The sequence below is a fragment of the Caloenas nicobarica genome, chromosome 10, assembly GCF_036013445.1.
Source record: "Caloenas nicobarica isolate bCalNic1 chromosome 10, bCalNic1.hap1, whole genome shotgun sequence".
Lineage (NCBI taxonomy): Eukaryota > Metazoa > Chordata > Aves > Columbiformes > Columbidae > Caloenas > Caloenas nicobarica.
The window spans coordinates 19,446,284-19,518,372 of NC_088254.1; positions in this window are offsets into that span (position 1 = coordinate 19,446,284).

Below are 72,089 nucleotides of genomic sequence, written 5' to 3' on the forward strand. Positions count from 1 at the left end.
TGGATTCCAGTGGTTCATTTAAGGGAAGGAACCCCTTTCCTCGAAGGAAACCTTCTTGAATAAGCAGGAACCCATTTGTTACAACTGCTTCCCTATTTCTACTGCTTTTTGAGAACACCTTGGTCATTGCAGAGCAACACAGACAACTCTAAAATGTCTTACATGGCAGCTCCAAGTGCTTACAGTTTATGTACAGCCATGGAGCCAGCATAATAAGATCTAATTACCAAGAGAATTAGTAAAAAAACAGCTGCAAGGTTTGCAGAAATGTCTGGAAGTGCAGAGTAAATGGCCACAATTGATAGAGTTATTGCACAGGCATCCTGAGGGCACAGTCTGCAGCGCCTGAGTCCCAACCAAAATCACTGTCAACAGTTGTTTTCTCCATTCCGTTAAATGAAAAGAGCATGAAAATGATCCTGCAAACAGCCATTTAATATCCTCATGCACATGAACTTCAATTATAAGCAGCAGCAACAATAAATGCTGCTGTAAGGTGTTCATGGTTAATTCAATTGATCACTGTTTATTAAATAAAAACTTGCTCTTTAAACAGTTCTTCTCTAAGTGGCATGTTTTGGGGCTTACTTTTTTTTTTTTTTTATTCCTGGCCCCTTTTTTTCTTTCTTTCTTTCTTTCTTTCTTTCTTTTTTAAACATCCTGCTAGGAAAATCAGCAGACCAATTAAAGCTTTTAATTTAAACCCAAGCTAAGCGAAATGCTAGCAACCCAGAGTGCCTTTAGAAAAGCATTAGCTTAAAAGAGGTTTGATTCAGCCTAGCCACTCCCTGGAAAAGCTACACCGAATCTGATTCGTTCCTATTTTAAAAGTTTTCAAGCCATGTTAGCAACAGCCAGCGTATTTATCTGTGTAAGAGACAGTCATGACCAGGTCAGCTCAGGATATCAGGAAGTGGGCCATTGATAATGCAGATTAGGGGGCACGCTTTATTCACATCAGCACTGTAGCATTGATCATCCCTATTCTGCACCGTTAGAGAGTAGATCGGAAATCAATGAATTCCAGGCTGGAGAGATGCTGCAGATAACAGAAATCCTCTATAGCCAGTTATCTCCCTACAAGGAATAACGATCTTGCACAGAACTGAATGCTTTAAATGTATGAAGAATATACCCTACATTACAAGTTCAGTGGAAGATTGATACCAGGCCAGGTGAGAGTCTGGTGTATCCCCAGCCCCGAGCGAACTCAAGCACATGAACGCTGCCCCAAGAACTTCCACATTCGGTGCTCGAGTCCTCCTTGTCCTTCGGCTGCTCCAAACGGCACGGAAGGGAGGAGCAGGGGAGTGTTGACACACAAAAATAACCTTGTGGGATTTAATTAAGACTACTGAACCTGTGTCACTTTTAATTTATGGCACATTTGAACCCCCGTGCCTCCAGAGGGAGAAAACGAAGGCATTTCCAGTACATTAGCTGACTTCAATAGCAAAGTCAAATCTGACGTCCTGTGACCCTTGAGTGAATGAAGACTAAGGAGTCCCTGTTACCCCAATTATTTCTGACTAGATTTGTGAGACGTTTGCACTATTATGGAATCCAGCCACAACCAGGTACCTGCCCTAACGGGGGAATTGAAAAACCTCCTCATGCCACTAAACCTTTGTGAGAGCATTAGAAACCTCCAGCAAAATTCGGTCATTAATGGCATGTTCCATGGAGAAAAAGGGATGTGGGGAATAGTCCTTTCCCTGCCAGCAGACACCTGGAGCTGGGAGAAGGCTAACAAATAAAGCTGTGCAAATAACCAGCTTTGCCTTTTATGGCCAAAGTGAAAAAATAAACTTAACAAAAATACTTCAGGTCAACTGAAATCTTATGTTCAGTCTCATATCAGGTGTTTCACTTTTGATTCTTTAGGAGACTGGGGGAAAGGCAAGAACACGCTTTATTTGGTCAAAATGGGGCACATTTTGCAATAGAAAATGCTGATAAATTTTTTTTTTAAAGCTGTTTTTCTTATTCTTTGTCTTTCAACCAGAATTGATTGCTAACTATGCAACCAACTTCCAAGTAGGTTCAGCTGACCCAAAATTATCTGTCTCTTCAGGGCTAGGAGAAAAAAAATCATTGAAATCTTTCACTCAGAATAACTTCTACAGAGGTACGTCAGGGAACTGAAAAGCCGAGGTACCTTGTTTTTTGAGTGGCCAGAGTACACAAGTTAAATCAAATAATATTAAAATGAAAACTTTTCACCAAGATGAGACAGATGTCTTGCATGACTGACCAGCCTTGGAACCAATAACAACGCCAGTGAGGCTGAAAGCTGCAGCAGCAGCCACCTCTCCAGTCTGACCTGTTTGAGAGAAAAGGGATTATTAGGGAATAAAATTAAATCCTTTCGATATAGGTTCCAAGCCAGTGAGTTTAACATGCAGATGTCTAGTGTCTGTGTTAAATCCATCTTTACCCCTAGGCTTGCTCGGCAGCATCAGCTAAATGAATTCCTGACCACGCTGATAAAACAGCTGACAGTTGTGCAGAGGAGGAGGGAGGCAGGTAGATCCACTTCGAAAGATGCTGTGGGGAGCGCTGCCCAGACCAGCACTCGACAAGATGTCCCCAGTCTGTGCCTAAAACACCAGCCTTGTTCTGGGTGCTCTTACCAACACCCCACTTAACGGTGTGGGGTTTTTTTCCCCGGAGGCAACTGGCACCCTGATGTTGGGCAGAAGCAACGCCGCATCAAAGCGCTTCATAATTAGCTACAAATTCTGCTTGTAGTTCAGCAATTTATACGGATTAGCAGCTGCTGACCTTCCCCAGGCCCCCCCCAAATGCCGGTCCCCCCATCCTTGGTCACAGAGTGACCTCTAGTGTTACCAGCAGCGCTGCTCCCGCCAGCCCGAGACCGCTCGTTGCCACCGGGCCCCCCGAAAGGCAACGGGCCCCCCAAACGGCACCAACCCCCACAGAGGCACCGGCCTCCCCCTGCCCCAGCCGGGGTTTTCTCCCTGTTTTATTTATTTCTCGGAGAAGGGCGCAGGGAGCATCCTCAAAGCCCTGGAAGCGGTTTGGCTTCCCTCCTGCTCTAGCGCAACACGTCTCCGAGCATATTTGCATTTTGTGTTCCTGCAACGGTCTGAAAAGCGAAACTCTCACGCTGTGCGGAGCCTCTGGGATAATGCACAGGGTCCAAGGGCTGTGACCAGCTTCCCAGCTGGGTTAAACTGGTATTTTCCTACTGATGGTACTGGAGTCCTGCATATTTAAGCCAGATGTTGTCATACCTCCTAGAGGCTTTTCCAGCTGTGCTGCACTTTGCACCACAGCAAGAGAGAAGTACCCAAAAGCTGTTGACCTCGGTCCTTCCTGTGTCCTCTGCTTTCTCACTTGTGAAAGCGTCTGCTGCTCTTACTAATTGGCACACGGAAGTTTTAATGAATTTTTAAAACCCTGATGAATGTTAGCGTGGGAAGGTAAAAGAGGGAGAACTGAGCAAACACAGGTTTGAACATATTTTCTACAGAGTCCAGGTGTCTGTAAGCCACTAAACAGACCCGTTGTTCAACAGGATACCAACCCAGCACCATCCTCCAAAGACTACTTACTTCTACATCTTTCCAACTCCAACCTGGAAACCCAGGATTTTTAGTACACTGACAGGAGGGTACAGACATGTGGAACTTCTTAAGCCTGGCTTTAGATTTGAGTCTGGATGAGCACACTGAAATCAAAGACACCCTACCCGAGATGTGAAGGTCATTGAATCACTGCACAGTAACAAATGCTGGAAGTGAACACCATTTGTCAGGCACCTTTTGACAATCGTTCCTGCAGCAAGAGATTTTCTTTTTCCCCACAGCTTCCTTTGGGCTGGGGGTTCCAGTTCTGACCAGAAGAGAAAGAAATATTTTTGAGTCTTCCTCCTCATCCATCACTGCCCCCAGTAACCGTGCATATCAGACATCCATGGAGAAGGGTCAAACCTACACTGCAGACAAACCCTCCAGATCTTACCAGTAGGGTCACAAATACAACATAACACAACATAACATAAGCAAAGTTCAGTCAGGTCTTATTGAGTTATCAGAAGATGTTTTTTCAAGTCCACTTCAGACCATTGCCAGTTCAGGTACTTGAAGAGCTAGAAACCCCGTGTGCTCCAGAGGTGGAAGTCTAGCAGATCTCCATCACCTTATAGTGATGTGCAATAAGATTTCACCTCTGCAGTCACATGATGTTCACATGCCTTCCCTAAAATCAACAGCCTGGACTAGCAAAAGTTGAACAAGTTCTAAGTCAGGTACTATTGCAGAGCTGTGTTAGCTGAAATTCAGTGCTGGCAGATCCCTCTCCTTTGTGAAAATTAAAATTAAAGGACAAGAAAAGTTACTAGAGAGAGGCTACGGGGGTGCACATGGTAGCTGAAAGGCAAAAGACAAATGGGAATGGGAAAGATTAGCATAAGGGTGGGAGTACAGAGATACAAAAAGCTCACAGCAGAAGAGGAAAGAGCTGGAGAGCAGTGGTCAGGATGTTGCCAAACTGGCTTTTACTGTGACCATGTAATTTATAACCTCAGTTTTCCTTATAACGAAAATTGATGCAAGTATTTTGACATGGATGGAGGACTGAGATAAGCAGATTTTCACAGCCGTATTGAAGTCAGGTTTACAGATGCTCCTCTGGCATTTCTGATTCCTCTGTGCTTTTAGCTACTTCCTTTACTCACTCTTTTTTTGCCCTTGTCTATAAGCACAACTGAGAGCACTCTGAGTTCTGACCATCTACTTTAATTCACGGGCAGGCTTCCACCCTCCACAGACCAACAACAGCCTGTGATACACACCTCTTCCCCCAGATCATGGAAGAAGACTGCCTAAGATTTAATAAACAAAATAAACCAAAACATTTAATTTAAAACCCTCATACAAAGTCTTTTAACCCACACAAGAGTTGAAGAGACAAGTGCCTATTTTAAGTAGGGGAGGCTAAAAAGTCCACTATAGCTGACACAGTGGCTTTTCCAGGCGAAATGAAGACATGAACTGGAACGGCGTGAACGACAGGGTTGGCATTCCTTGCAGGCCATGATTATCACTTATCAAATTACCCATGAGCAGAGCAAGCCAAGTGGAGCAGCACATCACACTGACACACACTGAACCAAGGCCTGCAGGAAGCTTCAGAACTCACTGTCCTCAGCTGGGAGGAAGAAATGTTGTAGATCAGGCATGAGAGAGTGAGTCTATGTTCGAAATTACCTGTTCTCATCTCAGAATCATAAAAGACAGGAAAGGAAGCCACTGCTTAGGAAAAAAAAATACCCTAATAACATACAGTGATGGAGAATACAGTAAAAGAAGGGGTAAGGAAGTGGTAGCCTGGAATACATCTGGATTTTGTTTGGTTCGGTGTTCTCAAGGACTGGCCCAGTAGTCCTTGGAGTCACCGGAGTGGTTTCCATCAGTGATGATTTAACAGAAAACCAGTCTGACGGACCTGCCTCCAGTACCATTGTGCTGGGAAGAAATCTCAGCTGAAAGAGAAAGCAGGTTTGATGACGGCTGAAATTAAGGCTTATTCGACACAGGACACTGAGTTCGAATAGGAGGGAGAAAAATTCAAGGATGCCTGTAGGCTCTCTGACAAGATATAGATTCTAGAAAACAGTGCAAATAATCTGCATCCATTTCCAAAGGGCAATGGACCTTAAACATGAGCTTCCACAGAGTGATAATCCAGAGTTATTTCTGACTGATATCTCCTCCTGTAGTCAAACACTCACTTGTTACAAGTGAAACACAGTGTATTGACAGGAATAAACTGTAGAATTCAGATAAGTTTGTTAGGGCTAAGAGAAGTGTAAACCTCAAAGATAAAATTAGGGAAAGTTTCTAGGTGTAACTTGTTGAGGAGTCAAAGGAGAAAGGTAAAATCAAACACCACCAGACAGACAACTATCAGTAACCCAAACAACAAAGAGAGGTGCAAAAGGCCAGAGAAATAGCAGCCCATGTGGTCATGTGAAAAAGCACATTCCACAGATTGCAAAGCACTTAACTTATTTATGATTACATAAGACAAAGAAGGATGGCAAAGTTAAAAAAGAAACATGCTTGGGCCATAGTCATGACAGACATATGCCAGTTGTGCACCTCTATAATTTTGACCCATTGTTTCTTGATTTCTTTTTCCAGTAAAATACCTTTGATGTTTTAGATAAGTCTAGAAAGGAAAAAAAAAAAAAGAAAAAAAGAAAAAAAAAATAACACAACTCATGAGATAATTTACAATATTGCATACCAAAGTATTGTGGGAAAGGTGATTTTGTTGAGAGACAGAAATTCTAGAAAATGTTAAGCTGGTCAACAGCTACTTGCCACAGATCTCCCCAAGAAAAAGACTAACGTTGTTATGATGAGTGAAGTGATAATTTTGCAGCTTCTCCCAGTACTGCCTGAGCATTAGAGCCCTAACAAGAGAGAAGAATAACCATGTCAGGAATATTTCTCCTCTTTGTCTTCATTAATTTACATTTTTGGCTGCACACCCCAGAGGTGTGCAGCAGAGAGGAATGTGCAGGCTCAAAAGGGCTCAGCTGGAATCGCAGCCCAGTTCTGCCATAAAATGACTCAAACTTCATTAAATAAAATAAACCTGTTGTAGCCTAAGGATTGAGTGACTTGCAGTTTGCCTTGCTCCTGGGTTAATACAGCGAAGTTGACACATTGATAGAACACTCAAGAGGACAATGGGGTGCGCTGAATTCAAATGAGTCTTCATAGCTGGTAGGACTGTACCAGGCACTTCATACATAGTCTGCTGCTTGGACAAAGGGAAAAGAATACAGCTAAAGAAGAAAGAGAAAATGTAAAAATCTGTAATTGCACAATGACAGAGATTTGTCACAGAAAACACAGGATCTTCAGGCCTTGAAGTGACTATAAACTAGAGAAGACCATAAATTCCACATCTGAGTCTAGATTAAGAGGACCTTCTGATTTACACGTCTGAGTACAAATCAGCTCATTATAAAAACAAACAGTCCAGATATCGCAATGGGATATCGTCAGAAATTCTAAAACAGATAAAGCCCATGTACTACACCCAACCTAGGGCACACACATGGGACAACTACATCGTGTAGCAAATCCATGACTACCAGAACGCATGAGCTGCCTTGGGTACATCCACATGCTCAGTTCACAGCTCAGCTGCAAATCACGCTACACAGGAGATGTCAGGCATCAAGCACACGGAGCTGACGATGTGAAGCTGTGACACCTCTCAAGAATATGCGAGGTGGAGTCTGTCCATGAGATCCTAGTGCCCATCTGCTGGAGGTTTCTACTTGGAGAGCAACCTTGTAAGAGCTACTGTTCCAGGAGTGCTGCCAGACATCTAGAAATCAGAATGTACAGTGGATGGCCTGCTAAACCCAAAGCCTTCTGCCAAAAGAAATAAGGAACTCTCTCCAAATCTTGCTTTTGGTTCCAAATCAGTCAGGCCAACACTCAAGAAAGGGACATAGGCATTGAGCAATCCAGCCTTAAGACTAAAATGCACAAGACTAAGCCAGGGCCCATGTTGTCTCTGCACGATTGGCGAGGATTTGATGGGGAGACACAAGAGCCAGCTCAATGGGGAATGCCAAGGAAAAGCGCATGTCTGATACCTGGCCTTGTCGCATGCTCAGACATTGGTCTCCTGCCAATATTTAGGCACCTCTGCAAAACCGTAATCAGGCTTGAAGCTGATTCCTACCATCAGCAAACAGGCAGGTGGGGCTGTGACTCCAGGGGGGATTACAGGGTGACTGCAGTGCCAAGACCAAGGGGCAGAGCTCACGGGAGGCTGAATTGGCTTTCAGGAGGTACTGGGGAAAAGACTAGTCCATTGTGGCACAAATTATGTACAGAAGGGCAGGAAAGAGATTCTGGAAGCAAAATTTACGCTCCGGGGAAGAAAACTGCAGACAATTAATGTTCTCTGAAAACACCCCCAGTAACCCCATGCAGAACTGGGAGGAGAGGCAGAGAAGACAAGGTTTAATACCTGGCTGAGAAGATGGTTGAAAGAGGGACAGACGTCTCTGACTCATTGCACAATAGTCTTATGGGCACTTCAAATCAGGAAGGTTGTGAGCAGGATTTTAAACTGGAGAGCAGAGAAAAGCCAACAAGTGCAGAGGCACAAACAGCTTTGGCTGATGCTTCTTGACAGACAAAGCCATGGAAATGATGTATCTTCATACAGCGGACACAGCAGGGGATAGAACAAGTCAGACAGAAGGACAGAAAACAGAGTAGGTGCCATTTGAGTGAAGTACCGTGAGAACCAAAACAATGATACAAAATGCCAAAAATCTAGTAAGTGAGAAAACCGAATGTCTTCATTAGGTTAGGGCATCAACTAAATGTATATTTCAGAAACTTGGAGAACAGAAGACAACCTGTGAGACTCTGCCTATGTACAGCCACTCCATTCATGCATAAATCAGATAAATATGGGGTGATTTCCACTCCGTACAAGAGAAGATATTCTGGGAGAAATGCCCAATGGTTAATATTTATTCCATGCTAGATGCATCAGCAGTGTTCTGGCAGAAGTGTTAAGGCACAAAACTGGAGTTTGTGCCTGAGTGCACTCAGGATCTCCCTTGGGAGATGCTGCCACCTTCATCTACCATTGGGCGATGTTCAGCATGCACAGTTCATCACTGCTGAATACAACACACTTTTCATGCTCTCAGGAGAACAAAGCCCAAACGCAATAGTGCTTCAAGCTGGAGAAGAGACTCTGACAGGTTTGGAAAGACATTAATTCCATAAAACAGAAATAATACACTAGGTAACAAGTCAACATACCAAGGTGGGCAATATACCATTGTAAGGTTCAATCGGTCAGCAGGCAGCCTGTCTCAGGAGATAGGAAACAATACTTGAAATGGTGACTGACACAGGGAACTGAGAGTCTACAAGTTTACACCTCTGCACAGGTTTGTCCACGTGTTGACAAGAAAAACTGTCATCTTTGGGGGAGCTTCTCCACTTTGTTCCCTCGGTTTCTGCATTCCTTTCTGTCCCGTGGTCCCACCATTTGGAATCACGCTGTCCCTGTTTGGTTCCTCTGGGATGGGATGTTGCAGACTCTGCATTATCAGCCCTGATAACCAGCCCTGGCACCCGCGCCGGGAGCTGGGACTGGTCTGTGTCTCAGCGGTGCGGAACTGAGGAGTGATAACCTGGCCTCTGTTGGGACACCTCACCTTTTTTCTGTGTTTAATATTGCAGAGTCACAGGCTTTAATGGAACTCATGTGGGGTCATCTAGTTCTTCCACCTGGCCCAAGAGAGGACCTACAGCACTCCAGAGAAACTAATTATCGGGAGAAAATATTCTGAGAGAAGAAAAGCAATTACTTAAAACACCACTTCATTTTAATGCCAATCAGCTTTCAGTTTGTATCTGTATCAGTGTGGGGGTGTTCAACACGGGATTGTATAATTCCTAGAGTAATTTCAGGAACAAATTGTACCCGAGCCATGCAAAGAGAGAGATCCCTAGGAGGTATTTGGGTAACATAATCAATTCATACAGAGAGAGCGGGTGTGTGAGTATGCATGCGAGTACAAAAAAAGCACATGTACACATACACCCACACATCACACCGGGATGCTGCAGAATCCCACAGACATCAGGAGTACAAAATCCAGCCTTTCGCATGCATTATTTCTGAAATCTCTCAAGCTCTCCTGCTTCACAAACCTGAATTATTTAAAACCAACATGGAGAAGCAGGATTGCACTTTAAAGAGGAGGAAAAAAAAACCACCAAACACAACAACAACAACATTACCTGTATCTGAGCAAATCAGATTTTGTTTCATACTCAATTGCTCACAAAGAAAGTTTACAACCCTGATTTGACCTCACCCAGTGCTGCAATTTTCCAACTCACAGGGTGACAAAGCTAAGCTGAAACATATATCTGAATACACCAACAGCAGTTTGACCCTGGCTTGAGTTAAACTGATTTTTATATCTAAAGACAACAATCATTTTTTGTGTCATCAGAAGTAATGCAGGGGGACAACAGCGCGAGGAATGCCACAACATCGGGTGCTACAGACTGGAAAAAGCGGCTCCTTGATGGGGTCCCCTGGTCTCTGGTGTGCCCCTGGTAAAATGATCTAAGTGATTCTGGCCCATTGCCACAAGCCCTCTTCTCTGCTGTATGTGCAGAGAAATGTGTCACGGCATTATGAACATGTCACTGGCACTGTTAGCAGCGCAGAGATAAAACCTCACTCATCTGTAGTGCAGCAAGTAGGAAAGCATATCATTCCTTTAATTATTAAGCGTAAGTGAGCTATCCTCAGTTTCCCAAAGCCAGTTTCAACTGGATTGTGCCCTGCAGATTCATCGCTCATGGGCTGATGTTGCAGAACTTTAAAAATATTTTTCTCTCTTTCTCACTTATTTTTTTTTTCTCCCTCAAACTTCCAAGCCCTCTAAATCCAAGGACAGCCAGTGCCACGAGTGAAGTCTGCACAAAGCTGGCAGCCATCCTGTCCCGTCCCCTCACCAAGCTCGACGCGTTCAGGAAAGGTTTGTTAAACCTCCTGCACTTCTCACCTGGGTTGGATGCTGGCACAGCCTGGCTGCAGCAAGCAGGGATGTATCGTGTCGCTGAGGAAACCATTACTCAACAACAATTACTCCAGCAAACGCATCTACATGGGTACATCAGCTTCTGCAGCCTGGGCTGGAGACCCAGAAGGAGCCAGGGGAGGATCTGTGAAATGAAAATGACAAGTTCTGAGTTTTGGCTGAAAGACCCTTTGAAGTTTTCAATGCAGCATAATACTCCTGTCTCATGCCCTGGGCTGCCACCTGCAAAGATTTGTCCTTTTCTCCACCACTCGGCTCCTCTGAGCTGTTTGTCCACCATGAATGGACTCACTCACTCATTTGGAGGTCAGAAGGAATAGCATGTAATGGAGAAAAGCCAGATTCAAAATAAAGAGGAAACCAAAATTAATCCTTGGAATAGAGGCCAGCCTAAATCTTGATCTTTGGATAATGAATCATATGATGTCAACTACACCAAAAGAGACATGAGTATTCAGGGCTCTGGTTTTGCATCTCTGACTCGGTGTAAAACCCTGTGTTCCTTCCAGATCACATGTTGCCACCTGACTCTGCTTCTCACCAACTCCATTTGGCCAAATGCTGCTCTTTAGGGCATTTGGATTAATCAGCCAGTAAAGAGGAACATTATCTGACGTTTTCTTTTCCCAGTACTCCTTTTGTGCTTCCTGAAGGTAACCAAGCTTGACCTTCTCCCTCCTCCCCTAAATATGGCCCTGAGTTTGAACTAAATCCAAGACCAGGGTAGGTCAAATTGTAGGTCTGCTTCAATTTTACTGATGCCTCTTTGTGGGTGCCTTGAAAACTAGGCATGGGATAGCAAAAGAACAGAGGAGAAACAGCTACAGTCCCGGTAGTATGAGACATGAGAACCTCTATTTTAGGAGAGATAACTATGGAAAAAGTGAAGGAACAAACTCATCAACATCCATGGTCTGGGGTGTACACAGCAAGTGAAGTGGGTATTGATTCAAGTAAACGTGGTGCAGCTGGGCCACTGAGAAAAATCACACCTAGAAGACAGAGGAACACCCTGTATCTAGGTAGACATGTACGTTCAGATTCCAAAATTTAGCTCAAGGTCATCTAAGTACAGAGTACAGACATAGTAACAGCTATGCTAGTTTGTGCAGCTTTGAATGACAGTTGAATCCAAGAAATTTCAGCAGCTCAGATCAGATCCTAGATACTGCATAACCTCCACGTGGCGGGGCTTTCCTCCTACTTGCCTCTGGGACATTAACCATCTTGCAAAGATAAAGCTGAGTCCAAGACACAGGGAGAACTCCCTACCAACCCCATCCCGTCCATGCAGCCCTCCAACATCTCCTCGCACCTCCTGTCCCTCTCGGCTCCTTTGCTGCCTGGTTTTGCTCTGTGCCCGCCCTGTGCCAGCGCCTCCCCTGCCAGGCTGGACACCACGCGTCTGGTCCCTATCGCTCGAGGCTGTGGAGAGTGCCGGGAGCACAGAAAAGCTGTGGGGTGGGTTTGTGCCTGATCACTGTCAATTTGCATCAGCTCACCACCGAGTTATCTGCTACCACAAACCATCCTCGGAGAGCCCCGCACATCTTCCCTGCCAGCTGCCAGCCACGGCACCGTTTCTGTTTACTAGAGCAACATACAGCCAGATCTGGTGCCCAGTTTGTTAAATCGTAGCATTGCTCCAAGCCGTTCCATGGCTTGGACTAAACCAACACAGGCACATCCCTTTTGTTATTCTTTCTAAGCTCAGTCCTGCACTTCTCTGCATACATTGAACTGGGGGGTGAAGAGAAAGATTAACACAGTGTCTGTACTGGATTTTTTCACTCTCTCGGCTTGTGATGAGAGAAGGGGGAAGGCAGATGCTTAACCCCCAGCAGGAACACACCACTGAAATGAGCTTTGCAACCTCCTCTTCCTTGCCAGTGTTCCTGTGAAGATCCTCCAGGCAATCTGCATGGAGCAGGCTCTGGCTCACCTGCAATGACTTGCATCTGTGAGATCAGCTGTTTGGTGGCATCTCATCGCTGTGAAGGGCTGGAGCTGCTTCATCTCAGCTCCTGCTGAGTTCTGAGGTCAGCAGAAGTTGTGAGTGTCTGCTACGCTGGGAAGCAAAATGCTGCTCTGTGAGTAGCAGGGTCTCACAGCCCTTGTTCAGATGAGAATGCAGCTGGAGATGTAAGTCAGGGGCCCCTGCCTATTACCAGAGACAGGATTTTGCTTGCATGAAAGGCAGATACTCATCCTTCCCCTCTCCTGCTTAGCTAGAAACCACATTCCCCTCTAAGTAGTGCTTATACCTACAGCTTTTCACTGCCTTTTAATTACATTCATAGCTAGATCCACCCAGCTCAGCTTCCTGCTCCATACTGTCCTACTTCTGCTGAACCCCACTGAACATTAACCATGTTGTACAGGGTTGAAGAAAGACTGTGGAAAGCCTCTTACATATCATGGATACTACCTGCAAAAGAAGAAACAAAGTGAGGACCAAAATCAGCCTTCAGGATTTCAATCAGCGCACAGACCAGAAAGAATTGTAATCAACTTTTGGACTCTAGAAAGGGTTTTTTTGCTGCCAAAAAGCCTTTTAGAGCCTTTTATGGGGAGTTATTTGAGAAACAAGAGGTACAGGGCCCCATGATTTTTTTCAAGAGGAGAACTGTGCTTCAAGATATTTCTTTGTATTTCCGAGCCAAGGCGCACCTGCCTTTTATTGATCAACTGGAAGAGAGCCAACATGCTCCCGCAGAGCAAGCCCCCACCAGAGCAGCAGGATGCTCCATCAAACACTGGCCACCTACCCCTTGTCGTGTATCCTGTGTTTGTCACTAGCCAGATCAATCCCATGCTGTTCAGCACATTTTAGGAACCCAGGCTAATAAATCATTTAAGCGCCTCTCACTTCACAGATGGTAAGTGCAGTTCAATGAAGGTAATTATAAAAAAAAATTACTTCTGGAGCAAAAAAATCAAAACATGGGAATATCTGTCTAATAGAAAAGGCCTGCAAAGAGATTTGGGAGTTCTAATAATTCTGAGGAGCAGGTTAAAGGTCTGAGAGCCTGACAGTAGGTTTTCCCTCTGATTGACTGAATCGATCCTGTCTTCATGTAACAGCTCTGGGCCCCTGTATCTACGAGATTTCAGGTCCTGAAAACAGTGCTGAGGAAAAAACTATACCAAGTCTCCTTCTCTCACTATAATGTGTTCTTTTTTTTCTTTTTGCAAACACAATATCCATCACTAAGAAGACAAGATGATGGAAAGGTGCAGGTCCTGTAGGGAGCAGGGAAAATACTAAGGCAAGACCAAACTCTGGTAACAGTGGCGGATTCAAAGTGAACTCCCAAATTTCCATTTGATTTTTGTTCTTGGATTTCAACATGACATGCTGTGAATGTGTCATTTCAGCCTATCACTTACAATGATCTTTCTAACATGCCAGAATAAAACGCCTTAGTTCTTAGATGATACATAAAAAGAGGTTTTTCTCAGCCAACATCACTGAAGATACATTTACAAATGGTCAAACCACTCTCTCCAGTTAAGAGGCTGCAGCAAGTTTTTGTCCAGGCATTGAGGCCACAGCTACTACCAGCTCTGGGACACATATCCAAGGGAGAGAAGCAAGACGGACTGGAGCAAGCAGTCTTTCTGAAGCATCTTTCACTCCAGGAGAGGCTGAGAGATCTGTGATTGTTCACGCCTCTGTCCTGACCCTTCATCTCTGTTCTGGTTCGTGCCTCTGACTTCTGACTGTCTGTATCTCCTAGTTCCAGCTTCAGATCTAAGCACAGAAATGGGCTGGTTCATATTTTCCAGGGTTCTTTATATAGCAGAGCTAGTCAGCCAAACTCAGGGTTCTTATAGAATCAATGCTTCCAATACTACTGAGATATAGAACCAAACACTTAAGTGTTAGATTTATTTAGATGTAGCATGGCAAAAACTAATTCAGCAACAGCAAAATCCCTCTGGAATTCAAAGCAAATCTGAAACAAAGATCCAACACCACCTACTTTTGCTTTAAGCTATACACCCAATTTTAACAAACCCACTAATTTTAAAAATAATCACATAAGGCCAGCACATAAAGCCTTCACAGTTTAGGGTATTTATGTGATCCTCGTACTACCTAGTATGTTGTGATCTTCATCTTGATCTAAAGACATTACGTAGACTGACCCAAGGGTAAAGTTTTGTTTACAAAGCACTAGGTAAATATAAGTGGCTGTGTCTCCTCCTTACAGCTTTCAGAACAAATAACACTTTTTAAATTGCAATTACAATTTGAGGAGCATGACATTTAGTGATGCATTCTAAGTGACCTTAAATTGTTACGTAAAGTAAGATGTACAGGCCAAATGTGAAGTATGACTCCAGGAACTGTTAGGAGATTAGAGATATGAATAAATAAATGTCTTGAATGAATACCTTCCTTGGATTTCAGGACTTCAGCTGAATCTCAATAGCAGCCAATCACAAAACCCTTTCTATTAGGAAGAGTCCTAGCAGCAGTTTAAAACTGCAATGCAGCTACAAAAGAGAAGAGTTAAGATGAGGACATTTTTGGTGAAATTTGTCACTGTGCAGAAGGCAGGAAGAATTAGCTATAGCCCCAAGACCTTGGAACTGCTATTTTTTTTTTTTTTTGACTCCCTCTTAGAAACTCAAGATATTTTACTTAAGATTCATCCCTGGCATTTGATTATGCAGCCAAACTGAAACACTAAAGTTTTGAGAGCTATCTAAAATGAGTGAGCATAAGTTTTGTGATTGCATAAGTGCCTGAAACTTTCCTGTTTTGTTTCACTAAAGTCATCAACTGAACTAGTGTATAAACTAGGTAGCCCTGAACTCTTATTCCCTCTCCTACTTCAACAACAACTTCCATTTAATTAGCACCTTATCATGCTGAGACATCTCAAGGCACTTTATGAAAGATGTGCAGTCACATAATCTGCAGTGCCAAGGTAACAAATGAAACTAAGAAAGAAAAAACGAGAAAAGCCTCAATTTAGATTTATAGAGCGAAAGAGTAGCAAAGGACAAACCGGGTTGGATTCTCAGTGCGCATTTATCAGTGACTGGGTTCTGTTCTCCATCTGCTGATGCTCTAGTCCACTAACTTCAGGAAAAGTTTCTCCTCTTACCTTAGTAATGTTTCATATTTCCACACCTTAGAAATTTTTTAAAGGTAACTAAGAAATAAAATCCAGAAACAAAGTTTGTATAGCTGACTGGTAACTCCTTATTCCCCTCTAAATGCAGCTGCAGAAAACTGTATCTGTAGAACTAAAAATTATAACAAAAATAATTCAGCATTGCTTGCATTGCTTCTATTTAATGTCTTGCCTGTGGTCAAGAATTAACATTTGTCACATCTCACAATAAGGTGTCCACACAAACCCAGATCCTGTGCAGCTTTATAAATGAGTCCGATACTGGAAATTAAACCCATCAAATGAGAAATTAAATGCTTGTCCAATCTGGATTTCTCCTGATCATCCAAATGGATACTATAGATCGCATGACACAACTTCTGGTGTTTTTACCAATATCCCTTACAGGGCTTTTTTATGTCCTAGACTGTGAAGAAACATAATGCAGAAGCTGGTTTCCTCTAAACCATTATTAACATCATTAATCTGGATCATGGGGCACATCCTGATGTTCCTACTCAGATTCCGTTCAGGTGAAATGCCCAGTAAATGTTGAAGGTTTCCCTTTGCCCTTACCTGATGAATTATCTTACTAAAAGCCCCATTTCTGGAGGCTGTCACAGTCAGAACATTTTCAAGCACCATCTTCAGCAGGAATGCAGCTCAAGCTGACAGAAGACTAGGGTTTAAACCAAGGAGTCCACTCAAGCTTGCCAGTTGGGCCAAACTGCTATTAGAAACACTGATAAGGAAATAAATAGATAATTTTAAAAATCACATTTCAAATGCCTTCTCTCATAAAATTCTTTGCTAGGCATTGACCTCACCGCATTTTACAGAATTATTTATTATATGTTGCATCCAGCTATGCTAATAAAAGGGATGTCCAACATATTAAATTCATGTCAAAAGTAAATGGTAACTTTAAGAAAATCTTTTTCTAAGGGTAAAATGCAATTTTAATGACATCAAAGCACAGATTCATAAGAAGATCATGTGGTCCAGTATGATGAAAAAAAAAAAATCAAGAGCTCCGGCATCTTCCTGATGTACGACAACGAACCAAATAAATTATGCATTTGAAAAAGAGAACAAAACCAACCAAACAAAACCAGACACACACACAAAAACCCAACCAAAAGAAGGACAGAGGGCAGAAAATGAAAAACACAGTCTAATCTCACTATTTTTAGTCAGGGTTAGTGAGCACACACCACTGGAATAGATTCCAAGGCGACATGGAAATAACAGCTAAAAAGCAATGAATAAGAATCTCTCTGCTTTAAATATACAAATTATGCACAAAATGAAACAGTCATTAAAAAAATATACAAAAAGGCCAGAACAAGTTACATTTTCACCAGAGCTTCACTGATATTATTGGAAGAACTGTGATTTTGAACTCAGATTTCCCCTCTCTTTAAAGCTTTTGATAATAAGCAAAAGCTTGGAGTTTGTTGCTGTAGAAAAAAACACCCTTGAATACAACTTCACGTTATTCCTTTTTCTCTCTCTTGGCTTCTGCGATGCCACTCGACCTAGAATGTATTTCAGTTCAGAAAGATCTACTGGCCTGTCAACTTTCAAAATATCCGTCAAGCCATTTTTGTAACACATTGGAGCGAGGAAAGGGGAAACCAAATTTGAAGGACTTGTCAACGCTTATAGTAATTTATGAAGTGCATGGAAAGTGCCTTTGACAGTAAGAAACTACTTGACATGAAACTACTTTTCAGTGAAACAGATATGCTAAATTAAACTGGGATGCCCAACTTCTCGCCAGCGTCCTACCAGGGGGCTGTGCAATGCATTGCCCTCATTTGCACCTAATTTATGCCACCTCTGAAAGGAGATGGCAGGAATCCTAACTGTGGAAAGCCTGTCAACATCAGCCAGTGCAACAGTCTCATGGAAAGGTAAGAGCCGTCTTCGCTTTCACCCTCTACAGAAGACACGCCATGTCCTACCTTAGTTAAGTATTGCTCAGATTACAGTAGCACATAGAAGTACCAACAACAGAGGTTGTCCTGTTAAATTTGGCACCACACAGACATGTAACGTGATAGGGGAGTTGTGAAGCCTTGAGAAATTACGCTGTAATCACCCAAGATGACACAAGAAGTGTTTCTGTTCCCCATTTGGAAAGTCATGAACTGAGAGTACTCAAAACATCTGGCAAAGGTGGGAGTTGAGCCCAAGTCTCCCAAGTGCCTTAATTATAATTTAAACTAAGTAGGACTAAAACGTCACATATCACAACAAATATTGGCAGGTTAAATAAAGCCTACAGAAATAAAGAAGAAGTAGGACTGGCTAAAAAGTTTCCATGTTGTCTGGAAGTAGAAGAGCTCTGTGGAAATTTGGGGTTCAATAAAAGAAAGCTTTGATAGAAGTGTCCTTTCTCTGGAAGAAAAATGTGTAAACAACATCACAAATAAATAGTCTCTGTCTCTGATAAACAGCCAGTCACAACATTATGTTTCACAAAGCCTCTGCAGAGTACACATTACTTTATTACTGCTATTTTTTCTACAGAAATAGGTTTGCACAAGTATTGTCCTGGAGTGGCCTCATCTTCCCCAAGTTTTTTGGGTCAGAAATGAATATATGGCAGAGATGTCCCAGCAAGGATTGCTGGGCAAGTCAGCGAAGTGATGCAGTGGAAACACAAGGTGAGGGTTCTTCAAAAGATACAGGCATTAAATAAAAGCCAACATGCAGGGAACAACTAAGCAACTTATTGCTGCTCTGGGGAGATAATTGGGAGCAGTGGGCTCTGAGGAAGCAGACACCCTTGTGAGCAGGCACAGACTGAAAAGGACAGTGGAATACAGTGTTTTGGGGACTTACACCTCACAGAGCTTTTAAAAATAGGCAACATTTTAGCACGATGCTTTTTATGCCAAGATTGAAGAATGTTTGAGGAAACTGAAACACCTCCAAACCCGGTGAAGTGGAAAAGGGGTTACAAGTGGCTGCTATAAGTCAATACAAGTATTATCCAGGTAGCACTGAAAATAATTGAGAAGAGTCAAGATCAGGTGGCTCACAGAGAAGCCTAAATCACCTATTTGTGGATTGTTTCCAAACACAACTGAGACTGGAAGAAAAAGTCACCTGTGAAAAAAGAGTCAGAGATTCTTTTTGTAAGCCCAGTGGCACGTGGCTGATGAGAATTGCAGGCAGCCTTTTCAGTCCTTGTTTGTTCACAATTTGTCTGTAAATCTGAAAACTGTAACAGCATTTCATACTCGAAAGAAGATTCAGAAGTGGGGAGTCTGAGTGGCCCATTTGCAATGATGTCCACTTCTGAATCCCTTTATTCCTTAACTCACCTGTTTAATCAGTGAAGGTTATTAACAGAAATGACCCCATGTTTTATTGGTCCTTAATGCCAGGGTTGCTTCTAAAAATTATTCAAGAGAAGCCACAATGCAAGTCTTCTTATTCAGCCAAGTAACAATGAGACTAACTTCCAGGGCTAGTAGTAAAGCTAAAAAAAAATGTCTTTGCCATGAAAACATTCAGGGTTTCAAATCAGTTTTAAATAGTGAACATTACCTTAGGCCATGTCTTTATTTTCAAGCTTCAGCTATTTACTTATCTTTTTAATTGTTCCAAAATTCAATTTTTAAACTGAGTTTCATCGGGTTTGGATGATTTTTTTGTATTTGTCAGCCCAAGGCTATAGTTTGCATGAGTGCCTTATTGGCTTAAGGGCTTTAACAAGTAGCAGAGGAGCTGGGGATCCCATTAGTAGCAGACAAGCCAGCGTCTTTTAATATTTAGGATGTTGTTTGGGATACAATTTTGGTTCGATTGCTATGGAATGAAGTCTCCCATACAAAACAAACAAACAAACAAACAGAACAAAACCAAACAAACAAAAACAACCAACCAACCAACAACAAACCCCCCACATTCTGGAGATGCACTGACAGCAAAAAAAAACCCAAAAAACAAAAACCAAAACTGCATTGTGCCAGTTGTAGGCTTTTGCATTTTTACAAAGTTTTGCATGCAAAGTGATGGAACCAAGATAAATGGTTGCAGATGGTTGAAACTAGACTTCAGAAAACAAACTGAGTTTACCTATAATACATCCCTAGAATTAAAACCCACAACAGAAGATCCAGATTCTAATCCCACTTCTCCCCAGTGAGGACAATTCATGCTAGAAAGGGGTCTATTAGAATTGCAGAAATTCAGGGAGACAGTATGGGAAACTTTTGGATGAGGAAGGCTCATACAGACTCTTTAGGACTTCAAAAAGAGATGATGTATAAATTATTTTAGGGGTCTACAAAATCATGAGTGGTCTGGAGGGGTTGGACAGAAATTCACCATCACTTTTAAGTGGTATCTCTGTCTCCTGACTGCCCAAAATGCCAGAGCCTGCGGTTATCAAGGAAAGGGATCAGATAAAGATCCCTCTTCTTCTCACTTTTCAGTCTTATAGCAGCCTCAATGCCTGTAATGTATGAACAGGTCACATACTGATATAATTAAAGACTTCAAAATGGATTTCGGCAATTTTGAGTAGGTTACTAGTACTCGAGCATGAGAAGGAGGCTTAAGCGAAACAAAAATGACGTCGGAGATGGTTCATTCTTCTCTGAAATGAAGAGCTCATAGAAACAAGTCCTACAGAAATGCCACAAGACAGAAGTGCACCGGGGTAACATGTTTATGTAGCAACACACAAATATTAGGGAGAAGGAATTTTAAAGTCTCATAAATGATTGCCCATTTCTAATAAAAGCCCATGTTTACTAGGTAGAAGACAAGTTTAGCAGGTATTTCTGTCTATTTTTATATTAACTGAATTAAGATCTGTTCCTGTAGACCCAGAGGGCAGAAACTATGGGTCTTGTAATTCTGCACGTACACACTCACAGCAGATACTCCCAGGCTGTTGTCACGTACAAGACTTCATGATCAAAATGGTGCATAACCCAGTACTGTTCATCACTGAGAGACTCGAGTCAGGTTATTCAAGGCTTTCTGTGATAAGATTAACAACAAGGAGCATACTAAGCCTGGAGCAAAACAGCGTTTAGGTCATGGCAGGATAACTTCTAGTCTATCACAATAGCTTCATGAACTTTGGAAAAGCTGAACTGGATGCAGAGAGGTACTGAATAACTCAAAGTTGTCAACAGTTCCTCAACACAGCATATCTTTTCAAGTATGTAGAAATCACAAGGCCATTTTCATTATGGGGCTCCAGGAAAATGGCTTATTGTTCACTTCTAGTAGCTGCAATAGGAACATTATGCACTGATTATCAAAAGGTACCTTTTGCTGCACAGAATTTCTCAGTAATTCAAGGACAGAGAGTGGGTATTTAGTATAGATCATGGAGGGGAAAAAAATGTTCTTTCACTAAAGAAACACCAGTAGGTTTTGGACCAGCACATCATATTCCCCTCATTTCATGCTCTAAGGGGCATGAAGGCTGTTGACCTGCCTCTCAGAGCAACCCACGCCTCAAGTTTCAGAACAAAATGAATTACTCCTAACACATGCTACACAATGCAGAAAATGTGTTAAGAAAGGAGGCAGGACCAAGAAGCGACAGCAGAACAGAAGAGATAGAGATACTCCTGTATGCATAACTTTTTCAAAGATCAGCAATCTCATTAAACGGTTCAGGTCTTGATATTCATCCACAGCGTTTTCTTCTGTAACTTCCTACGACAGCAAGTTCCTGTGCTGTGTGAGAAAGCATTTCTTTATTTCTGCCCCATATTCATTGCCATTGATTTCATTGATTGACCCCCTTTAAATCAGTCAGTGCAAACACGCAAAGGGCATCTGATAGGGTTCCAGAGCAACATAACTTGACATAATATACCCCAACGTGACAAGCTGCTGAAATCTGAAGGAGAAGATATTCCTAATTCCAGACAGAGATCAAGGGTGAACCGAGACAACCTCAGGTCCCCCGTTCACACCTCTGTGATTTAGCACCACCCTGTCAACCCATCTCCCACTTCTGTCCTTCAGTATCAGGTGTAAGATGAACGAGGGAATTGATCACTTTAATATTCACCTTGAATGAGAAGGTCTTTGATGGTGCGCGCTCCTGCTGAAAACTGTGGGTGAGGAAGTTACAACACTCCAAATCTTCCACCCAGCTTTCACCTCTGACATTCACAGCGCCCACATCAAGGAGCTGGAGAATATTAAATAGTTATATTGCCATCAGAGTGGTGGTATAAGTACAGCTGCTTTTTAAGCACAAGCACACGATGCTCTCCGGATTTTCACCAGTCCTCCAGCATACGGAGCATGTACTGCTCTCTCTGAGTTGCAATTGCTGACAGGAGCTGATGTTTTCACAGGTTGCTTTCTTCCTGGAAAAAGGTCAAGATGAGAAGGGCCTCCAGGAAATAAGAAGGATCCTGTCTTTCATGCATAACCCTTAATTGTTTTCTTAAACATCATGTCATACGTTGCAACTCAATGGAGCTTGTGATTGCATGTGCAAAGGTGGCTTCGTTCTTTGACACAATGTCCTCCCAATGCAGGCAGTGAGAAGAACGCTGCTATGCTGTGCCGCTGTGAGAGCTGAACAACTTCAAACAAAGCCTGATGTGCTTTCTTCATTGAAACCCCTAATTCTCTTCACAGGATCCTCTTCATAATTAGAGGAATGTTTCAGTCTCTTCAGACAGATGTGGAGGGGATAGCTACAACTGAAAGCAACAGGAGCAAGAACACGGGTTAAATTTAGTGAGAATGTCGGTGTCTCACCACGAGATCGCATTCATCACATAAGCAGGGGAAAGAGATGGGCTTCTCCGAAGAGTGACTCAATAGATAACATTAAGAGGGAGTTCAGCTTTCTCCACTGATTATTTAGGAAGCAAAGAGGAACTGGCCCTGTAACTGCATCACTTACAGGCAGTGTAAATAGTCTCAGTCTTTCACAATATTATAGCAGCGGTTTGTGTTTGTTTATGAGAGTGACTTCCTGCACAGAAAAGAGAGAGAAAGGTGTAGAACTGTTTGTATAACACAGGTTTAGAGTTTGCAATGGATTATCATCAGTTACACGCACCCAGACAGCACTGTATAACAAAGCGAGGACAAAGGAAAACAGGTTTTATCACCTTGCCAAAAGTTCGCGAGAAAATTCTCTGTGTCGGGGAAAAGTGCACGCTTACAACTTATGTTTTAGCAAAACTTAAGGCTGAAGACACGAAAGAAATAAATAGACAGCAAGTTCAAGAACGCAGCAAGTTAGATAGCTTCTTTTACGTCATCTGTATGGTTGCCAAGATTCCTAGAAGATCCTCGTACGAAAACTTTAGAAGAAAAGACAAAGCTGGGCAATCCTGCTAATGCAGAAGATAAAGTACTTCAGTACTTCAGAAGCAAAGGATCCATGTAGGAGGGTGAGATCCATCATGTGAAATCCCTTTCCATCTCCAGGTAAGCAGAAGCGTGAAGGGACCATTCCATTTCACACGTCTTATCCTTCCTGCATCACCACATCCACAGCAAACCCTAACAGCCTACCCTCCTTGTGGTTTCTGGTCTTGGAATTAAACCAGACAAAACTCTGCAATTTTAGTATTCCAGCAACAAAAGGGAACACGATCGCTTGCCTACTCATCTGTAACACACATCGCAAGAATGGAAGTAGGTACGTAAGTCCTATATTTGTCCTTTATCCTCATTCTTTTACATCTATATGAAAAACTTCCCCACTACCCAAGCATTCATCCTGCTGCTTCCTAAAGTGTGTAAAGAGAAAATGAACACAAGGTGCTACATTTGCCCTGCAGGTGCCCAGCTGAGCTGGAATCTGTTCCTGTCCATCTGCCCAGGTTTTTTGCAGTATGTGACACATAAGGTTACAAGATTAAGGACCGCATACGTTTTTTTTAATGGTAGAGAATGCTGGTTGAGATCACCTGGAGTGAAAGGTATCAGGCATTTATGAACCTATGCAGACAGGAACAGTGAACTCTACAATAACTGGGACGCGAAACAATTCTGCATCTGGAAACTTGGAGTGGGATTCATTACATCCCAACAGCATTCCTCTTTTCTCTTCCTAGAGCTCACTAAAGCAGCTCAAATTTGCTCTTGCTTTTAAGGTTCTGGTGCGGCAGGTTCCCCAAAACACCCAAGACATTTTTTTTTTCTCTGTTAAGAAATCATTTGTGTGATGGCTGTTCTTTGTATTTAGTGAAAACCCCTGTTTTGGACTGTAAGGTGCTGCCCTGTCTCCCATGAAGGCACACAGATGCAAACAGCTGGGCCTTTTTCTGGTACCCAGGTCTTCTTGAAGCTTGCTTCTATGACCCTCTTTGAGCTTTGCATTTCTCTACTAGCTGCATCATCAATGCTACATGTGCTAGCAAGCTAATTCAAAAGTCCCTGTCAGATCTAGAAATCTTTGCTGTGCAAGATCACCCTTCCAAACAAGCCCTAATCCGGATATATCGCTAAAATCTGGTTGATAGTACAGACTTCCCTTCCAAAATGAACTGACCAAAATTTTACCTCTGTTATTTTTCCCTTTCCCATGTTATCCCTGACCTCCAGATCCACACACGGAAAGCCACATACCCATATATCTAACTGGCTCCAAAATTTCCATTTGGCATATTTGAACCACCAAAAAACCACATCTTAAACTTCAACAAAGGCTATAGTAAAGAAAATGCTACAGAACTATTTGAGATGATTAGCCATAGGTCCCTGCAGCAGCTCTCTCTCCGTTCCTGCTTCACTTGTGATCAACTAATGGCACAACCGCTGCCAAACCTGGCACAGAGTCACAACCCCAGGTAGATGTTCCCATAAGCACCCCAGGACCCTAGGTGCAGCTTTTATGCTCTAAAGGGACTTTTGAAAAGCAAGGACTTTTCCTGGCTGGCCAAAGTATATTTTATTTACATTTAAATAGTAAAATTATTCTGTTCCCACGTGCTTTGCATGTATATAACTTCTGGGTTTTTTTAGTTCGTCTTGAAGAGATAGCACACACTGAGTTTATTTTAAATGGCTTCCTCTTTAACCCACCCCCAACCTACACTATCCAGTACCAAGGCTAAATTCTCCCCTTCAGAATAAACAAGCCTTGAAGCTTTCACCTCTCTCTGACTTATCTCTGATCTGTTTGAAAAACCTGACCAGATCCTTTTTTTCGTCTCACAAAAATTCATGCCGAGAGAAGTAACATCATCACAACCTGTCAACACTTAGAGGCTAAACAAAAAAAGAAACAGACCAAGAAAACAGAGATGAAAAGCTTTTGTGCCCCTCTTCCCAAACTGTGTTTGGAGAGAGAGGGAAGGAACCCTTGTTTGAGCTAACGCATCAGCCGATGTGATTATTTCACTATCTCCATCCCCAGACATATCAAATGGAATGCAATGCCAGCTGAAAATATTATGTAGCCTTCAGTGATGTGAAACATATAAGCTCTAAGGCACACGGTTTGGCTGGAGACTCCAGCTGGCACTGGTAGTTTTATTGTACTGTGAAAAACATTAAAGTCCTCAGATGCCCTGCTGATCATGGGGTCTGAGAAACTTTCCTGGATCTGCCTGACGCATACTCACACCACAATTACACACCCTCCCTCGCTTTCTTTCTCCCTCCCTGCCGAGGTACACACACACACACACACACACTGCCAACATTATTCGGTTGAGAGTCCATGTGCCCTTGTGTTTGGGAGGGGGAGGAATTCTTTGTCCAAGTGCTAAAAAATCTGGTACTTCAACTTTCACTTGAAGGCGGCTGCAGCACATGTAGAGACCATTAAGAGCTGTGTTTTGCTTCCTAACTTTTCACATTTTTTGCCTCTCTTTATGACATGTTTATTGGTCTTGAAGGGTGAGGAGGGATAACATAGGGAACTGAAATCCTCCATTCAGTTCTGACTCACCTATTGTGCACCTCAGTCTCATTTAAGGGCAAGTTGCACTCGGCGTGGTGGCCAAGTAGTGTGAGCAACTGGAACCATTAATCCTGTTCACATCTGATTTTCGGCAAAATCTAAGCCAGTGGGTCCAGGGGAGTTAAATGTGCAGCCTGGGCAATTAAAAAAAAAAAAAAAAAAAAAAAGGTTATAGACGAATATTATTTGGTCTGAAAACAAATCTGCAAGGGGTTTTGGAGACTAGTGCCTTGAGGATTACAGCTTATTTGTGGAGCTTTAACAGGAAACTGCTAATTATGACACCTGCACAACTTTCCTTGAATTAGACCCTGGGGATGCATTGCCTTACCTATAGATGTTAGCCAAAGCCTCAGGCTCTTAATCCATAGCCGTCACCTAAAGTGAGAACAGAACAGCCAGCCATAGGGCATTGGCAATCTCAGTTAAGAAAGGGTATCACATCATTTAAACTGGATTTTTCCTTCCAAGACAAACTATCTGAGTTTTGAGTACTCTTCTAAGGAGTTTTACCCTTCAGTTTCTTGTGAAATCAGCAGTCTGATCCATTAAAATGGCTTCCAGTCAAAGTGAATATGTATGCAGCAGTACAAAATTGTTGGGAAAACAGATTCAAACTATAAGAATCAAAGCAAACAGTCTAATCAATATGGCTGTAAAATGAGGGAATTTCACACAAAGCAAATGTATCACTGACTCTCTATTTCATGTTAAAATGGACATGTGTTTCTCAAGCCTTGCCTTGGTCCTCTAGGTGAGAAGAACATTCATCTCGAAGCTTTAAGCAATACACTTTTAGAACTATTTCCTAGAGCTGCTATGCTTGCACAGTCCCTACTTTTCAGCACATAGTGTTTAGTCTGTGAATACAAAAGCCAGTGTTTTGTTCAAGAAAGCTTCATTTTAGGGTTTAGGTCAAGCAGTGGTTTACCCAAGATGGACCTGAAAAAACAGACGAACTTGCATGTCTTGCAAAAATTAAGGTTTGAAAAAATGCATGAGCAGCCATGTTCTGGGCAAGACTTTGGGAACAATCTGCCCCAACAGACTTCTCTACACTGTCCACGGGTTAAGTGGTAACGGAGCCCATGTGTCTACATAGCACGATCTGCAGCTCCTTGAAGGAGAAGACCTCTATTAATGTATTAACCCTCCCCCCTCAGCAACATCACCCCTTTAGCCTGTCTATGGGTCTTAGACACAGCAACAGGCTGTATTAATAGCAGTTCCTGTTCCAGAGCTACGCTGGGTATTTCTACATGGTGCTTTATACCCAGGGAAGATATTCACACCACCAGCATAAGCACAAGTTACCCCCGTGAGGAATCCAATCACGGCATGTTCCCCACAGCATCAAGAAAGTGTCCTTCACAGTTCTTCAGCAAGTTTCCTCCTAAAGTGCAACTCACAGACAAAAGCTATCCTGGTGGCAAACAATAACTGACTACTATGGGATCTTATCTTTTTAAATCAAACCGGTCAGTGGCAAACACCGCTGACAATGCCCTCGTCCTGGTGAATGTAACAGGCACTCCTTGAAGTCTCCAAGAGAGGCTCTCATTTTATTGACAGAAACATGCCCGAAGTCCTGTCTGCAGTGTCTGCACCTGAGCCACTTCAGAACTTGTTGGTACCGAGGTGAGAACTGATCCCCAGGTCTTGCACAGGGCTCCTGTTCAGCAGACTGTGAAGTCGTCTCCAAAAATAATCTGCCAGTTCCGAGCTCAGAGAGCAAAGTCCAAGCCAGAATCAAAACTCTCATCTCCCGAGGTCCTGACACTCCCGCGTAACATCACGGTGGGGCTCGCCCTCTGACTAGTGGATTTGCTGCAAGTCTGCTCTGACCTTATTGAAAGAGCAATATTCAAACAATGACGAAGCAGTGCAACATTTTTTTCTTGCTGGGGAAGCCAGGGTTGACAAACGGGCGGCAGGACAAGGTTAGGTAATGCATTTGTAGAAGAGAGCACTTGTGGGTTTATTTCCTTGTCTCTATCAATGACTTTTTGCAAATGTCTTAGCTCCTTTTCATCTCAAACGGCTTAAAACATGGGAGCATTCCAATAATAATAAACTCGTCGCCTTTAATTTATAACTCCTAAAATTGACAGAAGCCCAAAACGCTTTTTTAAGCTTGAAAAGGTGGCAGAGACGCATATTGTGTTCTCAGCACAAGAACTTCTGTGGCTGCAAGGAGAGAGCTGCCAATGCGCTTGCAGAAATAGCAGCAGTATTTTATTTATCACTGTAAAGCTTGGCCAGTATATTTTGCACTGAAGGAGCAGATTTACTGCGAGGAGAGGGAACTGCTGCCTCCATTTCTTTCAACATTGTCCGACGCAGAGCCTGTCCCAGCCCAGGGCTGTGATCCCTGCCCTCCCAGCATCTATCCACGTCGGGGCCACATGTAGTGCAGGAGCACGGAGAAGGGATTTTCCACCCGGCGCTGCAAACTCTCCTGCTCGAGTTTAGCGTCCGGAGCCCGTGCCTCCTCTCCTCCTCAGCTTTCCTATGGCAAAACCTGGGAACAAACATCCATCGGTCCCATTGGACCCTCGTGCCTTTCCAACGTGTGCAGTCACGGGGCTCCCGCGCATCTGTGTTGTAATGGGGGCACGGAAAGCAGTGGGTTTGGAGCAGGGGAAATACACACACCAAATCCTCCGTCTGCAGCCCAAAGTAACGACGTTGGGAGGGCAGGAGAGGGACCGTGGTGCACACAGCAATACAAAAAGTAGTCTTTGTGCCAGGCTCATCAGTGTGGCAGGGTAATAAGGTCAATGTGAAAACAACTGGAAGGCACATTCCCCAGTAAACATGTGCTGAGTGAAAACGGCCCAACCTTATGTTGTAGAATCCAAACCCATTGAGTCAATTGCCAGAAAACATGACATGACCTTTCAGATTCAGTGAGCATCAGTTCCAAGAGCAGGCTGCCGTGCTCTTTTCCATTTCACTGCTGCCCCCGGAGGGCCTCAAGTCACCGGAAATAATAGCTCGGGCTCCAAATCTGCACTCCTTTAATGAAGAAAAAAATACACATGGCATCCAGTTTGACCCTGGTGGCAGATTTTTTATATGCTTAGCTCAATTTCTTTAAACTTAACAACTATGCTTTTTTTTTATTTACTTCATTTTTTTAAATCTTCCCAGAGCTCAGGTTTTCCCGCAGACAACCCATTTTTGGCAAGGGAGGAAACTTCGTCTTTTGATGAATGAGGAAAATAATTAATAGCTAATGAGGTCCTCATTCCAACCCGCAGCCTTCCCTCCCGAAACAAGTATAGAAAAAGCTATTCCAGTTGGAACACATTCTTTTCGCTTTCTAGACTGAGAAACGCACAAAGATGTATTTTCGCCCACAAACCTCCAAAATCTTATTTTAATCCACAGAACTCAAGCCGTACATGAGAGGAGTAACGCTGTGCAACATTCCAAGCATTAACAAGATGAGAGTTTGTGATATTAAATGCAACTCAAAATGTACTTTCCCTCCCACTGAACTATTTTCCCTGTGAAATCCCAACTAAAATTTTCCTGCCCTTTTACTGTCTCCCTGACAGACTGATGGGGCTGAGATCTGCAATCAACTGCAGCTTTTAGGTGAAATATTTATTTTGAGGGCCAGGCAAGAAGCTTTTTTGGATACTATTCAGATTTTCCCCTCCTCTGTCAAAAAAGCAAAAAAGGAGATGCAAGGATCTGTGCCGTCTGGAAATTATATTTATTTTGACTTGAGCTGTGCCAACCTGCAGTATACAAATACTCAGTCAAAACTGCTTACCATCTGTGTTTATTGTAGAGGAATAGCAACATCCAATGGCCAGTTAAATGCAGGTTAATTGCAGGCATGTATTGAATTCCCTGGAGAGCCAAGTACACAGTTAGCTCCCCCAGTGTAATCTCTTTCTGCTACATGAAGGAAATCAAAAAGAGCAGGAACAACAATGCCAAACCACAGAAGAGCTGGATGCCTCTCCACACAGAGCGGGGGTATCTGCAGGAAACAATAAGGGCCTATTAAATTCTTTCGTTGGCACCAAAGAAGTAAAATGAACATAAATTAATCAGCTACAAAAGATGGGACAAGTGTTGGTGTAATTCTATTGAAGTCTGTGGAGTTGTGGAAAGGATAAATTTAACCCAGGATCTTTCCATGACTGTGTATTTCAAAGTGGCTTGTTGAAAAAATGGGGCATTCTTAGAAAAGAAAAAAAGGACTGCGAGAGACTCCCTGTGAAATGCCATCCTTTTCATTTCCCTGAACAGTCACATTTTCACCATATTGACATTTATCATTTTATTTCGTTGCATTTATAAAACCATCTGGCCAAGATTTTTGAAAGCACTGACGAATTGTGGGCATCAAACTTCTGAGCTTAAAAATTCGTGCCCTACAGAGGTGGATCAGGTTGGGCAGGACCAGATGCAGATGCTGCGATGCATTTTGGATGAAGGAGAGTAGCAGCCTCTGGCCCATGTGAACCAGAGCAAACACACCAGAATTGGAGGAGCAGCAAAAAGGGATCCACAGCTTCGTTAAAGTCATAGAATCATTTTGGTTGGAAGACACCCTTAAGATGGAGTCCAACCATAACCTAAATTTAGCACTAAATCATGTCCTTAAGAACCTCATCCATACGTCTTTTAAACACCTCTAGGGATGGTGACTCCACCCTTTCCCTGGGCAGCCTGTTCCAATGCCCGACAACCCTTTCTGTGAAGAAATGTTTCCTAACGTCCAGTCTGAACATTCCCTGGTGTTGGGAAATCCATACCAAAAAGGCACACAAAGTTTAAGGTCCTTAGTCTCCTCGTCACAGCCGCCAACTTACACTATGCATTGCACGAGGCCCAAAAAGAGACATAAATCCCTTTAAAGAAAATTTTTTTTTAAGTGGTTTGTGGTGTACCAAGAAGACACAAACTCTGGGTGGTGCCGGACGGGGAACACAAATGCCCCCAGGGCCTCTCTGAGGAACGTCCTTCCCCTGGGTGCGATCCCAGGGCCCACACCACGATGAGCGCGGGGACGAGGATCTCTCTCAAAGTACCAGAGATTTAGAGCTTTAAAACTAGGACTGGATTTAACGGGGAGGGGTGAAGAGAAGGGAAAAGAAGGGACTCAAGGTAGTGCAGTATTACACACAACAGAGGAAGGCCTGTGCCTTGGCACAGCTTCCCCGTGGACGCCGCAGCTGCGGCACCGACACAGACCAGGCCTGAGGTAGCCAGGCTGGAAAGAGCTCCAGGGCAGAGCCTCAGATAAGGGCAATGGGTGAGATACAATATTTCAGGTGTGCCGCACGATGAATTGCTATCATGGGGAGCTACATTATTTCCCTGACATCACCTTTTTCTCTGGGACACCTAATTCAATTTAGCCTTAAAATACCTACTTCCCACCCGGCTGGCAGGCCCGAAGGCTGGCACACCGAGTTGACAAAGTGTGACCCCTTCTTCACCGAAGGCAAAACTGCATCACCCACACACCGCCCGAGATCCACAGGGGCTTAACGGGGCACTCGGTGCTTGTTCCCCCCACCTACTTGCGTGCTCTCAGAATTTCAGCCTCTGAACTGTGAGCCTTTGGGGGGAGTTAATGTGTTTTCCCCTTCCTTTCCACATTGCCAGTGGCGATGTCCTTCTCAGAGACTCATATTCTTAGGGGCATTTTTAGCTCTTCCTCCCTCTTCTCCCAGATGTCGAAGCTGCCATTAAATCTGCCTGCTCAATTTATAATGCTGAAGCCTTTCAGCCAAGGCTTAGTCATCTCACGCCTCATCTCACTGAAGCTTTCTCCCCTCCAGGCTTCTGCCCTCATCCCCTCCAGTCCATTTATCCAGAGTCACCTACCTTCTCCGCCCTCCTCAGATCCTTCTGCTTCCCAGCCAATGCTCATCACATCAAAGCTTATTGTTTTCACATTCAGCACCTTGCACAACTCCTTTTCTTTTTTTTTCCTCTCCACGTTTCCCTCTTTTCACTTTCAGCCTGGCCCTCCTCAGCTTTCCCAGGAGGAAATTTGTTCATTACTTCCAATTGCGTACCAGAGTTTCTTATACATGCCAGAAACCAGTACTCTACCGAGTCAGATCCATACATCATATGTCTATGAGAAAGTTTAGTTCTTCCTCACTTTGAAACATTAAAATAACCACTACCATCATGAAAAGTAAAATTAATGCTACACTTCTCTACTCCCTTCAGTTACATCCCAGCCTCATGTGCTCACATCGGCTTTAGATGACAAGCCGTTCTCAGGCTTCACATCTTTTGTGTACAATTTTAGGGCTGTATGCAATATTATGTAATAACAGCTGTGCACTGAAAACTCCTTCCTCTCATATTTCACCCAGAAGCATCCTAGATCCCTATTTTGAACCCAAATCTTAAGATATCTTTCTATATTACAGCACTTAGAATGAAATATTTGTAAGGGGTGTGGGGCTGGATTCTTAAAAAGCATAAGCCAGTACGGCTTTGTTGACATCTGTGAAATATAATTGGCTTTATTAAAGTGTGTTGAGTAGCATCAGCTGGAAAGTTGGCCACACAACCTAAAATTTCAATAGAATCAATCCACTGATTCTGAGTCTAATTCAAAAAGGCCTATTGCACCCTTGAGATTTTACACTGCCAAATCTATTTCGGAAACTAAAGAGTAAGAATCATGTTCTTCTTCACACCAGTTTCTCAGTTCAGAAGAAGCAATAGGTGAAGGCTCCACATCTGCTGTTGTTTAAACTGCTGAGCCAACGAGCTGAGCATTTCAGCCTGAAGCTGACACCTACTGCCATGACCCACAGTGCCCTCATTTACCTCTCGAATTAAAATGGAGCATATCAACATATTTCCTGGTTTACTCCTTGCATAGTCTCTCACAGAAGGCCTCGGACTGTGAAGTTCATCATTAAACACAGATTATCACCCTCGGGAAGTTCCAGAGGCCCAGAGAAAGATGCTACGAGCTTGAGTTCCTACAGTGGATTCCGTTACAGTATGCAAGGGACATTTAAACAAGCTTCCCTGGAATAAATGAGAGAAAAGAGCCAACACATTCAGCATGAGGAAAACAAAAAGCAATCTTCAGCTGGTGCCGGCCATGCATATTTTGAAAACCATCGTCTTCAGCCATTACCAACAAACAGTCAGCAAAAACTTATTTTAGAATCTGAAAAGACAGAAATTTAAAGCATTTGGCGGCACAATCTGTTACTTAGGGATGAGCTCATTAAAAATCAGCACTGTTTACTGAAGGCAAAACGCAGACATGTACTTTGCATATAAAGCAAGCGCTTCTTGAATGATAGGAACACCTCTCCTTCTGATTGGAACGGGAAGGAGGGCTGGTTTAATTGTGCTGATGGATGGATGAATGGCTCTCTGAAAGAAGGTAATAATTGGAGAAGCCAGTCCAAAACCTCACACAAACCCATAAGGCCAATGACTAAGAGATTGAATTCAACAACAGAAGAGCTATAGGGAGTTAGGAGGAGCTTAGGAAGAACTACGTAATGGACCTCAGCTGCATGCACACCAAGGTTGAGCAAGGCTGAACACTGTCTAGGAGCAGCCTGAGCAGCACGACTCTGTGTCTTTGGGAGGTGTGAAGGGAGAAGAGGGACCGGGCAAGCTGAGTTGCAAAGGCAAATCTCAAGAAACGCAGAAGTAGGAGTAGGGGAAATCAGAAATCAAGAGAAGAGACATAGTGGGAAGAAAAGACTGAGGAAGGACACCATGATTTTCAAGCCAAATCAGAGACAAAGGAGAAGGCAAAGGAACCTGGAGCAGAGGAGGTTCACTATTGTCTCTTTTCCACTGAAACTGCTTCTTTTGCCTGACCAGCTGCTGCAGACCGCAGTTAATGTTTGTTGGGGAAACTCAGCTATTTGAGCTGGCGACTGATCTTGCCATGGATTTATACTGCCATAAATCTCTGACTTAAATCAAGTAGTTACTCCTCATCTTGAGAGATCAGGAGCAAGCCCTTGGAAGTGAAAGGTGCTATAGGAGCACGCAGCATTTTCTTAAAACACAAAGAAAAGACCCTGAACACAAACACTTGGAGCTCACAGCTATGAATTCTCTTGCTACATAAAGCCATGTATCAGTCATTCCTATAGTTGATGGGAGCAAGTCACTTGTTTCTTTCAAGACAACATGTTATACATATTATATATGCTCTGTATAACATCTGAGAGTAAATGCAATAACCATTAAGATAATAATTACTAGACTAATATGCTCTGTACCCTTCTAGATCTTTTATATGGTGGTTTTAATCTCTGGTCTTCAGAGTCCTGGGTGTCCGTGGCTCCCTTCAAAATAGGTCTGTGAAATTTAACTTTTTAAGAGCTGTCGAAAGGCTTGAATTCAAGAGTTCTTGTCCAAAAGAAAAAGGGGTAGGGGAAGCTTGGCAAATTGAAAAAGGTTGAAAGTTTGAAAGGCTTGCAAAAGGGAGTAGAGCAGCCTGCTACAACTCCATGGCAACAGTGTACGACCACTGCACATGCAGAAAAGAAAGAAGGGTGGAAGACAGCTTCCTGTCAAATAATGTCTTTTAAATTAATTAATGCCCTTAAATTAATGTCTCTTAAATTCTCTGGTCAGAGAATTTATTGCGGCATATGTCCAAGATCCCAGATGATTCGGAAGACTGAACACCATTCCAAACTGCTCTGGCTTCACCAAAAACATCTGCAGAAGAATGAGATTTGCAACCCCAAGACCTAGCCCACTTGAGTACTTAACACTGCTTCCAAGCTTTCCATCTGGCAGCTAGAGCAGCATCCTCTCTGTTGGATAACTGGAGACACATACCAAGATTAATTCACTCAAAACAAGCCTAATAACAAAGTAGAGGTTTATAAAAAAGCCATAGTCTATTCTAGATTGTTCGGTTTGCTGCTTTAAATTTTCCCAATCTAGTAAATATGAGGGAACATTAGGGGAAAATTTATAGAGGGAAGAAAAATGTTTTATTTAGATACAAGAAATAATTAGAATAAAAACTTTAAAATAGAAATAAGGGCTTCTTGGCTTATATTTTTTTGTTCTGTGTCTTACCCTCCACTCTCTGTTCTGCTCCCCTTACATAAAAAATAAAAAAGTGTTTAACACAGACTGTGTAGAAAGGGAATGGAAAGGAAATAAAAAAATCAGTATTCCTGGTGAATAATTTGGCTCGAGGAATAAGACAGATACAGATCAGATTCTTTTGATATGTTAAAAGCATCCCAAAATGCCTACACTCTGGATGCTTTTACACAAATTATCTTTCATCATAAAAGTACAAAATAGATATAATGGACAGCTCATCTCTCTCCGAAGAATATGTAGCCACTAGCTGATAAGATAATAGACTAAACACTGACCTGTCACAGACTTGATGATCATAAAAGTAGAGTTTAAAAAGTTGGTTCTCGCGTCTCAGGCATTTAATGGGCAGGCACCAAGACGTGCTTCCAATCTTCAAAGTCTTTTCGTACTATTCTGCCTTAATAACACAGGCATAACCCTCAAACTGGTTGTATTTGGAGGAAGACACTGTTTGTACATATAGTCCTCCTACAACCTCAGTTCACAGGAACTCCTTCCCACTTAACCTCAGAATGACTTTAGTGCCATGTAGTTCCTCTGAAAGAAACAGATTAAAAATCCTTTTACTGAGTGCTGCAGCCCAATCTGTTTTATATTCCAATCCCAAGAGGCACTTGAGGCATCAGTGGATGGTTAGGCTCCTAATAAACAATAATTATTATTGCAGTGTGCAAACCAGCTGAACTGTGGAGAATAGACCCTCAGAACTGGTAAATCTTTTACCAGGAGTCTTGTCCCCGTCACTCCCATCTTGCCGTGGGATCCATGTTTCCTCTCTTCTGTGTGCCACGGTGCCTGTGCGAGTTGAGCTTTTTTTTCCTCTGTCTCCTTCCCCAAGCGCTTGCTTCCAAGGCAGCAAAGACAAAGTATTTTTGGCCTTAATAATTAATCTAACAGGCATCTTCATTCCAGTACGTGCACCAAATGTTTCTGCTGCTGTTTCTTCCTACACTGCAAAAGAGCCTGTACCTGATTGTTCGATCCTTCTCCTCTTTTCTCAGTATCTCCCTTTGGAATCTGACAGGGTTCATGTAAGGATAGAAAATACTTCTGCAAACAATACAGCAGGTGAATTCATTTGAACTGGGCAGAACACATTGCAGATTGTTTTTACATAGCTCACTGTCCTGTAAGATGTCACATTTACAATATTGGTAAATATTATATTTCAAATCAACAGCCAGCCTGAAAAGAAACAGCATGTGGTGCTCAGACCTCAGAACTGACGGGTCTGGGTTCTTTCTACAGTCCTGCCAGTAACCAGCTGTGGGATCTCTGGAAAGTCCCTAACCTCCGCTATTACTGTTTTAAAACCTGAAAAACAGGAAGATTAGCTGAAAAATTCTAAGTTATTAATGAGGTTCTAGCAGTAGCCTCATAGAGGTACTAGCATCTCTTCCTACTAAATTAATAAAAGCTCAGTTCTTCAAAGGAATTTACATGCTTATTTCCACTATAGAAGCTAAAATTACAGGAAAATAAGTACACTTGGCAACCTCCTGAGGGAATAGACCTGCAACTCTCAAGTCTTCTTTTTCTCTCCCCAGTTCACATGATGAGCACCCGTGTGGCACCCAACACTCATCTAAACCAATATTTATTGATCAATTTAGGCACTTACATAGTTATAGAAAAGCTTTTCGTTCTTCCTTTTGCTATGTAGACACAGCCACAGAACTCAGAGGAAAGAGCAACAGCTTTTAGATGACAGAAATTCAAATGCTGACAGCATTCAGGGGTAAAGACAGGCCAGGGCACACAGGCACAGCTGTGGAGCAGTGGATTCTGCCTCCCTGAGGAACAGATTCATGCATGTGGCAGGTATCTCACTTTTATTTATTCTGGATATAGTTTTTTCTTATTCTTCCACACTTAGAGCAGACCCTGGGCATTGAATGCTTTCATTTTGCAAAGCCAACTGAGCACTTGTGGTCTTTCCCTTCGGGAGGCTGTGATGAGAAAAGGGCTTGCCTTTCTTGTTTGTTTAATGAAAGAATAAGCAATAAGCAAAGGAAACAAAACCTGAAAGAGCTTATAAAAAGAAGGTTTTTCTAAGTTAAAAAAAAAAATTGCAACACCCTGAAATTGTATTTATTTATTCCACTCATTCTCCAGGATGGCTTCATCCTCACTCTGCTTCTTTAGTTCTGCAACATTACCTTTCTTAATCCAAATTAGTTATGTTGATTGTTCAACTTTCTAGAAGTGCTGAAATGATAGTCTTTCCCATTCATCCATTTGGGCAGGGATAGGGATGTGGAACCTGTGTGTTCTGCCACACAGTTCATTATGGTGCTTTACGCATTACTGTACTGTCATGAGAGCAGGCTGATACTTTACACTTCATACTGTATAATTCAACTATTGTCAAACATCAGATCCCTAAAATATAGCACAGCCCTGTAATAAAAGGGAATTAAAAGACATAATACATGGAATATTATATAAGCAATGCCCAAGAATGGATAAATAAAAGCCTAAGAGGGACAATCTTCCACCGAGGCCTGAAACCCACACTGTGTAGCAACCCAAAGTGTTTACTCAGAGAAAGAACAGAAAAGCACGTCAGGCCCAGAGTGATGCTTCTTCCACCTTCCAGCTCCTGGCAATCTGCCATTCAGGGATTTCCTGACCCAGAGGTTGCATCTGCATCAGCGTGTTTAACAGCTCCTGCTGGACCTATTTTCCATGAATTTGTCTAACTGCCTCTTGAATCCATATCTGTCAGCAATAAGTTCCACAACTGAAATATGCACTGTGTGAAAAAGCACTTCTATTTGTTCTCGTCTAAAGTAGCTGCCTGAATATTCCTTTTGTTGCCCCTTTAGTCTCATGCTGTAACAGGGGATAGTCATTGCCAATTCACTCTTCCCATGCCATTTATGACTTTACACACACCTGTATTACTAGCCTCTCTTCCAAGCTGAACTGCCCTATTTAATTTAATCTCTTCTAGGAAAGCGATTTTGTAACTCTACCCATTCTTGTTGCCTTCCTCTGCACCTTCTCTTTTTCTATCATATCCTTTTCAAGAGAGGATGATCAGGACTGTACACTTGGTCAAGACACGGGCACATCGTAAGTTTGTAAGTTGCATAAGGTCATTTTCTGTTCCGTTGTCTACTTCTCACTTAATCATGCCTAACATTATATTTCCCCCTTTGTTCTCTAGATGCAGGCAGATCTCTCTTGTCTGTTTACACTGTAACCTCTTCAGAGTAAAGCTGTTTTCTGATCATGAACTTGTCCAGGGACTACTGCACAACAGGGGGATACAAACAGACTTTCTGAAGGTAGACGCGGGTAACTAATTTTTATGCAGGTTGCCAAACACACCTAAGTTAGCTCACCCTACTGCTGGCTGACGGTGGGTTACAGGGAACGGTCACGCTGGCCACGTATCTGCAGAGTTACAAACGATGGGGAAGCAATACAAATGACACAAAGCAATAGAAAATACTTCTGGTTTAGTAAAGTGTTCAGCAATACATGGAAAAAATCTATTATGAGCAATTAATAATTGCTCCAAAACTCCACTTCTGGTTCAGGAAATCCTGAGCCCCTGCTGACTTATGCTGGGGGAATGCACCAGGGAATTAGTGCTGTAGTTTTACCTTCCTCAAAAAGCTCTGCTGTTGGCCACTGTTGCTCACAGATCAAGGAATAGACACATATTTGGTTCCAGTTAGCATGTCTGTCTATATATCTATAGTTTCAACCACCTTAATCGCAGTTGCATCCCATAGAGCTGACTGCTTTGCAAACCCAGATGTGAGGCGGCTCTTATCTGAACACATTTAATTCTAAGAAGGCCCTAAAAGATCCAGACGCTTGTGCATTGTGGCCAAATACATTTCCTGTTTGCTATGGAATTGCCCCCGTCAGAGCTACACTTCTCTTGCACATCCTCACCAGCACGCCCCAGCCAAGCACAATTTCTTACGTCCAGGTCAAGAATCTTTGTGGGTCAGAACACGACCCTTTACACCCAAATGTTCCCAACTACTGCTTTTATACCCAGCATTGTCTATCTGCCCTACCCCTTATCTCTGGCATCCACAGACTCTCTATCTGTACATTCTGTACACTTGCAAAGAGAATCCGCACTAATTTTTAGAACTGATTCGCTAAAATGCATGGACTATCTGTGTGGATGTACTTATTCAGAATTAAAGTAGGCCTAATTCAATTTAACTTACTTCACTTCCAAAGTGAATTAAGGTAAATGTAATTGAGGCTACTTAAATTCTGATTAAGAGTCTTGACATCTGCCGCAAGCGAAGCTATATTATCCACAGGGAGTTAATTCACCACCGTAAGTGTGGAAATACAACCAACTGCATAGCAGGAAAGCCAGAGAAAAGGAAATCGTTAGTCCCTGAATTGCAATAATCACCACAGTGTATTTATGCTAAATGCGTATTTAATTTGGGAGGCAACGTTCTTGCATACCAAAAAGGGAAATAGACTTACCTTGCCTAGAAGAACAAACCTATAAAATTTTCCAGTTAAATTTTTATTTTGTAACAGAATAATAATTGTGTCAGAATTCCAGAGAAGTTGGTTAAAGGAAAAAAGAGATAAAGTTTCATCACAGTAAGTGCAATGGCAATCAAATTTTCCTTGTTAACTCACGGTCAAGTGAGTTTCCATCTTTATGTGTGTATAGTAGAAAATGTCTTAGAAAATGACCCCAGTTTACACAACACACCACAGAAAACCCACGTGTGCCCTGCTTTGCTTTTCTTCTCCCTACCAATTTGTTAATGCACCGGTTTCTGTCTGTTTGCAGAATTGGAGGAACCTCAGGCTCTTGCTGCCTTGATGCTGTACCTGTTTCAGGCTGCATCTGCAAATAACTCTCCTGCTGTTGACAGTAGGAGGCCTGTGGATGCTCTTGAACAGCCTCGTGGTTCCAACTCTTGGTTCAAGGGTGTCATCCCTACACATGACAGAATTACTTCCTGTGCTGTTGGTGAAGATGCACACACTAGATATAATAAAAAAGCTATCTCATGATCTGCTTTTACTATGTATCAAGAGTCCCGCTATGCGAAAAATCAAGGTTTATTAAACTTTGCGCATTATTCAGTTCGTTTCACGCCATTATTATGTCGATCTTTCGCGTACAGCAGCAGCTATTTACAACTGAACTGCAGATCTAAAACTTAAAAGCAGTTTTCCAGCCTATCCTTCACTTTCCTGTTGACAGCCACAGCAAAAGCAGAATTGCTGGGGTTGTTGTCCCAACCTGGGCTTGCTGCAGCAGCAGCAAGTGCCTGAATCAAGACTACAGCTCCAAAGCAGCACAAGGTGCCCCAGTGCAAAACAAGACAGTGGTAGCCAAGGGAACAGGTACCTTCTTTAGACTGTTACACAGCCTCATAATCCTCCTCAGCTCTCTCCAAGTCCCCAAGTATGTGAAGTCTTCATGACTCTCGGCCAAGGCTTTTGTTGTCCAAGTCCTAATTCACGCTGTTCTATATTCAGACTGGAAGGGCACACATGTTTCTGGAGAAAAAGGAGAAGGAAAGCTGCGGCCTTTCCCATGAAGAAATCTAAGACCTTTTCTGGACCAGCCCCAAACACAGTAATGAAGGACTAAAGCTCATTTCATCATATATATGCATTTTTTCTAACTTTTGTCTTCTAAAACTTTACAAGGTTTGACACTTATTCCTTCCTGTATGCTTCACTCCCACAACTGCATCGCCACTGGAAATTTCTCCATAGTCTCTAATATTAACACTGTACACGCTGAGAATATGGGGTTTCACCATATTTTTCACCATATTTTCAGCTGAGCTTATTTCCAGGTAGTGCTGGAATCCTCAAACTTGTTAACTTGTTTTAACTACTTTTTACTAACAATCAGGTTTTTTAAATTAAAAACAAAAATTAGATGCATTTAAAAAATAGAAATACGAAAAAGTGATCAAAATGGTGGGGAAAAAAAAATCATGTCCGAAACCAACACATTTCATGCTGAAATTTCCCTTAACAATTGACGTCCACACTGATATCAAGAGAGAAAAAGATGCTGTGTGGCATTTCTGAGAGATTTGTTCCTCTGAGCAAATGTTTGTTGACAAAGAAAGGGAAAAAAAGGAAAAAAAAGAAAGGCAGAAAAAAATACAGGGGAAAAAAAAAAGAAAGAAGTGGGGGAGAATACTTAAGGGACATAAATATGTAAGGGATACGAGACCTTCCTACCTCATCCCCAGAAAATTTCATAGTAAGACTAATAATATGATTTTAATGATACTCATGTAGGAATCAGTTTTCCTACCTGGAAATTCTTGCCTGACAAAGTGACCAAGGCCTCAGCCTCAGGTAACTCATAGAGAAATAATATGTGAGAAAAATATAATTTTATTGTCTTCTACCAAAAATGATGACCAGCTGTGCCCTCTAAACTGGCGTTATTAGTTCATTACTTCCAGATAATAGGGAAGTAGCTTTGCTGTGTGGTCGTAAGTGAAGTCGACTGGAGTAGCGAGTTCAAAAGTGACAGAAAAAAAAAATTCCAAGAACTCAACTGAGAAGCTTACTGGAAAAGTGGGGCTGAAGATCTAAATGCAGGAGGTGGATGATTCAGTAATGAATGGAAGGCTCATTTTGACAGCTTGGGCTGCCATCCAAGCTAATTTGTTTCCAAGCCTTCAGTTTGCCAACTGAAATGGCTGAGAAATAATAGGCCCCCAAAAATATTTCTAAGGAAACACAATGCCCATTATCACTGAAGGAGAAAGAATCTGCACATTTCAAAGACGAAAAAGAAATTTGATATCTGCCAACTTTGGCCAGTTCCAAATGACACAGGAAGGAGCAGTTACAATGTAGTGAAAAGAAAGAAGTAGACTATTGTTAAATACATTCAAAGTAAAAGTCATCATAAAAAATAGACACAATAAATAGAAGGATGTTTCTGTCACGAAGAGATGATTTTGTGGCTGAGCCCATGCAAGAGCCTATGATAAAGAAAAGAGTCAGGGGCACAGGAAAAATGAAAAAGAAATTGGTAAAGAGAAGCAGTACATAATAAAATGAAAAATAATGAGACAATCTCTTTATATTTGACTTGGTCATCATAAAATTTCACAGGAACCGGTTTGGATATTTTATAAACATTAGAGACTTAAAAAATTCTCCACACACAAACACTTTGTAGCTCTTGCTGAAGTCAAGAAGAGCGAGGAATGTCCTGTAATTGTCACCAGAGGTTATGCTTGTACTTGCAGACACACAGGACCCGTACGATCTCTGCCAAGACACTCACAACACGTCTACGTCAAGCACAGAGCAGAAACCCCCAGCTTACCAGTAAGGCCACAGGGCACAGCGCAGAGTTGTGTTGGTTTGACACCTCGAGTCGGAAAATGGAAAAGCCGCGTTCTGCCCGTGGATCAGCCAGATGCCCAGACCAGACCTGCTGAACGGGAGCTGCCTGTCCCACAGCACTGTTGAAAATCCACCCGCAGCCACTCTCCGCTCAGACCCTGTTTCTTCGCGTTTATTAAGATGACCGCTCACCTAGAAAACAGAAGAGAAGCAGGAGATTTGATAACAATTTCCCAAAAATGAAAGGGTTTTTTAGAGTAGAGCAACCAGACGTTCCCCGCTAGAATGAGGAGTTAGCGTTATGTGCAGGTAAGCAGAATAAGAGATTTTGAAGTGTTGAGAAACCACTTCATGGCGATAAGAAATACCTGTGGAGGTTGTACGGTCTTTGCCATCACACACTTTTATGAAGAGGCTAGGTATGGGCAGCATATATATAAAAAGCTTTTTTGGGTTTTAATTTATGAGAACTGCTTGCTTATAGATGAGAACGGAATTTATGAGAACTGCATTACTTATAGATTGAGAAATGTTTAAAAAAACCCCAAACCCTAACTACTCACAGCAACATTTTATAATGAATATTTTTATTTTTCCTAACTGAAATAAGATACCTCATTATAAAACCTTTCCATCTTTTTTCTTAAAAAAAAAATCCTCAGACCTATAGGTGTCCCTAATGTCTTAGTATTTCACCTGTGCTATCCACCAAAAATCTCAGAATGTTTTAGATCTGGGTCAACTTGATTTTTCCCCCTCTGAACTGCAAACAAATCGGCCATCCTGGCTCAACAGAAAGACAAACCAGGCACAAACTGTTTTGAGAACACATTTAAAAAATGGTCATTATTTGTAAAAATGTTTCCTCTTTTTTTCTTCTACCTAAGGGCACAAAATTCCAGTTTTCTGGAATAGCAGTATCTCATCTGCTTCGCGAGCTGCTTAGCAAAATACTGTAGTTACCTGTTAGCCTTCAGCTTAGATTTTCCTAACATTCAGCAGCTGAAAAACGCACCTTTCTCACATGCTAGACACTTGCTGCTACAAACACCCTCTCTTTTTTTGCCAGCATTGTGCACAAAGGCAAACTAACATTTTGCTAGGATACTTCCCAGCTTTTCGCATGTGATGCCCCAACGAGAGATGACTATAGAAACAGCTTTCTCAGCCTCCGAACCATCTTCCTGATTTGAAATACCAGATGGTATTGAGGAGCGTTCCTAATAGATTTATACAGGTGCTCACGACCTTCATTTCCACCGAGAAGGAAATGTAGCACTGAAAGTTATTTCTAATACAATTGCACTGCCAGGCTACTTAATTAAATGGGCAATCAAACCTAACACGTTCCCTCAGGGTAAAACTAAATCGCAGTGGGAGGGTATGACTGCACCTTATGTAGGCAAACCAAGCCAAGCTTCTACCTCAAGAGCATCAGTAGCAACAAAGCTCCACCTGAGCAGGTGTCATTGCAGCCTGTGTCACTGCACACACATTCATGCAACTCTGTCACCTCAGTGTTTTGTACAGCAGCTACATTAAAACTAGGTACAGCAGAATCAGGGCCAGTGTCGGACTCATGAAATATTTGAGAAAATAAGATCCAGCGTCCTTTCCCCTTCCAATCACCCAGTGAATTTTTACCTAACTTAATTTCAGAGCCTTTGTAACTGCCCCCGTTGCTCGCCCCTAAAGCTGATAGTGTTTCCATGAGCTCGTTTGCAGCAAAGGTACACTTTTAATAAGTATGCACTGTCATACCTTGCAGTCTTTTCATGTCAGTTGTTTTCACGGGTGGTCACCTCTCCACAGTAGAGCCCAAGGGTTTATTCAATACCTTGCAAATTGATTCTTCCTCATGAGAGGGTACTGGCTGGATGTCACTGAAACAGAAATAACCACGTTTCCGGAGGTGAGATTGTTTCCGTTTATTCAATACACTGCATCTTCACAATATTCTGTTATAGGAAATCCAAGTATTTTAAGAAATTAACCTTTCGACAGAATTCTGACAAGGCAGGATGTTTTGCTGATAGATGAACAGTATCCTAACACACTTAAACAGATCAATGTTTGTGAATTTTGACATAATTACTGATTTCCTCAACAGATTTAAAGTCTAAGTTTATCTTCATGTTAATCCAATTTCATGCCTAGAACAGAGCAAGCACAACAGAATGTCTTTCATAACCTTCTGATATCATTAATTATTGCTACATTGGGAGTTACAGCATGGAACAAACAGGTTTTTAAATGGAAATCATTTGTCTCCCAGCAGGGAGACTCAACAGTTCTATTTCCTTCAACACCAAGCTGCATTCAAGTAATCTTGTTTCATGGTGATCCTCCCTCGACAAACCTGCAAGTCAATGGTGAAATCCCATCTATTTTGTCCCTGGATTGGTCAAATATGCTGCCCAGAAGGGGAGGTGTCTATTTCCTCTCCTAATTGTGGAGGAAGGGTTTTCTATATGTTAAGGCCACGCTTTCCCCAAGCTGTGGGCATTTGGTCAGGTTTCCTGGTGATTTTCCACAAAAGGAAATCCCCTAACTCATTAAAAAAAAAAAATAGATTAATTGACCGGTTCAGTAACAAGCTGCCCCAGGACCCAATAAACTTTACAAAGGGTACATTCCAATTACGACTCGGCTCAGCATGAACCTGATAAGTAAGCCAGCATAATCTTTCTCCAGCAGTAAGGATTTTTTTTTCCTTTTCCCCCATTAATTTAACTCTTTCTCAGCACTTGTGGATTGACTAACTTCTTTTCCCTTTCCCCGTGAATGTTAACGATACTGAACAACTCCCAGCAACATGATGTAACAGGTTCAATAAAACCAACCAGTGGCTTATAGTCATTTTCTTTGGCCTTGGAAGAAGGTTACCTGCCTCCTTCCACACTTTGCCTGGTGTTATGAAATGAATCTCGATCTCAGATCAGGGCAAGGAAGAGGGAAAGTGATCTTCTCACAGCAGAAACACCTGGCAGAGCAATTGGAACCACTTGCTAGCAGAGTCCAGTTGCAAGCCTGCCTTCAGTACGTGGGAGGGCTGAAAGGGACACAGGGTCTTTTGGTGACAAACATAACTGCAACAGCAGGAGAAGGAAATGGGAGGCAGAGATCAAGTTTAGGAGATAAAACCAAAAGTTACTGGCTACAAAACAGTCATTGTTTTATATTCTCATATGTTAGTCCTCCATAGCATTAGACAATACAGACATATAAGAAGGAGCATCTAAGACTCAAGTACTCCCGACCTTTTAGCACACATCCTTCCTCTAAGGCACTGTCTAGAAAAGCCTGGTGTTTGCTCACACATACATGTCAGATGTGGGTGAGCCTGGACAGCCAAAAAGAATCGCTCCTCATTGTAGGTCCTTGCAGTGGTTCCCCACCCGAGGTACCAAGCTGCATCCAGATACAGAAGAATGTGCGCTTCAATTCTATCTCCTCTTTGCCTCTGAAGAATACTGTGGAAGCTCAGGCTGAGCACGGGGTTGTCCTCAGGTGCCAAAGAAATCATTTGACCACTCTGGCAGCGTCTGGATGGGGCTCAAGCGATCATTAGGCGTCTCCTCCAGAGACGGGACAAAGGTCAGGTGGAAATATCCCACGAGCTACATCTGTTCTGCAGAACCCCCAGCCTGACCCTGCTGCCAGACCGAACGCTACCGATGCAAGACAACTCCTATTCACAGAGGCTTATTGAGAAAACATTCAATGATTAGCTGACTAGCCACGTAAAGCACATTTACGCACCTACCTGGTAACTACTACTACTGTTAACACATAAAAACGCACAGAAATTTGTACAGAAGACACTTAAACTGTTTGGACCTACATCTACTCTGCTCAGGTTTGAAATATCATTTTCATACATTTATTACACCTAGCCTGCACTGTATTTCTTATAGGAACAAGAATAGCTGTAATTATTGTTGTCAATCAAAGTTTCTCTGAAGTCCTCAGCTTTACTGTTTCAATAATTCATTTTTACCGGTGGCAAATGTCTTCAACAAACACTAGAGCCTAATTTGCAGTTTGGTTCCCTTGTCATTTTCTGAGTCATCCCGGTAGAATGCTGTGAGGCAAGAGATTAGTTTCAGGACTTTTTTCATCTCCTCTTTCTTTACATCTGAGGGCTGTTAAGAAGTTTGGTTTCAATAGCTCAGACATATCCAAGGCGCAGTACAGGTACCGAAGGTGCAATGAAACACGAAGTTTGTTCTACTTCAGTACAAAGAGAATACCTGATAAACTGTTCTGAAGTCACCGGTAGCACATGCAGGTGCAGTTGTTATTGGTTCCACTGGAATTACACTCGCGCACAACTGGTGCTGGATTTAGTCCCTTACAAGTAAACTCCGCAGCATCACACAGGTCTCAAGTGTGGTTGCACACCCATTGGTGTAAATCAGAAGTAATTCTACCAATGACGCGTAAACCTCAAGGTAAACATCAGCCTCCCAAAACAGCTAAGATGCCAAAAATAAACATGATGCAATGCTGATGGATTTACAGGTAACTGACAGTTTCCTCCTTGGATTCTTAATCACGTGTCACTGAGAGGTGCTAATGTAATTAGAGATGAGCTATGGATTAATAGGAAGAAAACATCATAACCTCATTCTGACAATAAAACAGTCCATACGCTATACTTACTCGCAAACTGCACCATTCTTCTGGTAGCATGACATTTGCTAAAGCAAAAGCCTGTTGATAATCCTCTATAGTCCCATACAGCACTCTGCCATGGCTGCTCTTCAAAAGGCCATATTTACCCCCTGGGAAATATAGCTGTATTAATATGACATTTTGTCACAAATTAATCTTAAACAGGGGTAATATTTCTGACGCTGAGTTGAAACTGGAACTAAAAGGCAGTTCAGGTGGTTAAAGTGGCAATATCCTGTAGCAGACTTATATTCCCTGAGATAATACTGTTATGGTGTAAGTACCAATGTATTGGGATGTACCAAGAGGGAGAACCGTGCAAGTCTTTCTTCATTTTAACAACAGACTTACAGGATCATTGGCCTTCTGCTCTTTATTACAGCTGGTAGTACAGTAATGCCACTGATCCCAAACAACAGAGCCTATGGTGTCAGGTGCAGTATGAAATAACAAACCCTGTGCTCAGAAAAATCAGTCAAGACAGATAATTAGCACCTCATCTACCCTCACGATGAGCTGCACTGTAGAAAAGTAGACAGACTGTTTAAATTTTTTTTTTTTTAAAAAACCCTTATTTCTCATTAAAGCAATTAAAAGCGGCCCAGTCTGGTTTTTAACTGAAGTCCCTTGGCACAAGTCAGTTGTGACGAAAGGGATTCTCTGTGATGCGCTCTCCCCTGCTGTGGAAGTTCCCAGGCTTTGTACAGTTCGCCAGTGCCAGGCTAATTTACACAATGTAATGTTGCCACTTACACCCATTTCCCAACTCATTTGCACATGGTTTCCATATTACAGGAATGAGGGTAAATTCATGATACAAATTTCTACGGCAGCTGACCCTATTATACAAAGGATGCTGTTAACCTTTTCTGTTCCATTCCTCCAAACTACATGCTGCTGATGGTCACCGAAGATGACTGGTGATTTTGTACACCCAAATATTACCTTATGGGCACCTCAGTGTACATGTCAGTTGTTCTTCACCAATTGCATGTCATTTGCCTTTAATGGGATCATTTTCATTAAGACTAATGTCTCCTCCCTGGCTATTTAACTCAATTCCCGCCTGAAGGCTGCAGCCAGAGGCCATCCAGAAATATTTGTGTTATACGAATGACTGAAATATCTACACTTCTGATCTGCTTAATATCTGTGTTTGAGACGTGATGTGAAGCCCGCTGACCACTAGCAGTCATTAAAGATCCTATGGCACTTTTTGCAAGAGCAGAGGGTATTATTAAATCCAGGATCCTGGCCATGTTCCAGTTTGGATAATTATATTCTCCTGCACTAAAATTCCCCCCCGCAGTTTCTGTGGGGGAACTTCTGTTCTTCTCTTCCTCTTCTAACAACCAGAGCGAAGTGTCGCTCACGCTGAACTGACAACACGTTCCAGCCTCGAGCTCGGTACGAGACTCAGCCCATGGGTCCACATTCTGCAAAATGCTCTGGGACTCGTTAGCAAAGAGGTGAACAAGGTGTGACCTAGAAAACCATAAAAACACAGCTCTGACCTCAGCGATACCTCAGGTTGGTCAAAGCGCTCACACGTTGCTAGATTTTTTGGTTTTTGGGTTTTTTTTCTAGTAAATGCAATCAACATGAAAGGCCTGGGTGCCCTGGAACTCCCCAGGCTGGACAAAGAGCTTTTGCTGGTGAGCATTTTATCAACTGCTCAAGCAAGTGTAAAAATCAGTCTGGCTGAGATCTACAATTCAGGCTTTTCTACACCTGAGTCATCACTTGGCTTTACTGAGTGTCCATGAGTTTTTCGGTAACAAATGGATCTTCTGGCAATAGGTAGTAAAGACAAGCACCCCCAATTTCTGTATTGTGGAACACCAAAAAATATTGATCTGAGGGGAGAGTTTTTTACTTGAATGGGGAACCATGTTTGTTTATCCAGCAATTCTGTTTGCTACTTTTGCGTAGTATTAGCATAGAATAGAATGCATCTATAGTGAGGCAATGAGGGGTCATGAGGGTACCACGGTCATGACCTAGAGAGAGAGAGGGAACAGAAAGAGACAGTGTAGGAGTGGGAAGCACTTCTGTAACTTCGTTGAGAGAGGCAAACCACCACCTATTTAGTTTTAAAGGTTCATTTGATTGATTTTCATATGAAAAAAATTCCCCGGAAATCTAAGTCTGGGACTCAGAAATTGTGATGGCTGAACGGACCGATTCACTGAACTATTAAAGAAACCTTGAAAATGCTTTTTCTGTGTTCATTTGAGAGCAAATAGACAAAATTCTCTTCCCTGAATTCCTCCAGCTTTGCATAAGAAAGATGATACGCTGCAGATTCTGTTGCTCCAGGCAACTGATGAGGGACCTCTTTGATGTGCTTTGATTCATGTTGGATTCTTTGATTCAGTGATTTTTGGTTCCAACTCCACTTAAAAAAAAAAAAAAATCCTTACTACCGCAGGGAAAAACATTAAGGACACTTGCTTGGAAAACACTTGGGCTTATGTTAAGAGCTCTTATTCAAGATCAGAAAGTTTTGTTGCCTGTATTGTTCTCTCTCCTTTGGTTGAACTGAACTGCAACCCTGGACACCAGGTATACACTGTCCTGGGGCAGCACTTTCCATCTTTCAGAGCGATAGAAAACCAGAAGAGCAAAAGAGACTTCCAGAGATCATGTAGTTCCCCTTCCCTTCCAAACGCCTGATTGTTTCTAGCAGACATCGATCTGTCTCTGTGATGGAGGTTTCATACTCCCCTTGGAGTGATATATTTTGGGATCTGACTATCCTACCCACTCACTCCTTCAGATACAGTTATGCTTTCAGGAAACATCAGGCCTCCAGAGAAATACAGACATTTCTGTAGTCAACTGTGGAAGTTGTATAAAAATATATAGAGCAAATCACTTCAGTCATGTTTGACTGAAAAATGAAAATGGATTATGTATCCAGCCCAGGTGGAAAGGGATCCAGTCAGAGTCGGGACAGCTGGAACCTCCCAGATTTCCCTGGCCATTCCACAGCTTTGGGATTTTATCCTTGTTAATTTTGAGTCCAGCAGTTTTGGATTAATCAGACCAGATCACAACACCGAGCTACCTTACCCTGACATCCAGTTAACAGTAGAAGAAAGGGAGCCAGCAAAGCGAAGGAGGACAAGAGGAGCAGCTCCCGTGTTTCATTCACGGGGCAGACATCCTCAAACTCTCAGTCCAAGAAAACTCCCACTTGTTTCTGAACGACCTGTTCAAAAGCAGAATTTTCCTGAATGGATCAGTACAGCTTATAGACTAAAGGCTATTCGAGAATAAGCCAATGGCATTCTTATACTGCTCTGAGTTCATATCAGTTTACACTACACTGTGTGTATTGAGAGTGGTTTAAGATTTTTTTTTTTTTTTTTTAAGAAATGTGAATTCCCGTACGCCCTACTTTGGTAGCTTAAAGATTGTAGGAGGTCAAAAAAAAATAGGTCAGTGAAAATAACATTCCAACACGAAATTAATTGCAAAAAAACGTTTAATATGACAGGGGACTACATAAAATCCTATTATATTTCTTCACTATCCTACTCAGTAGTCTGTACTATTGCTATACTCAAAGGCCAGGGCAGTCTCCCAGGGTAAATTGCTACATTAGTTTGACATTTCTGCCTCCAATTAACCTTATATTTGAGCTATTTTCCGAGGGTTTTTTAAAAAAAATCTGTGATAAGGTTATGTTTTTCTATCAGAGTTTCAATTGCTTAATGGCCTGTTCCTGATGCCAATCCCTCTTTAAACACACCCTAGGTAAGAAAATTAGGCCACAGTTTGACAATATATTGCTTCTGGCAGCAGGACCAGCCCAAGGTATTCCAGCCTCTCCCTCCTTGTCCCCGTCTGTTGTCTTCTTTGCACCCACTGAGCAAGTGCTGCACTGCAACCCAAGAACTAATCTGGTTTCCAATGCCTGTGAAGGAATCAGAAGAACAGAGAGGATCTCTGATTCAACAAGGAAAGCAGCATAACATCCTGGGCTGGCAACTAAGGGCAACACATCAAATCACACCATAGACACCACCTTGCTTTAAGGTGCAATTACACTCCACTCCTGATGTGGTACCGTATTACCACGAGGGGAGAAGAGCGCTGTATTCCACTCATCCCAGGCTCGCCTTCACATCTGCATCCCAGGGGATCGAGCAGGAACGGCACAAGTTGGATTAGAGAGGTCTTCCATGTGCAAAGCAACCTTGATCAGGAAGAAGAAAGATTTATCTCCCCATCTACACATGAGATCCATGTGGAACATGGAAACCAGCAATGCAGATCATTGTCTCAACAAGCAAAAAATAGGATGAAGGTCTTGCTTATACCTTAAGCGTGGAGTGTAAGTACATTCACTCTGACACTACTTGCAGCATTTTAAATAGATATCTCCAATTCACAAAATGCTGCCAGGAACATGCAAAAATTTCTTGAGAGCCAATCAACCCTGTTCACAGCTGCAGATTCAGCCAGACCGGCATCTTCTGGGAACAAATCAAAGAGAAACAAGGAGAAATTCAAGAAAGCTTTCTCTGTGGCCACTTGCCCAAATAATGTTCAGTGAAAAGCACTACCAGTGAAATGAGTTTCCTCCCTCTCCACAGACACAAACATATATTCATTATTTGAACTACACCAGAAAGTAATTCTTGGGAGTAAGTCTTGGTCTGTAATTGCTGGCAAGCAGTTCGCTCCAAGTATGACATTTTCAAAACATGAAATTCAAGCCATATGACCTACGGTTTGGCAGAGGAGTCAATTTTAATGCTTTAATCATGATCCTTACATAAATGCTTACATTTATGAATGTAAATTCATTAGCTATGAGCATCATTTGCCAAAAAAATATCTTTTTGAAACATTCCCAATGTCAAGTCTGTTTAATGTTTCTGGAATAGAATTACTCGGGAAGTGAAACATCTTAGATTTTATTTTTATTTTCATATTAATATATTTCAAATTGAAAGAATAATAGCTAGATTTTGTAGATCCACCCAGCTCCAGTATTAGGGGAGGAGTAATAATACAGCACAAAGCATCATAGAGACAACTACAGAAGTACGAGAGCTGAGATATGGTTGGCAAGGAAACCAGAATTTACAATAGCCTGGATTTTCATATGCAGAACCTACAGCACTGTAATGTTAATTACATACAGGAAGGCAACGCTCGGCTTCTGAAGTCAAGTCACCCCATTGCCACGTGAGCCAAACTAAGTAAATATCACGTACTTCATCACCACCCAGAATTTCTCTGATGGATCCAGTGGAAGTAATTGACAAAATTCTTCTTTATTTCAGTGGACAAAGATTGGGACCTTGGGCCTTATTTTATTTTATTTTATTTCAATCCATTCTTAATACCGTTTACCATCCAAAATGTAATTGTATGGTTAAATCCATATGATGCAATACAGTCCTTCTCTTAAAAAACCAAAAGAAAAAAACACCAAACAACAACAACCCCCCCCGCCCTGCATATTTAAAATCAGATTTTAAAACAAATTCTCGAGATACACACTAAGAAGATAACCATGGCTAAGATTTTCAAAAGAGTGATACTTAGATTAGATAACTTAATAAGTCATCATATGGTCTTTAAAAGCACAAGACCTTTTGAAATCATGTAACAAAAATGAGCTTATTTAGGTGTCTAAATAAAAAGTTCAAGTAAAAAGTGAAATTTTAGTAGCCATGAAAAAATCCCGACATTGAAATGATACTTCTGAACCACAAAAATCATTCACCTCAATCCTGAAATCCTGGTCGGTATCGTATCAAAATAAGGCGCGTAGAGAAATTATTACACCAGATTAAAGCTAGTATTGAAACCCAAAGCATGAATGCGTCGAGCAGCCTCTGTGGAGATGTCACTCCCGCTTGGACACCAGGAGTTTGCAGGGGGTGAAGCCCACAGCAAGACCCCAGACGTCGCTCACCCTGCCCAAGACCAACAGAGCCGCCCATCACGGGATCTTCTCTCCATTTGCATTGTAAATGCTGTCTGAGCACCATCTTATCCATCTGGAGGTTACCGGCAAATCATTTATTTATTGTGTTGTCTAAAAATTACCTTTAGAAATATAAATGCTAATTTGAATGTAAAAAGATGGCATCATTGCAGATATTCTGACTGGAGGATGTTTTCTACATTCATTAATGCAAAATAAACCACTCTGTTTAGAGCTAAAGAGCAAGGACTGTCTTTTACATAATTAAAACTCTGAAATTTTAATATTATCTTCCCTGCGCAAGATTCAGAATTCAGGAAACACCTCTCTGAGTATTAATTGTACAGAATAATATGGCTGTCCATCTGTATGATCTCTCCATCCTTTGATGTTTAAATTGATCCTAGTATTCTGGAGACAGCTTCTGCAGAACTGATTTCCTTGTCTTTATTTTAGCTAGGTTCATTCAAAGGGCAAAATATCTAAGCATTCAGCTTTTGACCCTACTAGCAAATATTTAATGTATGAATTAAACTGGACAGGGCTTTGCCAGAAGCTCTCTTCATGTTTTATTTCTGAAGCTATTTTTACCAACATTTAATCGCTTAAATGTAAGGAGATAAAGACATCTCTGACAAACTGTGTTTATTGAGCTAAATGCCATCAAGGAAAGCCCTTTTATTTTTTTATAATGGGTTCAGTGCACTTTGCATCTCTGGCTTTATCCTGGAACACACTGTTAACAGTCCTAGAGGATGATACAGTAGCTAATATTACCACTAAATAAATGCACAAGTGGATGGACACAGGAGGCAACTTGACAAAGAGATGGATGAATAAATTGGAAATCACCTTTAATAGGCTCCCAGGAAATAAGAGCGGTCTACAACCTCCAGTCACTCTCCTGCCCTTTCTGTATATATTTACATGGGACCGTTTTGTAAAAAGCATCAGCAAGCAAACAACAACCAGACACCTGATTAAACGTCAAATGAGCAGCAAAAAAAGGGAAAAATTAAAAGGGAAAACCCTGATTTTCATTCCTTCTCCCCTGCTCTCACCAGCCTGTAGGCATTAGAGACCAGACTGCTGGGAGTCAGTGAAATCCAACGAACTTTGGATATCCAAAATATCAAAATAGTTTTGAATACTAATGACAAACTTTGGGATGGCGAGGAAGAGGAGGAAGGCAGCAAGGAGGAGAGAGTTTTCAGAACAAATGGCCAAAAGGTGGAGAGGGCAGCAGCAGGATGGAGAATGCCAGAACCAGGCCAGCATCAGGGGGAAAGGGCACTGGGAGACAACACGATCAATAATTAGCAGGTGGAAGGGGAAGTTAAGGGTCAAAATCAATCTATCCGGGGGCAGCAGGGAGATGTTACCACTGCAAGGGGCTCTGGACTGACCAATGCAAGAGGAGTCCACGGGCTGGTGAGAGGAGATTGCTGCCAAACATCTACTTCGACTCGGCACCGGCTGCGGCACGATCCAGAATGGCCCAAACCTTCACTGCGCACCCATCATCACTGCTTCTGCTACACGTGCTCGTTTTTGAGGGGAAAACAGGACTTCTTAGGACTTCACTTTGCCCCCAGTAGGTAGGCAACAAACAGTTTGCCATGATAACTAGATTTTTGTCAATCTAAACAGGGGGATGGGCATTCCCAAACTAATTCCAGTCCTCAAACCATTTTAACGCAGGTAATTAAACATAATGGTCCCTTCTCTCCTCTGCCATCTTGGATCCCAACCTGCTCCTTTTAAATTGTTTTGATCAGGACTTGTCATGGCAAAAGGAGCAACACAATACAAACAGCTAGACCCATGGGGGAGGTTTTTCCTCCAAAGAGAATTCATACACTCTTGTGATTTCACGAATACAATTGTGTCTCTGTCTTTCTGAACTATCCATGCTTTGATGTTCAAATCCATTGTCAAGTACTGGACAGAGCTCTGTAGAACTGATTTCCTTGTCTTTATTTTTTTGTGAGGCCTTCACATTCAAAGGTCAAAAATCCAAGTATTCAGCTTCTGACCCTAACTAATCTAACGGGCAGTGCCACAGACAGGAAAACTCTGTCTACAGTAAAAAGACAGAACAGCAAGTGCTGAGCCAAACCTCCCCATCACACGTCCGAGAGGACACACTGTTGACAAATTTCCATTTACCATCAGGGCGAGAGCAGCGTTGCAGCAGGTGAAACCCTCCTGCATCGTCCCGCCACCCTTTGGTGCCCTTGTGGAGGCCACTAACAGCGGTGATTTTTGTTATGGAGTAGTGACCTGTAATTTAAGCAGAGACATTCATCATTCACAAGCCACAGTTGAACAAGTTGCTCAGTGCTGACCCAAGGGCATTCCCAGTCATAGAACCAGACTCAAACAGCAAGCTGGGGATATAAATGCTCATGTTTAGGGATGAGTGTTTACATCCTGTGTCTCTCACTACTTCTATTGTTTAATAAATGGGTTGAGACCTCATTTGATGTCCTCCAAGAGCCTACAAAGAGCTACATGAGTTCCAGCAATCAAAAGAAAAAGGAGACTCTGTTAATAGTCTATACCGATGATCCACTCACATTCATCATAAATGGACAAAAAAAAAAATTGTGTCCAAAAATCTGAAGACCAAATTCACTGCTTTATTGCTCACAGGTGCATTAATCAACTGCTCTCCTGCTTCCTCAACAGCCAGTTCCCAAATACTATTTATTTCAATTGCAACTGCAGAGCTATGTGCTGCTGTCTCTAACAAAAAAGAAGAAAGAAAAAAAAAGGAGAGGGAAAAAAAGTGAAATCTTTTCCCCAAGGGGCCTCTAAATCCATTTTCAAGCAGGATCCAGCAAGAATGCTGAGATTTTTTATGGAGAAGGGTTGGAAGTCAATAAAATTCTGAGAACACTTCATGGCCAGCATGCATACGAGGGATGTTTGCAAGTAGATGATCAGGCACCTTCATGACTGTCTAGTTACCATACCCATCTAATCACCTATTGGAAGAATTTGATCCATCATCTGCTGTCTGCCTTCAGTGAGAACAATGCTACTGGCTGCTCCAGCTTCCCAGTCAGAGCAGATTGCCAGGAACAGGAGCAATAATGACATCCCCTGCTGTCCTCACAGGAACTGAACACAGAAACAGAGCTGCTGGGATTCTTCTGTACACTTTTGCCAGCTCTCTTGCCAGGGTCTAGCCATAAGACAGACTGGATCCAGAGATGGCTTCATGAAGTGGAGAAAAAAAAATAAAATAAAATAAAAACCCAACAACACCCAAACACAAACCAAGAACAACATCATCAAAAAAACCCAACAACCAGATGTGCCCAATAATTGAGAACAGCGACTCTCATACACCTATATGAAACTTGCAGCATTACGTGAGAATCAGCTTTAACTAAAATATAAAATAAAAATCTTAGGATTTTGCTCCTGCCACTGATCCTTGCGCAGTTCACTTCACCCATCTGCGCCTTGGTAACCCTCGTCTAAATGAGGATGACAGTACTTTCCCATGCCTTGGTGGTTTTGTGAGGTTTAACCCTTATTAGCATTTGCAAAGCAGATTGGGACCATTGTATGGAAGGCTGAAATAAATTTTTAAAGCTTTGTTACTTGAGAGAAAAATATTGGAGGTGGAGGAAATATCCCAGTCAGGAGCAGAAGACTCTGTTCCCCTTCTTGATGACAGAATTCAACTCCTTGGGAGCAGTTTAACCCTGTTCTGTAAGGCCGTTCTCTGGCTCAGCCGACTCTGAACAATCACGCTCTGCAACCACCTCTTTTCATACCCGTTACAAAAGGTGAGCAATATTTATTGGTTTAAGCAGGGCCAAGGGCTGACATTAAGCAAATTTCAAGGGTTATTTGAAGTTAATTGAGTTTAATCATGTAATGATTTTATAATTAGTCATAGTTCCCAGTCTTGTACTGAAAAAGTCACACTTACGAATTATTTAAAAGAAAATTAAAGCCAATTTAGACTAAGCTGGAGGGAACTACATCAGTGATTGGTGGGACTGGGTGAGGGGATCAGAAAGTGTGCTGGAAAAACACGCCAACTCCTTCAGTGCACTGAGCCTCTGCATTGAAGTGCAGTGAGTCAAAGTCGCAGCGGGGGACTTGCACTGAGGGTAAGGCCAGCAGTGAGCTCCCAAATGTCAGTCGTGCTGACCTGGTGGTATTTCTCCCTGGCAATGAGTTGGATGGATCCTGCCCCAGGGGAAGAGAAACTTCAGAGTTTTTCCACCTCACTGGAGCCAGGTCCACCTAGCTGATTCAAAAGCAAAGGCCAGAAAATTGTGTTTATACATCCTTAAGACAGGACTTGTCAGTGGAAAACTATACTCCTCAATTATATAGAAGCCCTACAAAGTAGTTACTCCAGAACTTCAAGCAGGTGCTTGGAGGTTGAATCTGAAATGTAATTTTTAATTTTCGTATTTAAAAAGACTCCTGTGCAAATGGCATGCACAGCAATAAACGAGGTGTAAACAAGATCAACACCAATGAGCTCAGTGAAGTTACGACAATGATGCATCATCCATTCTATGCCCATCTCTGCAAGGCAGTCAGGACACAGGCAAATAACCACCTGTGGAACATAGCATCCCAGAAAGTAAAACTAAACCTGCGCTTAAGAGATAAAGGACCTGCTTAGGGATAAAGGCCTCACAGATGATAAAACTAACGACCTGCTTGGTAACAAGTACCACTGCTCCTCACTCCTGCTAATCCAGGACAGCCCTTACAGAAGCGATACATGATCTTGGTGAGCTGGGTTCCACCATGTGATATCAAAACACAGCATGTAACGGTGAGAGTTTGCTGTGGGTTTAAACACCATGTGTTTCTCTCAAGAGGGGAGGCAACATGCAAGTCAGCCTCGTATATTTTCTTTGTCTTTGAGTCTCTGTATACCATGAAAATCCAGTCTCTGAAAGTTAGCATAATCTAAGGAAGAGAAAAAACATTGCTTCTGGTATAGTTCCCACCAAAGCTGACCTAAGGTGCACAAAAAGTAGGCAGCAGCATGGGAACTACCTGCAATTGTGACTTTTGGGGTTGAGGAGAACGTCAAAACGTAAGGCTGTAACATCTTACAGAAGCGGGAGTTTCCCAACAAGAGGAGCTGTGCTCTGGTCAACATCACCCCTGACAGTGGCAAAAGCCTTGTCCTGCTGTCCCTTCTGGTCCTGCTCCACTTCCATCCCAAACCCTCCAGAGCAACCAGCTCCTGGCCCAGCTCCTTCCCCTGGTCTTTTCTCTCAAGACTAAAAGGTACCCAAAATTTTACCTACACAACTGAGTGGCCCCGCAGGGACGGTGACTTGCTCTGGGTCTTGTCCCACTGCAGACTTCGCTCTTCAGAGTAGTGTGGACTGGCAGTGGTGTGGTGTGGACTGGCAGTGGTGTGGTGTGGAATGGCACCAGTCTTCTCAAGGACTACAGGACTCACGGATTTCAGAATTCCTCCTGAAAAACAGTTAAGCATTTGTAAGTACCAGCTCGGTAAAGATACTTATCACCCTGCACAGAAACATAATTACTGATAAAATTATACTTCTCCTCATCACCCACTGATAAGTCTTCTATAATTGGCTTGCTTATTTTCACCAAATTACAGAACTGATGTGTCCCCAGCCACTTGGCAATGATGAGCCACCAGCAAGACTAGCTGGGACAGATTTTTTTCTTTCAAATACTCAAATTGGGTGGAAAATTTAGCCACGGAAAAACAATCAGACAAGCAAAAATTCAGAGTAAAAGTAAAAATTAAGTAGAATACTCTCTGACTACAATGTATTAAAAAAATTAATTTGATTTTTCACTTCAGAAATAAGATTTTGAAGGGACACCTTCGTAACTTTATTTACAGATACATATTATAAATACACATGTATATTCCAAACTTGAAATGGCTGGTTCTGCTTTTACTGAGGGAGAGAAGATTTCAGTGAAAAAGCTATGAGATAAGACTTTCAGAGCAGCCCAGTAAATATTGGGCCTTTATCCTCTTAAGCAAGGACTAAGTTGGAGGAGATGCTCCTTGTGTCCTGCTGCAGGACCTGGGTGGTCGCACAACCTGACAAGGCCACAGCGTCAACCCAGGACAGCGTCACCGTTGCCTGATGTGAAACCTTTGGTCCTTGAGAGAAAAACCAAGACCAAGAGGAACCAGAGGTCTGCGAGACAGGACTGCGTTCAGCCGGGGCCACGCCACAGGACACAGCAGAATCGGACACGGTCAACTTGGCGGCAATTTTTTTCAGAGTAAATCCAACTCCCAGCACAGTTTGCGAAAGCTAACGCCTTAACTCCAGAAGGCGGGGTTTAAAATGATGAGCCTAACAAAGTCCTATTTTCATTTTAAACACGAACTTATCCACAGCATTCTTACCCTCTTCCCTACAGCCATAAACAATATCAGTGTATTACTTAATGATATGACTTATTTATTATTTATTTAAATGATTTATGTAGAGCCTATAGCCTTAACAACTATAACGATAATGATTCAAAAACCAGAAGCAACATGAAAAGGAGATGCTTAAATAATTCAAAGCCTCTCTCCTTTCCCGAAAGAGAGCTGAGGAGCAGTGTGTTTCCCTTTCTTTCCATTTTCAGTTCTCCTACCAGTGAAAGGGCAGAGTGCCATTGGCTAAATGCTGGCTTAGCAAAGGAAAAACAATAAATCAGAATAACCAGCGTTACTGTAGCTCTTGTCCAGCCTTTCCCATCCATGCATCTCAGAAGAGGGTAAGTACCACAGGACCTGTTTTATGAATGTGAAACTGAGGACAAGGAGGTGATATAAATGGTCCATGGTCACCCATAAGTTCATGTGCAAAGCTCGGCATAAATCTTCTTCCATCATATACCAGACCTCATCCACCAAGCCAGAATGCTTTCGTATTTTCTCTTCTTTATTTTTTTTTTCTTTCATGATTCTCTGCCTTTTCAGCATTTACCATGTTTCTTCCTTACGTCCATCTCTTTTCCACTGCCTCTGGACTCCATTTCAAGCGTTCCTCCTGCCCTGGTCGCCTTTCCCTCCAGGTTTAACCCTCCTGGCATTCAGGTTTTACCCACTTTTTTCCAAATAGGTTTTATCCTCTGCAACGAGGCAAATGCGTGGCAACTCACAGCACAAGTGGGTAATTGAGCACAGTTGTAAGTGGATTATCATTGAAATGACTGATTTTACACCATGCAGAAAGCTCACGGCAGCAACAGGGTGCCTTGCAATTTAAACATTGTAAAGAGAGGGAAAATATTTTCAGGTTTCATTTTAAAACTTTCTAAATGCAAAAATGGAAGCTGATTCCCCAATGGCAAGGCATAAATACACATTGTAAACTCAAATCAGCAAATGTTTGCCTAGTTCTATTAAGGGGAACAGATGAATTATCAGGAACAGACTTTACAGAGCAGCTGGAGCAGTAAAAGATAATATAAAATGTTATAAGATATTCTGGACTACTCTTCCAACAAGCCAAAAAGACAGAAGTTCCTTGACATAGGTCTTGGGGCGCAATGAAAAAATCACCAAAGTAGACAGACAAGTATCTCCAAGAGAAAACCCCAAATAATAAAACTTTGAGATCTCAAAGTTTACATGCATATTGTGAAGCATTCACAAAAAACAGCACTGAGAATTTGTGGTCTTTACTGAAAATTCCTAAAGCCGAACCCAACAGCTCTTTAATCTAGGGATGCTCTCTGTCAATTTAACACAAAACTAACTCTTTAGCAAAGATATTTTTTACATTTTTTCACAGATTTAACTGAGATACAGAAAGATAAAAGCTTACAGGTATTTGAAAGTCTTAAAAAACAAAACACCACCACCACACACACAAAAAAAATTCAGGACACTGGACTGAGATTTGGTAAACCAATTCACTGTCCTGCTCTGCCAAAAACTTTCTGTGTGACCTTGGAAAAGTCAGTTAGGTCTACACACGTACATTAGGAAGCTAATCCACCTAGATAATGCAGAGAGACAGAGACAGGCACCAAAAGAGTGGGGATGCAGACCATCTAAATAATACATAAAGATATTATTTTCTTGTACTCTTCATCTCTTCTATTGAGCACTGCTCGTTCAATGCTACATTATCTTTATGGCGTAGACTTTTTCTCCCACCCCCGACAGGATCCCAATTTCACATACCATCTCGAAGCATTGCATTAATACAAATAAAAATAAGAATATGAATTCTAAATTGTTATCTTTATCTCATCAGAGCTGCTTACATTTAAAAGATGTAACTGTCACAGTGAACAGCTCACAAGCAATCTGCAAACTAAAAAGGCAAATAAATGTTTTGTTAAAAGTTATTGGAGGAATGATTCTAAAAACCACAATCAACACAAGAAAACCACAGTCTGCTCAGTGACCCATTGAGAACATAAAGAGATATGAAGTTTGAATGAAAAAAATCACAATCTGCCAAACTACCTTCTTTCTTCTCAGAAACAGCAAATAAAGGAAAGCATTTGTGAACAAGGACTATTCAAGACTGGTAGCAGGTACATTAGATATGGTGGACAGAGAAAGCAGCCTCAGTCTGCTGGAGACAGACAGTCGCAACCATTTCCAGTGTCAAAGAAAAATCTGGCACCTTGTTAAATATTAATAAGCTGTCAGGGTCAAAATGTTTAGGTCCTCCCAACTCAATCACTTTCATTTCTACTTCTCAGAAGCCATTCAATTGGAAATACCCTTTCCTGTCTTGCCCCTCCTCATCCTGCCTTCTCACCAAGACCCATGCAGAATGAGATCAAAACGGACAGTAAATGGGTTGGCAGCCAAACGATGGTTTTGTCTCCCCTGCCTTTGCTGGTCCGCATTCCGTTATTATTAGTCAGGCACAGAAAACTTAAATACAAGAAAAAAGAACAACGTGAAGCGTTGGTTTAGCAAATCTCTGCCGCATTTTCTGCAGGTTAGTGTTATTGATTACTGACACCTAAGGGTCTGACACATAATCGATAGACCTCATGACCCGCATATGTGACGTGGCCTGTGGGGGCTTTAGAAACAAGAATGAACATGGCAGCTCCATCCGAAGCTTTTCATATAATATTTATTTATTTATTTGCAGGCAAAGCTGTTTCTACTCAAATTAAAGTCATGGTGAAAACTGGTGTCAGAGGGGATTGCTCATTTCTTCTCCTGGTACCTGAAGACTAGAGCAAAAAAAATGTTAGTAAAACAAAACCCTAACTCTACATCAACAATCTCAGACCTGAAATTCCCCTCACAAATTTAGTTACTTGCAATGAGGAGTAGTCACCTGAAGGAGAAAGAACGGCTTGAGTAAGAGAAAGAGGCAGAAGGTGTTTCACCAGCTCACCTTGACCTTCGTGCAAGGTGCCGGAGCAGCACAGACAAGCGTGGAAAGCACCAGTTCGGCTTCAGGAGACTGGAGGGCTCTTTTCTGGTGCCCAGTCCTCAAAGGTAGATGCGGACAAAAGCTTTTGTACTGCAGTTTGCAGATCAGAGTCTTCTCCAGACATAATTCCTTGTTTCAGTGTTGTCTTCTCCCAGTACAAACTGGTCACTCAGGGTTACTGCTGGGTCTCGGGAGCTACACCAGGTGTGTTCATTTCCCTGACCGCAGCATTGGTTTTTGCTGGGATTTTATACTCCCAGAGCTTTCCCTCTTCTGACAGGTCACTATATCTGCTGTTTCTGAATGGCTATTGTCTTCTCCCAGATTTGCTCCTCTTTGATTTGAGGACTCTCAGTGCTGGACTCCCACCTAAGCAGTCCTTAAATGAAAGCAAACATCTGGAACTCTCCATCTGGATTTTCAGATATTACTGAAGTTCTTCCTCCCATTTGTCCAGTCTATTCTATCAGTTGCCAATTACCTCCACAATTCATTTCTAGTTTGTTTGGGCTTTTTACAGTCTGCTGGGCAATGGCTATAAATTAGCCGTTACATTTTTGTTGCAATATTTTAAGGTCAGCGCATACATACAAGCCATATGCCAGGTGCTTACGATGGCACCTAAGATAAATGCAGGCATGTAACAGCATATGCATATCTTCACCCACATAAACTGACCTGTCATATCGCAGGGCTGACACCGAGGCTGAAGATCAGCACACTTTAGGCTTAGTCTAGTCTCACGTGACTGGAGTGCTCTGCTGCAGAAGGGCCAGATTCTTCACTGCTTTGGAGACCTGAGTCCTACTACAAGTGGGCACCCTGCCCAATCACAGCAAGTTAATTCTTTCCTGGATGAGCAAATCCATGCCAGAATAGCCTAGACTTTTTTCCACAAGTGATCAACGGCTTTCATATCGTATCTGCTTTTTTCGCAGCAAGTAACATCACTTGCTTTCAAGCCAGGCCCAAGGAATCACTTAGTGGGGCTGGTCTGAGGCCACCGAAGGCATTCTGCTGTTCTTGGCCCTGGAGACTCTTTACCTTGCTTCTGTCACACTTTCCTGGAATATTCTGAAGGAGAATACGTTTCTGACCCAAAGCTATGTGGACTTTCAATGCTTCTTTCGAACCACAAAGAACCAAGCTGCTGGAACCAGAGCTCCCACCAACAGCAAATAAGCAGGATAGGAGCTAAGATCTCACAGTAATCCTTTCATATATTTAATGCCCTACAATAGCACCTAATCTTGAAACATCCGTCAGCAAAAGTCAATTGAGAGGCCGTTGACAAGTCCCTCCACAGTCCTGTTCTCTGTGCCAGCTCCTGCGTAATGCTGGAAAGATTGCAGTTCTAATAAATTCTTTGTTGACATGAGCAAAGTTTTTATTAGGTCAGTGAAGCATGTGTTCTGTAATGCACGTAGTGTGCCACACTGTGTGTTGTAGAGGGGCAAATGCAGCTTAAGACAGTGGTAGAAACAAAGTGGGGACACACAGAGACACCCCCATACTCACCCGGTGGCCTTAAAGCCACTACGGTTCTACAGCGGTTCACTACAGCTCACTGTTCTCAGGACAGTATGCTTTCAAATGCTCACGACAGAGCAAAGTTCCACTCAGATCCTTTCCTGAACATGTAACTTCAGTGCTTTTCTGCTCTCCCTTCATAAAAACATATAAACATTTGTCCCTTCACAAAAACATTCCTGATTCCAGCGCTGGGCAGCATCACCTCAGTGTTGGGCTCCACTCCAAGCTGTTTGCATTTAAGAGGGTGGCACGTACCATTCTGCATTCTTGGTCTGTGAAGTGTTGTGAATCCTTCAGGATAGAGAACACTACACATTTCATCCCCACATCTCACACAAGCCAACTACCTACTTTTTTTCTTTTTTCCTTGTTTTCATTTTCTTGCAAGACACTGTTATTTTATGGAGAGCTGAAAAATACCCACAAGTAAGTCAGACGCAAATAATAATACCCACTCAGTGCACCACTAGAAACCCTATGATGATTTTCTCTTTCCACAACACCCAGCAATATCCTGCATGAGAGACGGCCTGCTGCTACCATTTCAGAGGTGCAATCTCTTTTTTTTCCATCCTTCCTGCTGCAGAAAATTCTTCAGCAGCTCCTTGTAAACACTATTTCTGTTTCACCCCGTTGTGCCGCATGAGGAAACACGCTGCTGGGTGCAGGATCTTCCTGGTATCTATTTTACGCCTCCGGGAGTTTTCCAGCTGCCAGCAATAATATAAAAGATCACCATGGACTGTGATGTGACCAATTACAGCAGACAGCAGTTATTTATAGAAAAGTCAGCAGCGCTGCAGCTTTAACACCAGCCAGCACAGCCCTCTGCTTCCCACCACTAGCATCCTGCAACACCCCGTGTAGCGAGGAGTTTTAAGGCAATTACCTTGGTACCTCGCAAAACTGCAGAGACACAGGGCGTATGCCCACAGGACATGGAAGGAGTAGCACTTTACATACACAGTGTCTTCGAGCTGCCACAGCATATTTCATTTTCATAAATCCCTGACCCCAAATGTCACTTTCACTCCAAAATCCTCGTCCGCCTACTCAGCAGCATCGCGCATTAGGGCACAGCGCAGTCGATGTGTGTAGGACCCTGTAACGCACACTCTCCTGATCACCAGCTCTCTGCAAAGCCTCTTCTCAACCTCTCCAGGACCTGCTATAATGTCTGGATGAATATTACAGTACAAAGGAAGACAACATGTTAGCTAGGTACCTTTCTGAACTTCCCCCGTCATGATAAAAACTAAATTACTTGATACAGCTTTCACTCACTTGACGCAAAGGTTGAAAATCCACCAAAAGCAAGGAAAAAATCACAGTAACCAAGCGGGAGATGTTACTTCCAGGGACCATATACTGCCTCACGGAAGCCCTGCTACAAGGCAAACATGCTGATGGCCCCTAATGTTGAAATGCCCATTTCCAGAGCTGACGCGCAGGGTCAGACCTGTTTGGTGCCACAGTTTGTAACTCAGGCACCTGACACCAGTCACTGAAGAAATTTAGATTCAAAATGGAATTTCGGCTTATTCTGCTACTGGAATATTTAATAGACGACGTAAGTGCAAACCCTCTATGGGAAGCCGAGGGAAAAAGTTCATGGCCCCTTTTTGAGGTGAGCATTTCTAGCAGAGCATCTTGCAGAACGAAAGGCAATATTGCCATCTACTGCCCAGACCAGCAAATACCTCCTTTCCCTCTGACACATTCAGCTGAAGATGAGATCAATGGTTCAGGACAAGGAATCTTTTAATCATAATGAAAATGTGATCTTGACTGATCCGAGGTCACGTTACATTAATACAGTCTTCAAAGCTTTTTTAAATAATACAATTAACGATTTCTGCCATACCATTAAGAGAATTAAAGACCAAAAAGCTTAAGGGGTATTGACCTATTCAGTTTCAGTTTTTAAAATAACCTCAAAGCAACACAGACCTAGTTCCTTTTTTACCCACCCTCCCACTTTAAACTCCCAGATACATGATTCTTAGCTGTGTTGTTCTATTTGTGTTCACGGATATCACACTTGCAGTAAAGATTTGGATAAGCCAGTAGAGGGGAACTCTGTTCTGATTAACTAACTCCTTTTATCTTGTGAACCAACAGGTCAGGGTAGGACAGTTTGAACAACAGTAAGAAGAAAAACAACAACATTAATTACGAAGGTCAAAAACTACAGTTTGATGCAGAAAGAGACTTACTTCCACAAAGGCGCTTTAATTCGTTACCCCCCTTTCTCCAAGCCAACAGTCTCATTCTCTTCCCTAACCTACCACCTCACCAAAGCTCTCATCCACGCTTTTGCAAATGGCTTGGAAAGCTTTAAAGGAATTTAATAAAGCCCAAAATACATCCTGGCTAATTTTTGCTCACCAGAAGCCACATGTCCAAATGGAATTTCTCAACAAGTGGTGCTACTAGTCAGCTCCTAACTTTAGCCTGAGCATCCCTGGGATCAAAGGGCTCCCTCCGCGGGACGCCGGTTCCCACCAACAGCCACCGCCAGGACCCAGCGGGGCTCAGATGCCTCGAGCCTGGGCCAGAAAGGCAGGACCAATGGGAACCGCTGCGGTGGTTCTACAGGCAAGGTCAGCATCGGAAAAACAGCAACACAGTTGAGTTTCACCCTGGATGAGCTCCAGCATTCAGGAAAAATTATAGCCAAACTGGCATTATACCATGTGCCTCTGCATCAACTGAGTTCTCTTCTGTGCTTGGTTGTTTTCTTTCCTTTTTTTTTTTCCAAGCATATATATAAAAGCTGGCAGTCCACGTTTATTTTTAAGTAAGGACAAGCGCATCCAGGGTAAGTCATTCTGAATCAATTGCAGATACTGCAATTTTGTGAGGGAAAGCAGACTCGTCTGTGGCTCCACGCTACTCCTGGGCAGGATACAAAAGGAGAGAAGCAAAACTGTGCCTGTGCATGAAAAATTGCAGATGAAACCAAGGGACTGTGAAAAATCTATAATAACAATGAAGAACAACTCAGCCCATGTCATCACCATATGAGCTTGTTGTCCTGGGCAGGGGTTCAACCATGGGATTTGGCAAAGATGATTCTTTCTGATCAGAGTTACACCAATCCACTGCTACAAGTACACAGAATAATCCACCATCAAAGCTGCCAGGGTTGTGTTTCCCAGCATTTCTGGGTCCTCCGCAGCATAATACTGGCTGCCTCCTGCATTTCTCATACCGATGGCTCTTTCCCTTAGCTAGGACTGGCGTTATTGTTTGCCCTGACCCCGCTAAATGAAGAGGGTAATTATCAGTTATGTCCTATCTCCCCTTCAGATCCCATTGCTGGAACGGGAGGGGACAGGGAATCATCTCTGTCATTGTAATTACGGTGCATCAAAGAGACTGGCTGATCTGAGACTAAGACACTGCAAGGCTGTGACCAGACAAAAATACAGAGGCAAAAATCAAGCACTTGTAACCAATGTCAGCTCTGTCTTTGGTAGAAACCTTCCTTCCCATTCCTCTGTAGGGCTGCAGCACTGCTCCGTAAGCTCAGGCCTGTAAGTCAAAAGCCAGGCAAGGACAGAGCACAGCATGGTACCTCCATCTGCTGGAAGCCAAAGGCTCTCTGAAGCTCTGCCTCAGTTACCTCAATGAGTAGAAAGACAGAAGGTCCCTCCCTCCCATCCCCAGCATGGCACAGCAACGCGCTTTGCACTATTTGACAACTCACAAGGACATTACCTACCCAAGTGCCAGTGTCTTTGATGCCTTAACTGTTCAGGCAGGACATGCTAAATATCATCTTGCAGAAACTTCTGATGTCTACAGGGAGCAAGACCCCTTCTTGACCTTTTCTCTTGCTATTTTGCTGGTTTTGTTCTGTGCTTCTCAGAGCTGCTCCTCCATTCCAGATGCACAAAAGAGGTCAAACTAGCAGAGGTGGCTTGTGCCAAAGCCTTTGGCTTCTACCAAGAGACACTTTAAAAGGAAGATATTTGTGCTTGTGACATAGAGCAAAGAGGGCCAATGTGTCTTTCACTCCAATTGATTTACCCACCAACCTGCTACGCAAACAAGGATAAAAGCAGCATTTCAGTCTGTATTACAGCAGATGGGCTCTGCATGCGGCACTAGAGAAATAGCTTTAAAAAAGACTGAGCCAGCCCCAAGATCTGGAAAGTGTGGGGGAATCAGAAGGCTCTTTTATATCATGCACCTGGAAGACAGCATTTACCTAAAATGCATCTTAGTTATGATACTTGTCAAAGGCTTAGAAGAGGAGGGACATGCCAAGCAAGGAGAAACTTAGAAAATTAGTCAGTCGAACTAATCCTTTTAGGAAGGGGTTTTCTCTTCTCCCTCCCTGCTCCTTGCAGCAAGCTGGCAGGGGATTACTGGTTCCAGGTAGGAGGACTGAAGTTACGCTGCACATCTGTATCTTCTAAAATCAGCAGGAAATTAATGCCACTAAGCCGAGGCCACTCCTGTTGACCAGAGGGCACACACAGCTCCAAAGTGTTTCTCCTCTCATGGTCACTGACCTTTAACATACCACAGTTCAGAGAGGCTGAGCTTTTAATTTACAAATCAGGTATTGGTGAATGAATACTGACATCCCCAAATGTACTGACCATAGTGAACGCAACCGCTGATCTCCTCCTTGAGAATTTAAAACAAAAAAAAAAAAGTTCAACTTCATCTAAGTGTCAGGTGGCTGGGAGAAAAGAATTCTTCCAGATGGAGTTTATTGATCTTCCAAAAATGGAGCCTTCAGTTTAAACTAAAACCAAAAAGATTTCTTCAAGAAAAAAACCACCACCAAAAAAATCCCAACAACCTTCAAGACAGAAAAATCCAATAAAGCAAGGATAAAGTCTAAGACAAATAGAGAAGATTAAACTGAGACTTTACCATCAAGTTGCATTGCAAGAGGTAACAAATTGAAAAGCGGGCTAATTACGAACTCCTAATTTCGTCTCCTGTGTACTTAAATTTTATTGCATGTTCATCTGTAACAAGAAATATAAAAAGGAAGGCCTAAGTCAACACCAAACAGCTGTAACTGGATGCATTCTTTGTTTATGCAGTTGAGCAATAGATTTGACAAAGTGGAAATTTTATTTGAACATCTTAATTTTGTCTGGTTCTGCAACAGCTTTGATAAGCAAATGCGAAGAAGGATCCAGTGAGGTAATTAAGTTTAAACTGATCCCTCCCTTCTTAATCCATAGGAATGGACACTAAAATGTGATTTGAACCACCCCTAAATGACTCCAAATCTACAGCTGTGTTTTACTGACCTGCCAAGGTTTTCTTTAGGAATGTGGGTCAGTTGGACAGAATCAATCCCAACACGTCGGCTACGCACTCAGCTCTGAGGATGTCACTGAGCCTTCGTTTGGATCCAGTCAATGCAAAGGTGCCAAGTCAGTCTGTTTTTCACACAACTCAGCTGGTTTTTCCTACTTTGGCACCTACTTGTAAGGCAGCCTTTTGGATGGCTTCTCCTAATCAAGTAATACAAGTTAAAAGTGGTTATTTAGAAGTGTTTAGTTTGTATTTCTAAATTTTACACAAAAAATCAGAGCAAAAAGGCGGCATCAGAAGTTTCTGTAAGGCGACTTCTAGCAGATCCTTCAAGAACAGTCCGTGAGTGTCCAAACAGATCCCATAATACATTAATGTCATCGCAGAGGTGGGAGGGAAGGATATTAGCCTGAGTTACTGATGTGATAAACTCTAAGAGTTGTACAGAGCTCCCACCATTTAGCAGACAGATGTATCATGCCACGCTAATCATGGGGTGTGATATTGCAGGCCTGTAGGGCTGGAAAAATCACCCTAAAAAGAGAGTTAGCACTGGGCTTTCAAAGAGCAAATGAAAGAACACAGAATGACTTGCTTTAAAATGCTTCCATTACAATCTTTGATTAGGATGGAGAGCTGCCTTTAATGTACAACTTTATCTTTGCACTGAAGTTTTATTATATCAATTAGACTAAATATTAAACATTTTTAAAATTTAAAATAAAAATTAGATTAAATTGTCTACTTAATTTGCTCTTCTCTCCTTTGGAATGGTCACGTATGAAACACAGCAGCAAAGTAAAGAACTTAGCCTTTAGGGCAAGTATAGACCATCCTTTCTTTTCTAATGCTGAGAATATTAACAGCATATTATATGGCAGCTGCTATTACATCAAAAAATAAAAGAAGTGCTCAGGAGTACTCTGAAGCAAAGTATGTAATAGACAAGAGAAGGGTCAGAAACAGAAAATTGCAGTCAAGTTATTTGAGCAGAGAACCATCTAGTGCTGGAAAACCACAAAATACGACGGGGAAAAGTCCCACTCAGGCTTCCTGATGAGCCAAGGGTAGGAAGGGACACGAGCTGAGCCCAGGCTGCACCTAGTGCTACTCCGTGCCCTCACCTCAGCATCCCAAACACTTCAAAACCTCAACCCTGGGCCCACTCGACAGAAACTCCACCGGTACAACGAGACTGAATGGCAAACACAAGACAAGCTTTACCACACCCTCCTCCTCTTTTCTCTGAACCGGTAACATTCCTCTGAAGAAGTCAAGCCAACCAGTGATGTATTTACACCTTGGGCACCGTCTCAAACACCCAAGAGATGACGACAATGTTAAGCTATGTAATGGTGCCATCTCGTGGTAATAATAAAGATGACGCTGGATCAAGTATATTTTCAGTAGTACGCTGCAGCCGTTGTGGTCATTAAAGACAGCACCTTAAACCAGATACCTCTTAATTCCTCCCTGTCGTTTTAAGTTTTACAGGGCATGTTCATCATTAAGACACCCACAAGCATAAAAGAATCCCGTGATGATTTACAATCACAGGTCACAGCAGCTGGGAAATGCTAACCCGTAACGGTCAGCGTGATCGTAACTGGAACTGGGTCTCTCATGATGTTTGGGCTCCTAAGAGGAATTTGAAGAATTTAAAATCTCTCTGAGAGGTCAAGAATAATAAATCAAGGTCAGGAAGATCTGCCTCACAGAGACAGATCCAAAGACCAGTGCTGTTCACTGATGTCATGATGGGACCACAAGGCATCTGTCCCCACACTGAAGGGATCTTGATAGTACCAGAGCCATAGTTCAGCATTAAAAAGAAAAGCAAAATCCATCATGAGAGACTAAGCCATAATTAATTCAGACAAAAACCAAAAAATCAAACACGGGTGCACTCGTAAACACAAAACTTGAAGAACAACTTGCCAAGGAACATGGCAGATTTCCCACTGCCCAACATTTGAAAACCAAACTGTCAAATTAGAACAATCTTTCTAAAAGATGGGTTGTTTCAACCAAAACCAATGATTTTTTGATACAGCAACTATGCATGAAATTGTCTGGCTTACATTACGTGAATCATCATGAGAGATTAATGTAATGAAATTTCTAGCCTTAAAATCCATATGTTTGCTTTTATTTAGAGCAATTCAAATACTTCATTTAGCTGGCACACATCCACCCAGACCACTGCTAACACTGATGTCGATGTCTAACGTCTTACTTGTAGACCAGACTGACGTGTACAAATTTCCTTTTGGCAGATCTGCCATTTCTTTCACACACACACTTACCTCGTGTCCTAAGCAGAAATACCATCGTGTCAAGCCACAGCCACCAGAGTGTAGATCCAGAAAGAGAATAAATCCAGGGTTTTGAAAACCTAACTCCAAAAACCAGAATGCTCTTTCAAGCCTTTGCCAACCTTTCCAGCACTCTGAAACCATCCTACCCTTGAGTAAATGCAGATTTCTTTTAAATAAAAGAACTTCCACTGTGAGAAAAAGACGTTAGTGCTGTTGGGGTTTTTCTTTCTATTATGTGCTACTAAGGCAGTGAAGATATGGGACCTGGTTTTGCTTCAGACCTTCTTAGGATTCACATGATCTCACTAAGAATTGCTTCAGACTGCCAAGAACAAGTTGCAGGTCCAAGCTTCTAAATTAATCAAATACCTTACGATACTAATTTAAACAAGCAAACACCCTATATTCAGACTAATTCTTCTATAAGTCAGCATTTCTGAAATAGTATATCTTCCTGCAACCCATAGCCCAGGAGTTTAGTCCTCTTAAGTAGCACCTCAGAACTCCTGGCTCTGGTTCTTTCCTGGATATAGACAATGGGCAAATGTCTGTACCCTCTTATTCTACTGTACCAAGCCACCTGCCAACGCCATCTCATCAAATGTCAGTCAAGTGGCTGTTAACGCAGCCAGTGGATCACTGGATAATAGAGAGGTGAAATAGAAATTCAGCTTGGGGATATTAAAAAATTGCTTTTTTTTCCTCTAACTCAAACTGTCCCTAAATATAGAATCAATTTAATCAAATTAGGTGTCTGGCCATTGCACACACAGTACCTT